The following is a 72,089-nucleotide window of genomic DNA, read 5'->3' as shown; positions in this document are numbered from 1 at the left end:
TGGAATCAGAAGACACTTTCTGGGATGATCCTGTCCCAGAACTCTTCTCTTGTAGGATATCACCATCCTCTTGTTCTGGTTTTGCCTCATTATTAGATAATTCATTGGTGATACACGGCCCTTTTAGGTTACTCTTCTTTAAACAACTACCATTATCGACATTGCGATCATGCTCCTTTAATTCTTCTCCAGTTGTTTTTTTTTTTTTTTTTCAGTTTCTTCTCATCAGGGCTTAGTGTTAAATCCTCCAGATGCAAGTTTGGATCATCCTGTCCATCAAATGAGTTTTCCTTCCCTATCTTTCTAGGGGAAACAACCACAGACTCCTTGCTCGGGGTAGCAGGCTTTTTTTGGATAAGCAACCATTTCCTTTACATTCTTAACACTATTGTCAGGATCCATAACTTGCAGCATTTCTGAAACAGAAGAAAATCCAGTTGCCTTGGCCTTGTGCACCAGAATACCAGTAGGTGCACAACCTATTTTCTTCCTGCAAAAACTGCAATTGCAAATGCCTCTGCACTTAGGGCACTTCCAATCCTCCAACTGTGCCACCTCTTCGGCTTTCTCTCCATATCTGTTTAAGACGCATCTCTGGCAGTACTTAATAGGACAAGGCTTGTTTTTCTTCAGGTTCCTGCATAGTGTCCGAGAGTCTCTTGTTTTTTTACCGACACTGATGACACGTCTTCCGATAAACAGAATCACTTGGATTCTTGACAATTGGAATACCCGAGGTTTTGTTGGGCTCAGGAGGCGAAGAACTAGAACCTGGCACCAATTGTACTTTCCCAGTATCATCAGAGAGCGCCTTGGAATCCTCCATCAAGATGTGATTCTTTTGAGCAGAGAGGTTGGCTTCGGGAGCAGGGCCGCAATGAAGCACATTTGCTCAGAGATTTTCAGAAGCGTTGCCTTTTTTTTTAGATGTGGATTGATCACCTTTGACAAAACGAGCAACAATCTCTCTCTGCTGCAAGAAATACTTCAAGCTTCCCTTCCCTCTATAATTCATATCAGCACCAGTAACAGCGTTTTGAGCATCCAATATTTGAATATTCTGTTTCTTCACCTTTTGTATTTATCTAAGCCTGGCCTTTTCACGCTGGAGAGTGAGTGGCAGTGGCGATAGTGGATGTGGATTGGAAGCGAAATTGCGCCAGATGTTGTAACCAACTGGGGTGACGAGAAAGTTAAAGGATAGGTTCCTTTTGTTCCGTTTCAAAGTCTTACCAATATCAAAATTCTCTTTCATTCGTTGGTAGATTTTCCTATAAAAACATCAAATTATTAAATTAAATAAATAAAATAAATAAATAAATAAATAAATAAGTAAATAAATAAATAAAATTAGAGAATGACAAAATAATAATAATAATAATAATAAATAACAAGATAATAAACAAATAAATAACTAAATAAATAAAAGTGATTGATAAAAATAAAGATAAAATATAATTAATAAAAATATAATAAATGATTAACTAAAAGTGATTGACAATAATAATAAAAAGTAAAAATAAATAAATAAGTAAATGAGATAAATGAGTGATGCAATGATACAAGTCATGCTAAGAATGTTTTATGGGTCAAGTGTGTCTAAGAAGGCCTAAGTGAACCTAGATGGACCCAAGGTATTTAAATGGGCCTAAGGTGGTGCCTAATATATGGGCCTAGGGTGAGACTAAGTGAGCTTAACCGAGTCTAACCTAAAGTGCACCTAAGTGAAGTCTAATCTAAACTTGAAGGACAGTCAAGGTCATAATGTGGAGTCGGATAAACCCCTCAACCAAAGTCTCCAAAGTGGCTCAGAAAATATAAGCTACATGAGTAGTAATGGGTCATCAAAGAACTATTGTGGAGCACTGGAAGTGAACTTAAAGATTTGTGCTAAAGGGACAAAATGGAAGGTCTACACCATGAATTGGGTTATTGTTGATAAAGTTTGGTGGCAATAGATATTCTCAATAAAGACACCATGATATCTCATAGGATTGAGATAGTGAGTCCCCCTGGGTGATCATAAAGACATGTGATCATGAAATTTATGACTATAGTAATTACTTAAGTGGAATTTGACATATATTCTTGTGAGCTAGAGTATGTCAATTGATTACATAAAAGGAAGATCTGTAACTTAAGAATTTGAGAGGTAATCTTTAGAGGTTGATAACATATAGCTTGTTAGATTATGAACACCAATTCATGGGAAGTCTACATGCAATGGATAGTAGAACAAGGACTTAAGTTATATCTTGTTGTAATTTCATAGGATACTAGAGTGTAATGGACTCTTTGTAATGGGAAGTCGAGTCAATTTTAGAATTGGATTATAAGGAAGTTAGCATTTTCCTGTGGGCCCCAGCGGTCCTCCTTCAAATTCTTGATTCATGGTGACACGATTTTGAGGGTATATTTGGGTTTTTGATTCATATATGCATAAGGGTGTTTTAATAAAAATGCAAGGTTGCACTGGATCATATGAATGGTCTTTCTGAACTAGGCTAATTAATTACTTGGAGCCCAATAAGGCTAATTAATTAATTAAAGCCCAATAAGGCTAACTAATTAATTAGGACCAAAGTGGGCTAACTTAAGTGATTCAAGCCAAAGTTGGGCTCAAGTCACTTAAGCCCATAGGAAAACATATATAAATCCCCTTAGGGGTTTAGGGCTTTAGTTTTATGCTCTTCGCTTTGAGATTCCATAGAGAAATCCTAGCCCCCTTTCTAGAAAGAATACTACCCTTCTCTAGTGCTAGATTTGTGAGAAAGAGTGATTATGCAAAAAGTTGTTTGGTTGGTGAGGCTTGTGATTCACTTTATCGAACTTCATCGAATGAAATTAACCCGAGAATATCTAAATTGAAGGTATGATCTCTATTATTTCTAGACTATGTTATCTATCGTTTTTATTGCCACATTTTTCCATTGCGATTAGATCTAAAGAGCCTTGGAATAGTAGCATGAATCCTAAATGATCCAAGGTTAGGAATGGATGTTAGGATATAGCCTTTAAAAGCATAAAATGATGTAATAGATTTAAAATTCATTATTTATTTGATGATATTTCAAGTTCACTTTTATTTATCCGTATTTCATGCATTATACTCTATGAGCATTCTGCCTTAACATCCCTTGCATTGTACATGACTTGGGTGCATTAAGAGTTACATGGAAAATCCAAGTCATGGGGCCTATTACAAGTAGATGATTTGTTTACAACCGGTTTGTAAACTTAGGCAATCCATTTGAGATTGTAGTACACCACCTCCCAATTGAAGGGATGATTGGTGTTAGCCATCGGGATAGGATTCTCATGGTGAGTGTACTAGTGTATACAATCACACATTAGATTGGAATTACGGTGAGTCATGACATAAGGCTATTAGATAGTAATGTGTGGATCTGCATTTTTCACGTGTGTTTTCACTCGAATACGAGACTTGCTTTTTATTTGTGAAAATTTGATTTTTAAAAAGAAAAAAAAAAACTTGGAGTCGCCACTTATATTATTTTTTTAGAAGGAAAATAAAATAAGAAATAAAACCTTAAAAATGAATTTGGAAGACCGTGTCTTTGAAAACCTGAATCTAAGTTCGGGGATTAGGTTACCTATTGAGAAAGTATGATGACAAGTCGTACCCCTCTAAACCCCAAAGTTGAGTCTCTACTAATTAAGGTAAGACTACTATGGAGATTGATTGGTTAATCTATGAATACCGAAGAATAAGAATCATGATAATAAAGAATGAGTAAGCGAGATAGATTCGGAGTGTACCTTAGCTACAAGCTGAGTGCTATTATGATGGACTAGGTTAGTGCACAATAAGAAGTATAAAATAGCTCATGTATATCTAAGAATAAGGCTAAAATAATTAATTTTTTCAATAAACAAGATAACCATAATCAATTAACAAAGAAGTACATCATGTATATAGGACCCTACCACTACCCATTTTATATCTGCATGGATTAATTATATAAGTTTCATTAATTTAGTAGTTACAAAATTTATGTATTTTATTAAAATTGGAAAATCAAGAAAAACTATTGAAAGCTAGGGAAATTAAAAAAATGCTTGCCAAAATAAAAATAAATGGCAGCAAGAAGTTTTATCAAAATTTAGATTTTATCAATGTGGAAGATGCCTAAAGGAATGATTTTAGAGAAGACTAAATTCCAGCTGAAGAAAAGAAATTTAAATTTTAAAATAAGTAAACTCATATGATCCAATAGACTGTGCACCTAAGGAATTCATCCACGCGGAAAATGGAAGGAAATGACCTAAAGGCTGGTTAAGTGGTGGAGTGATTGGGAAGTGGGTTTCCGTGGAGCTAGATCAAGGCCTTTATATTCCTATTATGCCCATATGCCAACCTTGATGTGGCTTCTTAAACCCATAGCCTGTGCCGATTGGTTTGAAAAGCGCATCACCATCTTGTGGACTCGGAACTTTCGGGCTGAATCAGCTTTTCGGTTAAAAGAGGAACCTTTAGAACCACAACACTCCAAAATGCAGATGCATGCTACATAAACAGCCTTCAAGAACTCATATAACCCAGAGAAGACTCCCCTGTTCCCAACTTTGGAGCTGTTGCTTTAACTCGTTGATAGAATAACACATGCAGCTCATGTCTTGATCTCACGTTCACCAACGGGAGAAACATGATTGTCATCGAAATGGTGCCATCTGTTTTCAACAACTAACTTTGCATGGGCCTAATAGTGACCACCATCTAGGCCACCACGAGATGGAACTATATCGGCAGAACTTGATCGAGCACCATGTGAAACATTGGCCAATGTTTAACATGGTGCTCGATCAAGTTCTGCTGATATAGTTCCATTGGCCAATGTTATGTAGGAATGAATGCAGCATACGCATGGGTGCTTGCTTCTTCGGAATCAAAGGAGACCTGATATATATAGGTTGTGTCTTGGTGCTAGATGTAGCTGAAATAGAGGGAATTTCAGAAGTGGCAGCTGCTCTAGAGCTGCATGTGGTTCATGCATTAGTCCATACCCTCAAAACAAAGATTTCACTGTGTATATATGGACCCACGCGCACTCTTCTCATTTCTAAGCAGATTCAGGCAGATTAGTGGTTTAGATTAGTGGGTCCATTTTGGGTATATTTGTTTTTATGGGACCTAAGCCCTACCATTTCAATCATGAGGAGAATAGTTTGGCTGTCTGACTGACTTAACCATCCTACATTAGCACCATATATTTGTTCTTGTTATGGTCACCATTGCATGCCACTAAATTTTTTTCTTCTTTATTAATTTACAAAAATTATCTTCTACTATGTCCAAATTCAACTCACAATTTTTTTTTTAAGCACTTACAACTCTAAATTAAATTAATATATGTAATATTATTACAACATATGAGCTAAGGGTATTTGAAGTTGGTTGAAAATTTTTGTTACTTGTCATAAACTAGAAAATAAAATTTTGCTATTATAGATGTGTTCACATGAAATCAGATAAAATAGAAAAATTAAATTAAATCTTTCAAAAATAAAAATAAAATTAAAGTATTAAAAATTAATTTCAGATGATATAATGATTTATTTAATTCGAATTGAGTTGTATATCAATATAAATAAAATAGGTCAATTCTTTTTCTTCTTTTTTTTTTTTTCTTTTTTTTTTTTTATCATCATGCATGTTATATCAAACCCTTAGGTTATGTTTGATTTTCGAGAAATTTGAGGGAAAATGCGGAGGAAAGAAAATAGAAAGGAAAAGTAGAAGAAAATAAAAAGTGAAGAACAATATAAAAAAAAAAGTTTAAATTTAATAAATTATTTTATACATTTTTTTAAAACTCATTTTACTTATTTTTCTCTATTATATCAAAATTAAATTATTTAAAAATATATAAATTTCAAATTAATTTTAATTATATTTTTTTTATGTATATACATTTTCTATAGTAAAATCAAATATAAAAAAATCATTTCCTTTAACATTTTTTTTCTTTCCCTATTATTTTTCGGAATCAAACATAACCTTAATTTTTTTTAAACTTGTGGTATTGTTATTAAAACCATACTTTAACAAAAGATCAATATATTTCAGGTTTTATTTTTTTTATAAGCACAACTAAATGTGATTTAAAAAAAAAAAACAGAAAATATAAAATTAGTCAAAGGCCAAGACTTGAGAAGATGAATTCTCCCGTCATCCTTTATAAGTCAAATATGATGCTTTTTTGATTAATTGATTTATTATCCATGAAATATGATTCAATGTTTTTCGATTACATCATCTATAAGCAAACTCTCCACCGGGTCTTTGAATGAATCTAAGCCAAAACTTCTTAAGATCTTGAGTTTGATGTAGTGCAAATGAATTGCTTCAAAATAGATCCTATTCGATGATAGGATCAGATTTAAAGGTCATATTTTTCCAAATATTTATCCATCTCTATTTTTGTTTTTGTCTAATTGTGTTATATTTTTGCTTCATTTTTATAATTCTTGTATCATATATATTTTGTATGGAATGATCATTAATAAATTAGTTAAAATTGACAAGATTTTAAAGAATTCTCATTGATTTTCTTAGAAAAATCATATATTTACTTGAGACAACAATCAAATTGCGGTACTAAAGCTTCTCATTTCTTTTTATGATTAATTCATTTTGATTTTTAAAAGCTTTTCATTTCTTTTTATGATTAAATTCATTTTGGTTTTCAAGAGCGAATAGACAAATCATACCCAGGTTTTAAAGATCAAACTAGAGCAATCAATCCAACCAGTCAAACCGTTAACCAACAAATTTTTCGGTCCAATTGACACTAATGAACCATTTGTTATCGAACGGTTCAAACTGACAATTAGGTCGTCGAACCAATCAAGCCCAAAATAATTATAAGCTCCCACTTTATAATGAATCTCATTACTTAAAGCCCAATTCTCCACTAAGCCCAACCCATTAGCAAGCTTGTATGACAAGGGGTGTTGCAAGGCATTTGTAGAGCACATACAACCATAAAATTAAGGGCTGAACCACTAAGCTATGCAACATTTTTGTTTAATGTTGCTATAAAACAAAATATATAGCAATATTGATGTTTTTCTTTTCAATTTTTATCATATAAACCTTTGAACAATTGTAAACTACTAGTTAACCAAATATCACGTTTAGTGTTTGTTTTAGTGCTAGATTTCAATCTTGCCCTATAGAATCTTACTTGAGTGTTGTAAGAGGAATTTTAAGATATTTAAAATGAATAATTGATTTAGCTTGTGGTATCCAAAATGTGATAATTTTGAACTATTTCATTTTTCAGATGCTAACTTTGTTTGATGCAAAATTGATAAGAAGAGCACTAGTGATATTTGTCATTCTATAAGACACTCTTTAGTTTCATGGCATAGTAAAGAGAAAAACTTGGTTGCATCATTTATGATGGAAGTTGAATACATGATCATCAGTCTATGTTGCCTAAAAATATTTAAATGAAACAAATGTTGAGTGACTTTGGTTTATCTTTATCTCATGTTCCTATAAAATGCGATCATACTAGTGCAATTAATATCTCTAAAAATCCAATTCAACACTTTAAACCTAAGCACATTAAGGCACCACTTTCTTAAAGATCATGCAAAAAAGAGAGATATTAACTTAAAATTTGTAGGCACTAAAGATTAATTGGCCGATATTTTCACAAAACCCCTTAATAAAGATTGCTTTATTGAAATTAGAAGAGAATTAGGGGCAATTATAATTTTAAATATCTTTTGATTGTGCTCACATGCCTCGAACACCTTAATTGTGGGTCTCTTACCCTGATTGTTGCATGCTTTATATAGTCTTTGAAGTCTTCATTTATTTTTTATCTCATGTTGTTTAAGACACTTCTAAGAAAGGTTAATTTTTAACTAAAAATCAAATACCCCTAGGCATTGGGCATAAAAAAATAAAATAAAATAAAAAAATAAAAACTTATGAAAATAGGTAACGCAAGCAACCAAGAATGAAGTTTTAGAATTTTGGGTAGTGTTGACCAGGGTTGACTTAATCGATTAAGTCAATCCTTGACTGGTGATTCATTCCCAATTGGTGTCTCAGTTGGTTCGTGTCCTCTCAATGGTCCCTAACAGTGGTGCCATTTGATTCGTGTCCAACTGGTGTCTTGATTTCAGTCCTCAGACTGGAGCAATCAACAAAATTTATAACCTATTACACCATGTACTAGGATAGCCTTAGCTAGCATAGCATAGTGGCTCTAGGGTCGTTCACTGGGATGGGTTTTCACTTCACAATTGATATCAATTCAAAGCTGAATTGGTGCCTTTTCATTTCAAGGTTAGCTTTAAAAGAAAACATAAAGATGTTTAAACGAAAAAGGTTTGGTTTTAAACTAACCAAAAATAGTAACTGATTTTACTTATAAAGAAAAGTGTTTCTTGGAGTTTAGATCACTGAGTTCAGGTTCCTCATACAAAAATGAGAGTTCCGGTCACTTGTTTCTTTTCCTCGCGTTAGAGAATTAACATATAGTTAATTCTCTAACCGGTGCGGTACAGATGCTTCCCATTAATGAGTTCAAACACTAAATCCCTCTCACTGATGCAACTTGCAATGGCTCGTGCCTCTCACCTAGCATTTGCCATTCAAGGTGATCTTTAACCTTGGATTACCTGTCAAAAGCTCGCAAGAGATAACTAATGGATGTCTCCTTGGAATCCAAAAGCTTACCAAGTGTTGGCTATTCTAGAAAATCCTACCTCTAAACCACCTCCCAAAGGCTCGCAAGAGATAAACAAGTGCATCTCAATGGATGAAGATCACTTGCCTTATCAAGTGTTGGCCCAGATGATTTAGAGGCGTTTTAAGTTAACTAAAAAGATAAAAACCATTAACGGGCCACACTTTCTCTTCGTTAAAAACTAAAACAACAAAACTTCCAATTTCTGCATGAGGAAACTTACCTGGCTTTCTTCACTCCAAGAGACGAAGAGCCTAGCCACTCATCCTCTGAGGAAAAATCCTCAGAGTTTGATTGGCTAGAAATAAAAAGAACGAGATAACAAAAATATGAAGGAAGAACAGAGCAAGTGCTCTGTTCGTTGATTACATATATGATGGATGATATATATTCGATGTCTTTTCTTTACATTGGTTCAAAGATATATATAGAGAAGATATTTTCTAAGAAATATCCCAATAATATCTTTGACTGATTACAAGGAGAAAATAGAAATTTACACAAAATATCTTGAGAGAAAAAATCTAACTTAATCGGTGGCAAATATCGGGAAGCTTCAAGAGAACACCGCGGCACTGTGCAAAATCCGGGTAATCTGAAATGTCGGCCGCGGATGCTCTCGGGGTGAACGCTATCAGAGGATCCGGATATGTCTGACCGAGGAAGTTGAAACGTCTCCCTCTCCCATCTGGCTGTGAGATATCCGGATGTAAAATGTCGGCGCACGGAATTCCAAATGTGAAATGTCGGCGCACGGAATTCTTACCTGGGTGGACTGAGCTATGCCACGAGTTGCTATCCGGAGCAACTCCATCCGGATTCCCCAAGAGGACACGCGCCGCCATGCTATCCGGCACTCGTGAACATCACACTCCGAATGATAGCATATCTTATCCGGATATGTTGTCCGAATCATTGACTAAAGTGAGCAAGCCTTACTACAGCCCACGTTCCGCCGCTCTCCAATGGTGTGTCCGGACGCCCTGTCCGAACATCTTTTGCCATGGATTCCAAAGAATCTCTCCTCAATCTCGGATTGCTTTGGTGATCAAAAAGCTATCAAAACACCAAAACTTAACACAATTTGATTAGAATTGATTGCAAGGGTCCTTAATATGTTAATTGGGTTAAAATGTGATAACTACTACTCAAAAGTATTTAAAAGAGTTAATTACAAGCTATGAAATAGCACTTTTTGAGTAGTAATCAACTGGTTAACCAATTTGTTAAGACCAAGCGTTTTAAAACCCTACCATAATCAATCATTTTCACTCTGATTCGTCCCTATTGCAGTCATGCCATTTGATTTTGGCTCAAACGGGTGTTATCAACAAAATTTATAAAACCTTAATCACCTAACACTAGGGTAGCATAGCTAACATAGTATAGTGGCTCTAGGATTGTCCACAAGGATGGGTTTTCATCATACGGTTGACTTTAGTAAAGGAAATAAAATGGTGTTTTTCCTTATGAAAATTAGCTTTTAAAGAAAATGGAATTGTGGTCGCAAAGATTGATTTTAAGTTAAGCAAAAATAATAAGTGAAGTTAACTACAAAGAAAAGGTTTCTTGGAGCTTTAGGTCACTAGGATCGGGTTCCTTAGGCAAAGGGAGAAATTATGGATCTTCTCCTCGCGTTAGGGATGATAACATAAAGGATGGTTATCTCCCGAACCGGTTTTATATTTAGCAATTAAGATTTGATCCAAAGGGTTCATGAAAGATGATAGTTGCTTCCCATTAATGGCTTCAAACACTAAAGACCCTCACCTTGAACCACCTTCCAATGGCTTGTAAATGATAACTAATAGACATCCATGGATCTAGCAATAAGCATCCATAGAATCCGAAAAGCTTACCAACTATTGGCCATTCAAGGTGCTTTTAAGGGATTTAAAGCTAAACCTTAAAATAAAAAACCATTAATGGTTAACAACTATTTTCATTTAAAGCAAGGACAATTCCCACCTTTGCACTCGAGTCCTTCACCTAACTTCCATCACTCCAAGAAACGTAAAACCTAGCCACTCATCCCCTGAGAATTCATCCTCAGAGGTTGTTTAGCTAGAAAGAAAAGTGAAAACAAAAATGAAAAGGTAAGGCAGAGTAAAAGCTCTGTATATTTCTTACTACAAGAATTTACAAGTGTTCAATGAAAAACATCACATTTTTTTCTCCCTTTGTCTCCCTCTATATATATGATGTTACCTAAAAGATATATAAAAAGATATAAAAGAAAATATCTAGGCTGGTTATAAGGAGAAACTAGAAAATTACACAAAATATCTGAAGATAAAAAATCTAACGAAGTCGGTGCACAAGAAGATTTTGCATACCATGCAAAATTTCGCATGGTGTGCGAAATTCTTTGGCTACCTCTTGTGGTTTCGCATGGTGTGCAAAATTTCGCACAGCCATGCGAAAATGCTGGTTGTTGGATTTCTTCCTCTAGTTTTCTTCATTGCATCTCTGATTGGCTTGGCAAAAGGCTATGAAGTGCTCTAAAGCTTGGATTCTTCATGTATTTAAGCTTTAACTTGCATTGCCATGGATTTGAGCTACCAAAAACACCAAAACTTGCCAAAAACTGATTAGTAACCCTTGCTAGGTTTCCTAATGTGCCAATTGAGTTAAAAGGTATTAACTACTACTCAAAAGTGTTTAAAACAGTTGGTTTCAAGCTATAAAAGAGTACTTTTTTAGTAGTAATCACACTTCATTTCCTTTCATTTTTTCAAGGCTCTCTTCTAAACCCCTTATGTAGTCATTCTTAAGTGATTTCCCCTTAGAAATTGTTTGTTTTTGCCTTAGATTTGTGAGCCCTAATAGCCCTTCCCTTTCCTTCTTTGTTTTTCACACTTTTTTTTAGGTTTTTCTCTCTCTTCTATGGGCGTTCAACTTCACCATGGCACCTAGACAAGCTACATCAATCTCTAAGATGTAGAAAAAGCATCCAATTGAGAGTTTGGAGGTAAAGGCACATAGAAAAGCTCAGTTTGAAGCCCAAAGCCTCATTTCAATAGAGGAGTATCATAGATACACTCGACTGTTCGTAGTGTTTTAAAAATTGGACCAAACAAGCTTATCAAATCAATTCGATTGTTGATCTATCACCATTCTGGTCTAGTTCAATCTTTTAACCTAGGTAGTCTTTGAACCGGCAGTCGAACCGGTAAAGTAGTTGACCCAATCGATTTTTTATGAACTGAACAGTTCGAAATAAAATCCCCTCCCTTTTTCCAACTCCTCCCCACCTTTCTAGATCCTTCCCTTACGTCTCTCTCCCTAGCTGCTACTCCCGTCATAGTTGTCATAGCTATTCTCGTCGTAGCTACCACCACTACTCCCATCGCAACTGCAGTCGCCCTTCCCCCCCGTCTCCCACCTCCAACCTAACGTCGGGGACGACATACTGACGGCTCCCTCCCTGCCCCCTTTTAGATCCTCATCCTCCCTCATTTCCCTAGCTGCTACCACTACCCTCTCTAGCCCAACATCGAGGACAACATGTCCCCCACTTCTAGATCATCCCCTTCCCTAACTACAATTACTTCTCCTTCCCCTTTTTTTCCGTTCACTTCCATTTCAGATTTTCCTTGTAATTTTTATTTTTATTTATTTCCATTATTGTTGATTTTATTTTATATTTGTTATTTTTTAACTTTATGATTTTTTAATTTTTATTTTAATTTAAATTAATAAAAACATTATGAGTTTAAATAAAATTTTTGAAAATATTATATTCTCCATATTTTAAATAAATTTCTCATTTTAAAATTAGTTTATGATTTAAAAATAAATTTCAAAATTTTTAATTTTGAATTAAAATTTTGATTTTAATTTTAATTTCTAATTTGAAACTAATTTTCTAATTTTCAAATAATTTTATGATTTTCAAATAGAATTTTGATTTTTAAATAATATATAAATTATTATTTTTATAACTATTTTTAATTTTAATAATATATAAATTATATATTTATGACATCACCTATTTGACTGTAGTTCAACCATCGGTCCAACCAATGAACCATGAATTGGTAACTTTTTCAATTCAATGATCAATTCGATTTTGAAAACATTGAATGTTCGTTACTCGAAATGTGGTTTTGTGCCTTAACATTGATTTCGTTTAGTTGAGCTATTTTTAGTTCAAGCAGTTATTGGGCAAAATGGAATGGTTGTCTCTGGTGACCTACTAGGAGCTTGTTTACCTAACATTAGTATGCATGTTTTATTCAAAAATGCAATATGAGATGGGTGTCCTGATTAATTCCATAGTGAAAAGGGTCTAGATAGAACTTCATATTCGTCAAATTCTAAAAGTTCTATAGACAAGACTTTGTATCTTTGAGTCTAACAAATGGCTAAGTTAAGATTACTTTGATGTTGGTAGATTTGTCTAAAGGCGTAATTCTCTTCTATTTAATACGATGAGTGCCAAGGCCCATGCTCATGCATCACAATAATCAGCGAAGAATTGCATATGATCGACTACATCTTTATTCTCGATGAGTACATTGAGATGAGTTGTCTTATTACAAGGCTTTTCCAATTGATTCCATCTTGATTGGTAGGAGGATCAATCTTGGTTTTATTATCCTCTAACACATGATGAATTGTTGTAAGAGCAAATTGAAGGTTCTTCCATATGGATGCATACTAACAAGGATTTTCAAGGCATTTAACATGGACCTGAGAACTGAGAAGGATGTCCAGCTCCCTACAATTTATGAATCTTATAATGAAAATTCTATGGACTAAATTCACTTTGAAAGACTTCCCAATAGGTTTTGGGTTCGCAAGAAGGGTAGACAAGAGGTCCCAGATGAGCGAGCTAAGAAAGAAGATGAGATTCGTGGTATAGAAGGTGGAGATTTCCCTTAGGGTTATGGGACTGAGGAGATGTAGATTGAGGAAACTCTTTGTACTAAGCAACTAGAGATGACCTTTCAAACCTCCTAGCATGAGCCAACCTAACATACTAAGGAGATGTTTTATATTGAGCTAGTTTTCATTGAGATGGTTCCATCTCCAACTACTAAGTTTACTACAACACACTCATCTCCACAAGTTGATTAGCAATATTGGGTAGATATCTAAGCACAAATTAGCTCCCTTGGTACATAGATGGAGGAGCTCACCATGATCAATGACCCTCACTTCTATTCTATTAAGGATTACATAGATCAGTATTAAACAACTTTCACTACTCAGTTGAATCAATATCTGGCAACCTTCACCACTCAACTTCGAGCTCACACATGATGAGATGATGGTGTACCTCCATTCCATTTTTCCACTACCACCTTCACCTCCCTAGCCTTGAGTTCAAGCTTTAATAATTTCCCCCTTGGTTTTTTATGTTATCAAAGAAAGAGATATATATACTCATATATAGGCATATTTAGGGACCAAGAGTTATTTTGAATCTATCACTTATGTATGTTTTGGATACACTCACTTCCATTTGGTTTTTGGGATACGTGTTTGAATGTGTTTAACTCATCGCCATATGTTTTTAGACATGTTCTATGTTTCCATGTCTATTTCATATGCTATTTTACAATGGTTATTTGTTCCTAATATACTCCATATTGCTCACATGTTCTTTGATCTTATTGGCTAGCTTTGGCATTTTACTTAATTGTAGTTGGATGAATTATCTTATATTTATGCATATTTTTCAATCTTTCATTTATTTTAAGTATTCTTGAGCTTTATTTACTTAATATATCAGGTTTTGATGATAACAAAATAAGATTAAAGTTATTAATGGTTTAAATTAATTTTTTCATGTTTTTTGTGAAAATTTGAAGAAAGCTCAAGCAACTTAGAAAAAAAGGTCAAGACCATGAAGACTTAGGTTAAAGACTTGAAGGGACCTAGGACAAATTTTAAGATGATATTTATTGGTGCACTTAATCGTAAATTGTTTTTCATGCACTTAAAGATTTATTTTCATCATTTCTTAAGCATGAAACAAACTCTTTTATTAAATAAATGGACGAATTCTTGTTTTCAACTTAAATATCGAGCTAAATTCTTTCTAAACTTACTCTAAAAAGTTTTAATAAGGTTTGCCTAAGTTTTTGGAGGTTTTAGACCTCAAATTGGGTTTTTAAGCACTTCACGATGCAATCCATTCAGGAGTCAAGGAATCGATTGAGTCAATTGGGCTTTGATCAAGCAAGGGACATTTTGTGCACCCCTGACTTCCAATAGCTATGGCGAAGTCGATTGAGGTAGAGCCTCAACCGATTGAGGATCGATCAAAGGTTTTACTTTGTTTTTGTTTTATTCCCCATTTCTCATAAAAATTGTTTTTAGTTGGTTCTACAAAAAGTCCCAATACCTAATTCACACGTCTTCCCCCTTTTGGGTAGTTATCTTAATCTAATTAGCTATCTTTCATAATTGAAAAATAAATGAAGTTTACAACAAAAAAAAAATGATTTTACCAAATAATTCTTCTAATTTTTAGAAATAATTAAGAGAATACGTCAAACAACTCATTTTTGTATTTGAAAAAAAAAAAAAAACACTTCCAAGGTAAAAAAAAGTACTTTTATTCTATTTCAAAATCATTATTAAATTATATTAAATTTATTATATTATTTTATTTTTTATTAAATTGTAAATAAATTTTTTATTTAATAAAAGTTAACCACAAAGGTTCATTACGTATATTTAGAAGTTATAATATTTGTTATTTTATTGTTAATATGAAATTAATTATATTTTTAAAAAATAATTACAAAATTAATGTGTGCATTTATTTACTCTATGTTTTTTACTCAAAAGGATATGGTGTCTTATTAGTTTCACGTTTAATACAAATTACAAAATTACTTTATAAAATTAAAAATTAAAATTAAAAGGTTAATCAAAAAAAGAAAATGTGATAGAAAATAACATAAAAATAGCAAAATTTAGATTGATAATTTTTTAAATATTCCCTTCTTTTATTTATTTGTGTTAAAATCGTACAAGTACAATATTATTTTTTTATCTAGAAATTAATAATCTTAACATAACATGATTAGATTAGTATTTCACTAGAGAAATAATTATATGAATAGACAAAAATAAAATAAAATAAAATAAAAAATATCCCACTTTCTGACGCAAAAAAAGCTTAAAAAATGAATAAAAAAATTCAAGCAATTAATCTTACTTAAAAAATTTCTTGCCTCCCAAAAATAAATCACAATTGGGTCTTTAAATAGAAGCAAAAATCATAATGTTAAAAGGAAAATTTTGATATTATTACTGGAAATAAATTTATGCTAAAATTTAAAAAATAACTTGCTTTAAAAGAAACTTTAAATTTTATTTAGATACTTTTTGTTTTTTATTTAAAAAAATAGTAAATTTTATATAAAATGGAAGAATTCTTTATAACTTAACTTTAAAAAAATAATGATTTTTAAAAATTATTTTAAAATAAAGATATTAAAAAATTATCATTTGAAATTTTAAATGTAATTTTTAAAAATATAAGATAAATTCATACTTTTTTTTATAAAAATTATTATCTCCTATTTTATAAATTGTAAAATGGATCAAACATATCAAACAAACACTTCGTTTGTATTATTCATATCAAAAAGTAATTTCTACTTGCACTCAAATCATAAATTAAAAAAGAAAATTATTAATGATGTTGTGTCTTTTACAACTTAATGAGAGTTTAGTAAAACTTAATATTTATTACTTTATGACTTAAATTGAAAACAAAAGGAAGAAAAAGTAATTAAAGGTGAAACAAGTCAAAAAGATACAGCATGTGGAGTAAATGTTGTAGTACCTAAATAATCCATTATATACAACAAAACAAAAGAGAGAGATAAGGATATAAATGTGGTAAGAGAAACATCGTCATCAAGAGACAAAATGATTCAAAAGGATGAAAAGATTGAAAAATATGAGATAGGTGAATTCACAAGAATTGAAAAGGAAAAAAAGCAAACAAAATAAAAAAAACAACTCAACATAAATAAATAAAATTCAAAATAAAAATAAAACAATAAATATAATCTCTTCAAAAGTAGATAAGCAAATATTTTTTTATATTATAGATAAAATAGATGATGAAGAAACACAAAGAAAATATTTACAAAACTTAAAAAGTTTAATTCTCATAGAAAACGCAAATAAAACTCAAGAAAGCAAACTTAATGGATGAAATATTTAATTGATTCAAAAAGATTTAAAAGCCTATAACTATTGAAAATTTGAAAGATGAAATACAAGAAATGAGGGAAGAAATATATCAATTAAGTAAGAAAATGAATAAATAAGAAATTTAATACAATCTAAACAAGAAAATTATACTAAAACCTCTTATAATCAAAATCTAAGAATAATAATACCCAATAAACAAACTCCCATAGAAGCATTTATTAATATAATATCTAAAATATATTTTCAAAAATGGTGTACAAAAGTAAGAATAGACGATTTCGAAGTCGAAATGGTTGCACTAGTAGATTCAGGAGTTGATATGAATTGTATACAAGAAGGAATAATCTCTACTCAATACAATGAAAAAATAGGTCAAGAACTTTTCTCTACAAACAGAAGTAAATTATAAATAGAATACAAACTACAAAATGTTTATGCATATCAAAATAAATATTATTTTAGAACTCAAGTTATGCTTCTACAAAACATGATTGAACCTTTAATTTTAGGAATCCCTTTTATTACACTATTTTATCTTTTTCAAGTGAAGAAGGTGTCAAAACTACAATATTAAGAAATACTATATTTTTTCCTTTTATATACCCATTAACTAAAAAAGATATACATCAAGTCCAAAGCCACTCAATAAATAAAAAGATAAATTTAATTCAAAGAAATTAAAAAAGCTCACATAAACTTTTTATCAAAAGAAATTCAATATAAGAAAATAGAATAGCAACTTTTAGAAGATAAAGTTCAAAAATAAAAAATAAAAGAAATTCAAGATCTTTTTCAAAAAGAAATTTGTTTTGATCTTCCAAATGCTCTTGGGTCGAGAAAGAAACATGAGGTAAGTTTACCATATATTCAAAATTTTGACGAGTCCAAAATACCCATTAAAGCTAGACCTATACAAATGAATAAAAAGCTCTAGAATATTGTAAACAATAAAATGATTTAATATTATAGAAGAAATTAATTAGACCTTCAAAATCTCCTTGGAGTTGTGTTGCTTTTTATGTTCAAAATGCTGCTAAACTATAGAGAGGTGCACCTAGACTAGTCATTAATTATAAGTCTTTGAACAAGGTATTATAATGGATAAGATACTCTATACCCAATAAACAAGATTAATTCAAAATACTTCATAGTACACTAATTTATTCAAAATTTGATATGAAATCAGGATTTTAGCAAATACAAATTAAAGAACAAGATAAATACAAAACTACATTTACAGTCCCTTGATAATTATGAATTGAATGTTATACCCTTTGGTCTAAAAAATGTTCCTGGATTTCAAAATATTATGAATGATATTTTCAATCCTCATTTTCAATTCATTATTATATACATTGATGATGTTTTAGTATTTCCTAATTCATTAGAAAAACATTTTGTGCATTTTAAAAAGTTTTTCAAAGTGATCAAAGCAAATGGAATGTCATGTTCTACACCAAAAATGAAATTGTTTCAAACAAAAACTAGATTTTTAGGACATGAGATTTATCAATGAATGAAAAAACCGATTCAAAGATCAATAGAATTTAATGACAAGTTTCCTGACAAAATAAAATATAAGAAACAATTGCAAAGACTTTCAAGTTATTTAAATTATGTTTCTGATTATTTCAAATATTTAAGAATCATTTGTGAACCACTATACTAAAGACTTAGGAAAAATGCAACTGCATGGACTGAGTCTCATACTAAGCTAGTCAAAGAAATCAAACAAAGAGTCAAACATTTACCATGTATAAATAACCCTCATCCTAATGCATTACTCATTGTAGAATTAGATACATCTTATATAGTTATGGAGGTATATTGAAACAAGAATACAATAATCAAGCGCATATAGTTAAGTATCATTTAAGGTTTTGGTTAGGTGCTCAGATAAACTATTCAATTGTAAAAATAAAAATAAAAATCAATAAATAAAAATTTTTATCAATAATTTTATGTATTTCAAAATTTCAAAGTGATTTGATAAATAAAAAAATTCTTTAAAAAATTGGTTGCAAAGTTGTAAAAGATATTTTACAAAAAGATGTTAAAATTTTAGTTTAAAATTTTTTTTGCAAGCTTTCAAACTTTGATTTTGAAATTGAATTTATCAAAGAAAAGTTGAATTTCCTTCCTGACTTCCTTACTTGGGACTTTTTGTAGGGTAAGGATTCTCCACCTTAATGGGTAATCCCATTAGGCAGGCCCCAACTTCTTCATCATCTAAGAAAACAAAAGCTTTATATGTCATGACTTCAAATGTCCCAAATATCAGTCCTTCATTTCCATTAGAAACATCAAATTCTTTTCAAGTCCTGAGTCCAAACTTTCCTCCTCTTCAACCTACAAAAAGCTTTATTCAAGCCTCAAATCAAATTACATAAGTCTTCTTGTTCAGGGTCAATCCAGCCCTAGTACTGTTTCAACACTTCCTTTTCCCTCATCTTTACCATGTAGTCCATATGCCAGAAAACTCAAAACATTATAAATTGCTTTCATTGAGCCCGAGTTCAATTTTGAAGAAATTCCTAGAATCCTTCCTTTTATATTTCCTCAATGAGTCAACTTCAATTCAAATGATCATTTGAAATCCCATCAATTTTATGAGTTTATCTTGGTTGACATTGATTCAGTCAAGATTACTCATAATATTGATAGAAACAATCCTCAGAGAATTGCATTCTCTAAATGTCAAATTTTTAGAGTCATGATCATTGTTAATTGGAATAAAAAACCCTTCACTTGTAAAGTTTTTAATCAACCTTTTCATCTCATGAGCTTCAACTACATAGACTATATGGATGCTTGGTACAATATGTTTTATTTGCAAAGTTATCAACATTCATAGTTTATTCAATTTTCAAGAGACTGCATTACCAAATTTTCTGCATGGTTTAAAAAATGGTGGATTTTCTTTGGTCTACTTGAGTTAATATTTCCTCCAAGATTCAAGAAAAATTCAACTTGTACAAGAGCAAAACTTGAACTCAATCTATTACCCAATTGAGACTCCTGACGTTCTATTCTAAATTAAGAATTCCATGGATTCTTAGTTGGAATGTTTTCAAGAAACAATAGCAACCTCTTTCTTTTCCCCCTTCTCTCCCTAAAGAATTCAACATCAAGTGGTGGGACAAATTCAATCAAGAATTCGTGTGTCAACAAAAGATTTTACAAATAATTTTGAAACTAAGATCATCAAATTCAAAAGATTCAACAAGTTTCTCTTTACAAGGGTCAACTCAAGCAGAATTTCTAACTTTGAAAAGCAAATGTCAAGCTTCATTATCGACCACTACAAATCTAAAACAATATCGATAAGGACTTATTCAAACTCTCAAGCAGTTCAGTGATAATCAAAATAAAGAAGAAAATGAAGATATAGTCCTATCAAATGATTCATATATAGATACAGAATTCATCCTATATGGTGGACCTATGGGTCAATCTAGATAATTATCTTTCATAACTCATGTAAACCTATACTATCCTATTAAAAAAAAGTGTCAAGTTGCAAGATGTAATTAATATTTATCATCATTAATTTTAATCTTAAATATAAATTTGTTTATTAAACATCTATACATAAAGTATTATAGATATATAAAATTATAACCTTAAAATATCATTATAAAAAACGAGTCATGGTTGCTAAATATACTCTCATTAGATGTGAGTAAATAAAACAAAAAAGATTTGAGATTAAGAATAAGTTAATTGTTTTAACTTAATACTTAAAATTATTTTTAACCTTAAGTTGTTATATTAAGTTATTTTACTAAACATGTTTAATCTACTTAATAACTTAAATTAAGTTATTAAGTCACTTTAAGTCATTATATTGATTTATCAAACATCCTCTCATAACTAGAATTTGACTATTTTCCTATAATAAAATATTATAAGGGGGACAAGGAATAAAAATATTCATGTCCATCTATAATATATGAATGGGAGAAAAATCTCTTGACCCCTTACCATAGGTCAATTTACTTCGGTGAAAAATGGGGGTCAAATTGATCGAACCCTCGTGTGGACCCCGCATTTCTGCTCATGCGTTTCCCACTCGAATGGCTCGAACTTACTTTTTATTTATTTGAAAATGATTTATTTTTTAGAAAATGACTTGGAGTCGCCACTTATTTTTGTTTTATTTTTAAAGGAAAAACAAAATAAAAAAGAAAACCCTAAATGTGACTCCTTATTTGGAAAATGTGGTCTGTGAAAAACCAAATATATGCTCAGATGTCAGGTTACTTATTGGGAAGGTACGATAAAGATCGTAACACTCCTCTAAGTCCCTAAAAATGGGTCTTTACTAATAAAATGAAACAGACATAGTAATTGATTGATCAAACATGGATAGCGAATAAATATCAATAAAAACAAAATAACTGAATGAACAAAAGAGGCAAATAGTGTACCTGAGTAATGATCTGATTTACTTCAAGGAAAACAAAGGTTAGTAAACAAACACAGAATAATCGCATCCATGTTATAGAGTGGAATAAGTCAATCATATATAGCAATCAATCAATCAATCAATGAGAAAATCACATATGTTGGCCCCCACTAAAGCCCGATTTATTTTTGCACAAATCAATGCTATAAATCCCATCACTTGGAATTACAAAATTAAATTCATACTTATTTTAAAATATTTTAAAAATCGAAGAAAATTTGTGAAAGGTACTTGCCAGAAAGAAATATGGTAGCAAAAGTTTATTAAACATGGAATTTTGATGAACCTAAAAATTCTAAGGATGAAAAATAGTGGAGTTTGGATTATTTAAAAAAAAAAAAAAAAAAAACAGAATCTGGAAAACTATTTGAAGAATGGGAGTGTAGGGAATTATTTTAAAAATCAAAGATGGAAGAGTGAAAGAAAGCCACCTGGCCCAAAAATTGTATACGAAAGGTGGCCATGCAAGGATCATTTTCTACTGGGTGCACTCTGGAGGAGTACTCCTTCTGTTGCTTTTTTTTTGGGGAGAATTATCTTTTGGGGGTAGATGGGCCCCCAAATTAACAAAAGGTCCATATAACTCTTCAAATTGAGTTGAAGGATGTGAAATAATAACGGACAAATATACCCTTTAAGAACACATATAAAATATTTTATAAAATTAAGTTAAATATTTTTTTTCAATAATTTTTTTTTTCAAAAAATACTAAATTAAATAAAAGTAGTTTTCAAAAATATTAAATTAAATATTTTTTAAAAAAAATATTAAATAATTTTTTTTTTCAAAAATATTAAATTAATTTTTTTTCAAAAATATTAAATTAAATTAAAGTATTTAAAAAAATATTAAATTAAATATTTTTTAAATATTAAATTAAATAAATTTATTTTTAAAAAATATTAAATTAAATAAATTTATTTTTAAAAAATATTAAATTACATAAAAGTATTTTTAAAAAATATTAAATTAAATAAAAGTATTTTTCAAAAATATTAATTTTTTTTCTCAAAATCAACAAAGGGCATTTTTGGAAATACTGAATGATGATATCCTTAAACTCAATTTTCATATTTTCATTGGGTCTTTGGCTCAGTTTAAAGAGTTACATGGACCTTTTGTTAATTTGGGGTCCATCTACCCCCAAAACATAATTCTCCTTTTTTTTTTCCGGTGCTAGTGAGCCCAATTTGAAAGGTTGATTCAACTTTTGATCCGAGTCGCTTCGAGGAAAAGGTCACAACTTGTTCCCCTTTGAATCTTGCCAAAGAGTACCGAGCCTTTGTCAGTAGTTTCAATCCTATTGGGTCTTCACATTCTTCCTCTGTAAGTGGTTCCGAGAGGGTAAACACCAAACCAGAAATTATTACCTATGAAGGTTAACCTCCTCTAATGTGATACGGAGCCAAATGTACACATGGATCTAAAACTACTTGAACTTTCATAAAAGCACCAGCTTTGATAATTCCCACCTCTACAACATCACCTGTAAATTTTATTTTATTTTTACTTATGAGGTAATGGAATGAAATGCGCTCAGTTGATCGGAATGGCATTGTTCCTTCACAGCCTACATGAACACCATCAAAGCTTACAATCATGTCCCCCTCCTTTAAAACATCGTTTGCATCAGAAATGGGTTCAACTTTCTAGCTTTCTAGGTGGATCTGCTTCGGCGTTCTGGACCTCGGAACGACATGCTAGAAGCTGTTGTTTAATCTTGCAATTTACAACATGGATATGGGCTTAAGGGCAAGTTCAAGCTGAAAGACTTCATAAAACTCCTTTATTAAAGACTTGTGTGTGGTATCAATCAACTAAAAATCATCAATATAGTTGATATCTGATGCTCCATGTTGATTGGATGACCCAAACTCCCCAAGAATCCCCTTAATGCGTCCAACCTCACGGTTTTGTATACAACATAGGACTATCAACTAAAAAAGAGTAAGGTTTGTGGTGACATTCAGTGCTAAGACATGATACGCTATCCATTGAGACACTCGTGAAGAGTTTTGGAACGTCTCAAACCTACGTGCCAAATACGTCTTTGCATCTTGTGAGCGAGATCCAACAGCAAAAGCTTGATGTTCGAAGCAATTACCACTTGGGCAGTTGTAATAGCAGTGAGCCCCCACTTCATCCAAGCCAGCTACAAGCGGACCAACACCATAAGACTGTTTCCAGGACCTTTGGGTGAGAACCTGGACCTTGTCGGCAAACTGAACGACCAATCGACCAACAGAAAGCGGTGACTCGTAAGTGAAGCTGTAATAAATGCATTCAGATCGTACATACCGAGAGAGGACTCTGCCATCAGAGGTGAGACCGGCAATAGCTACTCCAATATGATCACCGACCTTGAAGATCTCCTTCTGGTGAAAAGAGAGCTCGGAGTTAGCCTTGTTGACACAAGCTAAGACAACGTGAGTCTTGAATCAGAGGCTAATGGCAGCAGCCCCTTGCTGCACAGCTTCCATGGCGTATTATGCCTGAAAGAGTTTGCCAGCGGGGTTCCATGTGGTCACATTCGTGTCATACTGAGTGTTGTTTTACAGCATAATCATTTTTTCTTAGCTAACATATGTAGCGTTCCAATTTAGGATGGCGCACCACAAACATTTTGAGCGATTGTAAGGAAAGCCTTAGAGAGGTCGTACTGTTCTGGAAAGTAAAGGCTTGAACTCTGCATGGTATTTGATACTCGAAGCAATGCGTTTAGGATCCACAGTGGAAAAAATCTGAATGCTTAAAGGTCCGCGGGGGGTGATGAGTTTGATGGGTATGGAAGTTGAGGTGGCAGATTAGGTAAGTAGGTAGGAAGATGTGAGCATGGTTTTACAAAGGTTTTTTTTTTTCTTTTCTTTTTTTGCGTGGGAAGTGGGAGAGATGGTGGCTTCATCAGCATTCACATCCTTGAGCACAGCGTCACCCTTGCACATTAAACAACAAACATGTATTTTCCATGGCGTGGGTCGCATTTGATCATCATGGGTGAGGGCTCAAAGACACTGTAGGTGATCTCCGCCACAGCAAGATGCCCATGGTTGGCCTACTCGGCTGACATGACATATGATGGCTTATGTGGTATCGGTGGCTTATTACAGCATGATCATCTTCTTGTAAGGAGCGGCACCGGGTGGAAGTGGTAGTCTCATCATTGGCCCTAGGGATGTTCTTCAGCAAAAAGATCCTTAATATTCCAATTTGCTTCATTCAAGGATCCAAAAACTAATAGATCATTGCGGCTTCTGTAGGCGCTACTGAGTTCATAAACAGTTCTCTTAGAGTCCTAGAATTTTGAGATTGGAACCAGCTTATCGCCTAAAGGGCTTCTTATGTGTCTCATCAATGCACTCTCAACTTCAGGACTAAGAAGGTTAGCCGGTTTTGTAACCTCTACAGATTTTAGCTCAAATAATAGCCATCATAGGACTACTCTCTGAATCATCCCTGAACTGTGGATTCTCAGCAGCAAAGGCACCCAAAGGTTGAATGAACTCAGAATGCCCACTGAAAATTCTCATACAGCCTCCAGAAAAGGCAACCCCGATCCAGATTTCCTTGTTCACATGCCCAACAGATACATGTATAAAGTCACCTAGCCATGACAAGCATGTTACAACTCTTCATACCCACAGACTGAGAATGCATACTCTGTAGTTCCTTGCTCCCTCAAGCATAGATGAGAAAACTGATGTGCACCATGAACAGACACCAAGAACAGAGGAAGGCAACAAAAACAGAGCACAAATGGTAGAAACAAAAAATGAACCCATACAAGCCATGCTTCATATTGTAATCAACAAGCTTAGGTGAGGGTGGGTGAAATCAAATGAGTACCAAATGAAAATCAAAACATGGTTGCAGATATCTTATGGGGAAACTGAAATAGGGCCAAACTGATCCTCAACAAAAATCATTAAAAAGAGAGATATGAACGTTCTTACTCCTAACCATCAAACATCATCTAAGAATCATCCAAAAAAGAGGAGAAAAGCATACCAGTTGAAGTGAATGGGAAATCCATAATAAACATACCTGAAAAAGATCCTCTCCAGCAAGGTTGGCAAGAACTCAGCAAGCCATCCTTATTCTTCCTCTCCTGGTTTTTTCTAAACAATGCAGCTCTATCTCTCTCTCTCTCTCTCTCTCTCTCTCTCTCTCTCTCTTATGCTCTCTCCCCAGGTCTCTTGTCCCTCAAGCTACCTCGTTCCCTCTGTAACCAGCTCCTCAAAAGATATCTTTCTCCCTTCCCTTACGTTTTCAACTCAGTTGCCTCCCTCCTCAAGCAACCTTGGCTCCTCTGTCAAAACTACCCCCAGAAAAAATATCATCTGGCCATCTCCATAAGCCCAAGCAACCCACGCTCCTCCATAATAGCCAGAATATTCCCATGGCACTGTGTCAAACTCTGGTTGCTTACAGAAAAAACCACTACTCTCTCCCAAGTTCCCAACATACAAAATGTCACTGCCTGATTATCAATCCTAGGGCAACACGTGGCCATATAAAATTCTTCCACCTTGCAAAATAACACCATGCAAAAACACACCTCCAAAATGGGGGTCTACACCTTGTTATTTTAGTTAGGTTTAAGTTTGAATAGAAATAATATTCTATTACTAACAATTCATTTATTTTCAAACAAACCCAATTACTATATATTATTTGATTGACTAATCTTTTAAATTGGAACGGGTGTGTTTGAAATACTAAAATAGAGAATAAAAATATAAATCTAATACAATGGACTTGCATTTGAAATATTAAAATATGAAATAAAAATAAAAATAAAGTCTATTTTCTTTTATTTGAATAACAATTAGAAAATAAGAATATAGATTTCATCTCATCAAAAGTCAAAATTCACTTTTGTAATAATTTTATTTCCTCTCTAGTACATAATATTATGATTTACTTCAATTTTTATTTTTATTCTCAATATCAAATAAAAATAAATCCTATTTTAATTCAAAAAATTAATTGTAGATGATAAATTATGAGAATAGGGATTTAATATTTTATTTCATGAATAATTGAATGATATATAAAATTAATTGTCAGTCATCATGTGGGCATTGAAATATCAAATCAATTATAAGGTCCAATATTGCCATCTAATTATTGAGTAGGGCCAAGAAGAAAAGCATCCACTACTTTTATGGTATTAAATACTAAATATAAGCCATAGAGGTTGGTGGGACTACATTTTATGCCCTCTATTTATAGTTTTTTCTTTTTAAAATTTATATTTTTAAGAAGCTTGTGCCGTAGGATTGGTGGGTGATGAGGTGTATGGATTTTCTCTTACGTGGCGCCACCAAACCACCTACATTTTTTCAAGTCATGGATAGGAATGAGTATTAAATTATTTATTTAATTTTTTATGAAAATTAAATAATTTATAAGTTATTTGAGAGTGATTTTATAGATACTTCATTATATTTGTAAGCATTTTTTTTTTTTTTAAATTTAGGTATTTAATAAAATTTTTTTAAAAAATAATTATTTAAAGTTATTTTTATATGGATAAGAACCTCTTGAAAGAGTGATTCCCATAAAAGCGCTTTTACCTTTAATATTTTTATTAAAAAGCATTTTTATGAATAATCAATTAGTATTAGTATTAACTCATAAAAGAAAGATGTTGTGAAAGTACTTTTGGCATCCAATGAAATATATACTAGAAAAATAATTATTGGAAGAAACACAAATAAATTATAATTCAAAATTTAGAGCCCGTTTAGTAGTGATTTTAGGGACGCTTTTAGTTAAAAAAATGTTTTTGAAAACAATTAGGTATTTGGAAAATTTTGGGAAATTTTTTTAAAATTTTGAAAAATCACTTATAGTATTAAAAAAATCATTTATAGTATTTTATGAAGAAATACTTGATGAATATTTAAAAAAAAAAATACTTTCTAGGAAAATATTTTCACTAAAAATACTTTAAACACACTTTTTTTTTTCCTTTTTATAACCGAAAAACTTTTTATGACCAAACCCTTAGAACTCTTTATGAGGACTCGGACTTTAGGATGTTTGCCGTTTTGAAAAATTTTATCTTCCAAGTATTAAAAATGTTAAAAATATTTTCTATAATCACTACAAAACGTATTCTAAGAATGCATTTGATATTAATTTTAAAAAAAATGTTTTTACATTTTCTAACAATTTGAACAATAAAAAATTCAAATGTTACAAATATTAGAAGCGCTTTCTAAAATCATTATCAACGGACTCTTAACGGGATCACATTTCTTAGTATTCACCTTGATCGATTGGACTACCTTGGCAGGTAAACACACTCTTATTTTAAAAGGTTTTCTTGATTTTTTATTGTGATATTTAAAACTTTGTCAAACTCCGTATTTTATATATTTCTCCCAAAAGGGGTTGAGATGTTTGAAGAATGACCCTTACTCGAATTTTTTGGGGGTTGTTTGTATTTTACTTAAATTTTTTATTTTAAGATTTAACGTTGTTACTACACTTAACCTAGTTTCTTATATAATTTGGGTGATTATTATCTTAAAAAAAACATTAAAATACATCAATCTGGTGCAATTTAGATGAGAATTCACTATAAATTAGAACTATTGTCATACAAAGATAATGACTCAAATTTGTTGTATTTTTGTTCATTTTTTTAATTTTATTTTTCTAGAAAATTTTAGATTTAAATTTTGTCAAAAACAAAACCAATAATATAAAACTCATTTTATTAAATTAATAATAATAAAAAAAGCAAATAAAATTCTAAATCACAAATTGAAATTCTACCACTAATAGGTAATGAAGATTTTGTTTTGAAATTCTTGTTTGAGAAACCAATATTTGAGGCATTATACTCAATAATAGGAAAGCTTAAGAGGTTAAAGATACCTAAACAAGGAATCATAATTATACAAAATCAAATTTATAAATCTCTATAGATTTCTCATTGGAAAAATGAATTTACATTAGAAACAAGGGCCTCTTTGGCCAAGTGTGATTTAAAAATGGGTTTTTGTTTTTAAAAATTTATGCATTTTGACATATATACTTAATAATAAAATAAATTTAGAATTTTTTTAATTAAAAAATTGATTTCTGCATTTTGTTCTTGAAAATAAAAAATAAAAAATTTAAAAAATATATATTTTAATTATTTTTACGTACTTTATGAGAATTGTTTTGAAAAATAAAATAAAAGATTAGTCATAAAAATTATTTTAAAAATATATTTAAAAATATTAAAAATAAATTAAAAAGATTTTAAAATTTTAAATAAATTTTTATTTTACAAAATATGATAAAATAATTTTCAAAAATAATTTTTAAAAATTGTTTTTATAGAATTGTTGCTGATCATGCACTTACTTTTTAAAATTGCTTTTATTTTTATTTATTTATTTTGTGAAATACTTCCGGAACATTCCTTTAGCGGCGGCCTCCATCGCACGAAACGTAAAATGGACAATGGTAGGAGAACTGAGAAGAGAGAGAGGAGTATAAATATGAAATAAAAAGAAATAATCCTAAAATTAGGTAACTTCGTTCCCACGTGGAGACTACAAAGGAAGAAAACGAAGGGTCTTATTATTGGGAATTTTACATTGCCAAAGAGAGAGGAGACACGAAGAGGAGTGAGAGAGAGAGAGAGAGGGGACTAGAGCGAGAGAGAGCTCTGGAGTCGACCTTTGCCCGCGCGCGGCGAGGGAGGTTATGCCGTTTTCCTTTCTGGTAATATGACCTTTTTTTGTCAGATCTGATTTGGTCTCCGTCGATTTCGTGACCTTCTTTTCTGAATTTGGGTCCTTTTTCCGGGTCTTTTAGGGTTAGGGTTTGAGCTCTGGTTTCTTCGGATCTGGGTTGTGTTTTGGTGGCGTATTTGATGGGGGTTGGGTGGGGATTTCTGGAAGATTGTGAACAAAATCTGAAATCCGACCATGATGGTTTGGATTTTGGGGTTTTGATCATCTCTTATTGATTTGGTTTTCGGATTAGGGTTTGTGTTTTGCGGATGAATTGGGGGAAATTTGAAGAAAGAGGTTGAATAAAGCTTGGGAATCTGGCCTTGGTGGGTTGGATTTTAAGGGTTTTAATTTTATATGCTATCGATTTGTTTTTAGGAGTACGATTTGATGTTATTGGATCTGGTTTGTGTTTGGTTGATCAATTGGGGAACAAGTTTGAAGAAAGATTGAACGACATTTGGGAAATTAGCGGTTTTGATTTCATCTCTCATTGATTTGTTTTTAGGGTTGGGGCTTAGCTTGTATGGTATTTGATTTGGTTTGTGATTAGGGATGCATGTTTTGGGGCTGGATTGCCGTTGAATTCAACAAAAATTGGATCAGATTTTCTTATTATTATTATTTGATTTCGGCTTATTCTTTCTGCATTTGGATCCCCTTTTATGGTTTTTGGGTTTAAGATTTGGTTTTTTTGGTTTACGGTTAAGATTTGGTTTGATGGATCTGCTTTGATCTGCGATTCAGTTTGTTTGTTATGGCGTTGAATTAAAAATAAATTTAAGAAAATACGGTCAATATTGGTGGTTTTGATTTGCTTTTTATTTTTTATTTATTTATTTTTTAAATTTAGATTTAGATGATGTATCACATGGGGTTTATTTTCTAATTTAGGATGTAATATGGAGTTATTAGTCTTCTTTGATTTTTACCACGATGTTGGCTTTTACGTTTAGGGTTTGATTTCGTGCATGTGATTTGTGCTTTGTTGATGCATTGGGGTAGAAATTAAAAGAAAAGTTGAATAAGATGTCAAATCCAGCCTATTTGGTTTGGGTTTTAGGTTCTTTTCGTTTGCTTTTAGATTGTGTTTTCCAAGAAATTCAGGAATTGATTTTTAGGGTTTTTATTTTTTTATATAGAAAGGAGGATTCTTTGGGGTTTATTTATTTTATTTATTTATTTTTATCTAAGTTGGATTATACATCTTTTGAGCTGATAATGTAATTAAGTTCGTCTCCTCCTTTGGGCATCTGTTAGTTTCTAGGGTTTGGCTTGTTCAGGAATTGATTTTTAGGGTTTTTACTTTATTTTATTTTTTATATAGAAAGGAGGATTCTTTGGGTTTTATTTATTTATTTATTTTTATCTAAGTTGGATTATACATCTTTTGAGCTGATAATGTAATTAAGTTCGTCTCCTCCTTCGGGCATCTGTTAGTTTCTAGGGTTTGGCTTGATGATCTGATGTGCAGTTTGGATTCTTTTACATGGTAGTGAATTGTTTAGAAATTGAAGAGAATTTTTTTTTTTTAACAAGAAGAAAAGAACAGTTTGGAGATTGGCTTGGATTGGTCTTTTTTGGTGTATTTGGGGAGAGCGAAACTGAAGGACCTTCCAAGAGGAAGAGTTGCCAGATCAAATTTTGAGGGATCTCTTTATTTGTTCAGTGATAGAGTTGCATCCCCTTTGACTACAGGGATTTTTTTTCAGGGTTAATGTCTGGTTTAATCTGATCTTCTAGTGTAAATTGGAAATCTACGCTCTAAATTTTATAAACCTATTCTATATAAGTTGGAAAAGAGGACCTTTTTCCACTAGGAGCTGGCTCATAACTTTTAATTGAATGATCTAGTTTTTAGCTTATATCTAACTTTCTGCATATCCACAAACACAAATCATGTTCAGCTTTCCATATAACATGTTTCTGTAAAAGTAAATAATATTTATATGGTTTCTGATAAAAAAACCTATAAAATAATATGGTTTCTGATAAAAGAAAGCATGTTTATATGGTTTTCTGGTAATAATTTGTTGGACAGAATTTAGGTGATGTGTCACAGTGTTGAAGCAGTTCTTGCAAGAAACTCTTTGGTGATTGACAGTGTTTATTATCACATGTTTCAAATCTAAGTAACGCATATTTGCCTGGTTTAATTTAATTCTTGTACTGAATTATTTTCTGTACAAACCTAGTTTGTATCAATGATTAACTTTTTATGATGGTCATAGAGACTTATACTGATATGGTTGCCTCTTTTCTGTGTAATCTTCTTATTGTGGGTTTTAGCATTTGTAATGTCTTGTCAACTAATAGTATTTCATCAGAACTTCAATTTGCTATATCTCTCAGCTTTTGTTTAGCTATCTATCTGATTATTTTGGTATGAGTTTGCTGACATTGTTTTTGCTGATAGGTATTGCGGGACTTAGATCTTGAGGACTTAATTTCCTTTCTTAAGACATGGAGCAAGTGTGCTTCTGGTCAACTTGCCACCAGTTTCGAGTTTTTTCATTCCAGGAAGTGCTCGACTGGCGGTTTCTCACCCTTGGAGATTTCCTTCTTGTTTCTTTTGTCAATTGCACTTAGTGCCCAGCTTTACTTAGATGATCAGCACGACAGGCCTAATGCGATTTTTTTCTGAGATAGATGTTGGATCTTTAGTGCAGTTCTCCAAGTAAGCCTTTTACTCCCTAACTTTTTTTGGGCCAGACCTTTCTTATCATCTTTCCTAACAGATTCTTTTGTTGGTAGTGCATTGTTGATACAACATCCATTCAGAATTTCTTGAGTTTCTGAGGTATACTATTTTTATGCTATCAAATCTTTTTTTTATAGGAATATTTATTGGTGTAATTACTTTATTCTTGTGAGAAAGAACTAACTCTTATCCCATGTCTCTCTCTTCCCCTTTTACCACAGGGCCAAATTCTGCAAGTAAACGAATGAGAAGTTGCTTACTCAGTTGATAATTAGATAATCTGTTGCATTGGATCTGCAAAGACTTAGTAGTTCTTAGTTATTCCTTCATCATTGCTGCTGAAGGCTTACATTTAGAGGGTGAGACACAAATTGAACGGAAGATTCTGCAACAAGTTTGAAGTAGTATAAATGTGATAATTCTTCTTAGTTCTTTGGTAGTGTTGGGCGACTGTATCTTGAACCGGAGATTCCTTCTTTGACCTAGAAGAGTCTTTCTGCGCTGATCTGTCTCTGAGTTGCTCACAGGATGTTCTGCACTCGATCTTTACTGCAATCTATGCATTGTTATTGTCGTCCAACAGTGGGTTTAATATGTTTTCTGAATAAGGCTCTGAAGCTTGTCCATCAAAAAAGTATTGGTGTCACTCTCTTGCACATTGTCCTCGAAAATTAATGGTGGATTCAGCCGGACCAGCCAGGAAATTTGTTTATTTTCTGTAGGGGTTTTCTACGAGTTATCAACTGAAGGCATATGACGTACATTCATCTATGTGTTCTTCATTCTTTTCTTAAATAAGTCAAAAGAGCCGCAATCCGTTGAAATCTGTGCCTTGTGCTACAAGAAGAATGGATAAGTGAGTGGGCTTGTGTGGAACTTGCTTGTTAATATTTGTATTTTAATGTGTTGATATGTCTGAGAGTTTTGGCCTCTACAGGTATACGATAATCAAGGAAGTTGGTGATGGGACTTTTGGAAGTGTTTGGCGAGCAATAAATAAGCAGACTGGTGAAGTTGTAAGCAGCATGTTCATAGTTTTTATTGCTTTGAAACTGAAGGAAATTGATTCTATATAAGTCAGGGTTTGTTCTTTTGTTTCAACAGGTTGCTATAAAAAAGATGAAGAGGAAATATTATTCCTGGGAAGAATGTTTAAATCTGAGAGAAGTCAAGGTAAAACAGTTTATACTTCTGCTCTTATTATTGCTATTTTATTTCTGTATATGGTTTTAAATTTTTTCTTTTTGCAGTCATTGAGAAAGATGAACCACCCAAACATTGTGAAGCTCAAGGAAGTCTTTAGGGAAAATGATATTTTGTACTTTGTGTTTGAATACATGGTATGTGATATCCTATCAACTAGTAAATTGTTTTCATCAGTGCTTATTATTAAATATGATAAATGCCATTTGTCTGTTTCAGGAATGCAACCTTTACCAACTAATGAAAGATCGGTTGAAGCTTTTTTCGGAAACTGAAGTTCGAAATTGGTGCTTTCAAGTGTTCCAAGGTCTTGCTTACATGCACAGGCGTGGATATTTTCATCGCGACCTCAAGCCAGGTGACTGCTACTTTTGTGATTTTTGACCAAAATCATAGAAATGCATTTTTTGAGCAAGCACTACAATTCCAATTTAGTTGATGATTCATTTAGGGATGGATGATATTTATAAGATATCCATTGAAGATCCTCTGATGCATTGCCATTAATTTTTTTGATAGGCTTTATAGTAGAGGCTCATTTTGCCATAAAAATTTCAATTCCCATGGGTAGCCATATTTTGCCGTCATCTATTCCTGAGAAAGGGGATGCATCTTAGATGATATTTAATAAAGATGCCTTTTTCTTTTAAAATAATTATTAATATTTTTTTCCCGCTTGCTTATTGGCGCTATTTCTATACTTTGTGTGTGCTTTGTTGCCCCTTTTCTGAGCGCTTTTAAAATAATTGCCTTTTTACCTATCAATAAAAAAAGGAGTCTTTTTTTCTGGGGTGGGTGGGGGGGTAAACAATTTTTATGTGATATTCTTGAGAAGAATGAACTTTTAGGGAATTTAGGTCTTTATGTATTTGAGATATTTCTGTTTATTTTCCAAAAAAACAATCTAGCAACGCTATTTGCTTAGTTTCTGTAACTCATAAAACATTTGAGTAGCATTTGGTTTTCTTCCAATTCTTTGATTGCCTGAACACTTGACAATGAAAGTGAAGGGCCTCACCCAGTATGATGAAAGTTTTAAAGATGACTCCATCATTATTCTGCTCTTTTCTTCTTGCTCTCTGTCTTATTATTTTTATTTTAAATTTAAGTTAAATTATCCTGTGTTGGGTGGTGGGATTTTCATTTGTGATTTTGTATATTGAGTCATCTTCTAGTCTTGTTTCTCTCTCTCTCTCTCTCTCTCTCTCTCTCTCTTTGTATATATTTGTTTTGTTGTTATGATTCAAATTGTTTGGGGTTGGGTGGGTGAGTGTTAGGGGTTGTATGCCCTGATTTTAATCTTGCATTAACTTGAGCTTTATATAATAGGTATAATTCATAAAGTGATATGAAATCTTCTTCTTCTTCACTTCACTTGATCAAAATAATGTAGAGTCGGTTATTTAATAAAGCGGGCAGGAAAAAATTTATGTTTGCCTTTGCTCTTTTAATTTTAATGTTTACTTTGTTTTGTATTTATATGTGGGTTATAGTTTCTCAAATATGCATCTTCCATTCTGATTAAAAAAATGCATCTTCCATAAAAATTCCTTCCTTGTATGTTTCTTTTCAGAGAACTTGTTGGTTACAAAAGATGTAATAAAAATTGCTGATTTTGGTCTTGCTCGGGAGATCAATTCTGAACCACCATACACGGAATATGTCTCTACACGCTGGTACGTGTTTTTGGGTTACTTGTTTGTCCCCTTTATTAATGTGTTGCGTCCTTCAAATTTCAATCTCCCTGATATTATTTGGTTGTATTTTGTTATCACTAAAATATGGACATGGCAGGTATCGAGCTCCAGAGGTTCTGCTTCAATCATCCACATATGGTTCTGCAGTTGGTCAGTATATAGTTGGAAAGAGACTGAAATTTTATAAAGTTTGAAAAATTATCCATATTTTTGTCTGTAGACACTGAAATTTTATTTCCATTTTTTCCCTCCAGATATGTGGGCAATGGGTGCTATCATGGCTGAATTGTTTACTCTCCGTCCTCTCTTTCCAGGATCGAGGTAAATGTTTTTTTCCCCTTTCCTTCTAGGTATTGGGTTTTCCCTTTTGCTTTTACTAGTTATGGGCACCTATGTTGCACGTGGTTAATTTTACATAATTGAAAATAAAATTAATATTTCAAGAGGTTGGTTTTTAATTTCAAAAATCATAATGCAAGTGAATTTAATATGTAATTCAGGAAATCAAAGTATAGGACTCGGTAGAATATGGTATTAGTTCTTAAAACATATATCTATTAATTATGGTTCTTAAACATGTATCTACTAGATATATTCACATTTCTTGTGTACCCAATAGGAGTTAGTTATTAATGTGACATCTTATTTTGTGCTAATTTTGATAAAACTATTGATTAATTTGGATAGTAGAAAGTGGTGGTTTTATATCAAAGGAAAAAAAAAAAAATTTGTATTTCTTACCTAACAACCACCAGGGATTTCTGATAGTTTTTTTACAATAAGAAAATTTTAAATTTATTATTTTTTCCAGCTTTTAGCTAATTTGTTTCTTTTCTTGTTTACCAATGTAAGGTGACAATTGAAATTAGTTATTGAGTTTGCTTAAATATGGGAGCCCCTCTAATTGTGTGCAGGCAAAAATTTTCTTTTCTTTTATGTTGCAATTCCTAAGATTTCATCTGCTCATTCTCTTTTCTTGGCCGTTATAATGTATTTCCTCCATAATGGCATCTTGAGCAATTATGCCTAACATGTAGTCATATAATTATTTATAAGGGTTTTCTTTTAGGGATTGGCTAAATCAATAAATATATTTTTTTTATAGGATCTAAATCAATTAATATTGTGATTAAATAGTGGAGGTGCATTCTCAATTTGATAATCTGGCATTGCAGTAGCAATTTAGCCCTTCCAATATTGAGATGACAGGATACCTTGAGGTTTAACTTGATTGAAAAGCATGGCAGACAGAGGCGAGAGTATACTGAGGGTGATAGTACGGCAAGGATTACAAGGAACTATCTGGACTGTCTTTCAAGTCATTAGCCTGTTCAGACATGTCCCATTGGATTAGCGGTAGATCCTACCACTAAACCGAGACCTTGAAGCCACCTCACCTTATGAGCAAGGGCAATGATTTACAACAATTTGACCTTGGAAAATTTGACATAGGGTCTTAATAATTTCTAAAAATTTTCATAGATATAGATATGCAGGTTGGTTGGTAACAATTCAAATTAACTTGCTTAAGAAATGCAGAAGTTGGTCCTCAGTTACAGATTTTTGTGAGTTTGCCTCAACTGACACTGTTTCTCCTGCACTTTCTTCTTGATGTAAAACTAAACAAAAAAAATAGCTTGAAAAATGGTGGACTACGTATCATATCTAGACAATTTATTAATCCTTATACACAAATTTAATATTAGTATGTTGAAAATTTGCTTTGATAGGCATATCATATAGAAAGAGTGTTTTAGGCAGATATATATTATGAACCTTCTCTTGGCACTTTTTGGCGACTGTTGTATACATCATGTGTACCTTGTTGCACCCTTTTTTGGCGCTTTTCAATACAATTGCTTCTTATCTATCAAAAAAAACAAAAAAAAAAAAAGTATGAACCTTCTTATCATTTTGCTATTCACCTACTGTTGGAATTAATTTTCTCTCTTTCTTTATTGGTGCAGTGAAGCAGATGAAATTTACAAAATATGCAGTGTTATGGGCAGTCCAACTTGGAATTCATGGGCCGAGGGACTTAAACTTGCTAATGCTATCAACTACCAATTCCCACAGGTAAGTTCTGTGTATTGTACATGCATTTTTGCATATGCCATGCATGTGTCCAAGTGGATGTCAAGTTCTCATTTGGTTTACCAGAGATATGTTTTGTAGGGATGATGAGAAAAGCATATTTTTTGAAAACCTTAAAAATGTACAAGTGGTTGAGACCATGATGATGAGGTATTGATGTTTGAGTTAAGTTCTCATTTGGTTACCAGAGATATGCTTTGTGGGGATGATGAGAAAAACATATTTTTTGAAAAACTTAAAAATGTACAAGTGCTTGAAACCGTGATGATGAGGTATTAATGTTCGAGTTTGCAAGTATGAATACCTTCTATAGATGTGAACATGTTTGCTTTTCTGCAATCCATGTGCCATTTGCATTCTATATTTGCATGCATCTAAGGATGCCTTGTTTGACTTTGACCTCCTTTCCTTTCTATTCTTGTCTACTTTGACATGTTTGAGCCATGGCCATTTTTTTTCCTTTTTTTTTTGTTTTGTTTTTTTTTTTTTTTTTTTTTTTGTTTTTACCTCTTTCACTTCCTTCAAGAGAGAATCATCTTGGGCATATTACTTGAGAACCAGCTATGGTGTTTTGTGCTTATGCTTGCACCATAGCTATTTTGAGGTAACATTGAGACAAAGAATGGAACTGTGGTAACAAAAGAGGAGTGCCCCTCAAAAGTCTTTTTGCCTTAACCGAGCTAGGTCCTTGGCATAGGTGCACCTTTAATAAGAACCAATAAAGATTTTCATATGTGAATCACTACCTTTGTAATATTGAACAGTTGATAGCTCCATTCAATTCTACTAATTTTGCCGTTAATTTCATGGTTGCAGTTTTCTAGTATTCATCTCTCTGTATTGATACCATCTGCAAGTGAGGATGCAATCAGCCTTATTACTGTAAGCATCAGTAACTCTGTTTCCTTCATCCTTTTTTTCCTCACATGTTTTCCAAACTTATTTCTGTTTCACTCTTAACTATAAACTGATGCTGGTTATTGTGTTGTGTGTGTGCTGGGGGGCAAGGGCTGCAAAAGGGAGTGTATTGTGTGCTGTGTTATTAGTAGCTTTTATTTATTTTTTGTTTTTTAAACATGCAGTCACTTTGTTCATGGGATCCCTGCAAGAGGCCAACAGCCTTGGAGGCTCTTCAGCATCCTTTCTTCCAGGTATTCTTTTTGGGAATTTATTCAATGATATAGTGTCCGATCTAGCTATATGCATTGTTGCCTTTCTCTGAGTTTAGGATGTGGTGATACCCAGTTATTTGACTAATTTACACTGTTCTTTTTGTGGCAGAGTTGCTTTTATGTCCCACCATCCCTTCGTCCTCGAACTGCTGTGACTAGGACACCCCCATCTGGTTTGTGTCTTTTTCTGTACCACCAATGTTTGATGCACTTTGGATGATGAAATGCTTTTGGTTTTCCAGTTTCTGGATGAGATGTGTGAATATGAATTTTTTTTCCTTAACCTTGCAGGTGAAACAAAGGGAGCTTTGGAGCAGAAATCTGCTAGGAGGTATTCTAGGGCAACATCTAATTCCAAGCCCACAAGCAATTATTCTTCTGGAAAACCACATGCTGCTTTTGTCACAGGTAGTGTGTCATTTTGATATTTAAATTTTATAGCTGATATACTTAAGATTGGATTTGATACCCCTTTTAGTTCTATTGCTAAATGAGGATGTGATCTTGAATTTAATGATATCTTTGAGTGTATTGTCTTTTTGATGTTGCCACAAGTCTGAAATATGGAATTGGCTATAGTAGTAGTTTATCTTGGCTGATATTTCCTACAGTTTTTTTCTTTTTCAACGTTGGAAGTGTCCAAATCTCTGTATCACCCCAATAATTGTTTTGTCATCTGATGTGTTCATCATAACTCTTCATTTGATTAGATCTCATCCCCTCCTTATGCATACCATACATGGCCATATCTTATTGTTCTGACATCATTCCCTGTCCATTTATACTCTTTTCTTAGTAAGGAAAAAAGAAACAGTAATTTGGAACTCCATATGGATATGGAAGATCTGGATCACTGATCCTCTTGATATCATGCGGACATGACTAGTTTGGAGGGAGTCTAATCCCATGGTGGCTTGGTGTGGATCCAAGAAGTTAAGGTCTTTAGATCAAGTTTTTGATTAGGTGTGACCTGATCCCGTGTGCATGTGCAGGAGTGTGTGAATTTCTTATTTCCCTTTTGTTTAAAGCTACAATTGTATAAGTTGTCCACTAGATCTTTTTAGATAGATGGGGAAAGGGACGGTTGTAGGGTTTTATTTGTTGTTGGGCACCAGGACTCTGATGTTGGAAATGGTTCACAAAAAGGTTTATGGTTGTCTAAGCCATAAACAATGCCAGATTCCACCACAGCTTAAAGGAGAATGCAGTTGTTTCAGTATTTGTTGACATGCTTTCTTTTTGATGTAATATGCTACTTAATAGATGATGCTAATTTTATTCCAAAAATTCTTACAGGTGTTCAACGCAAGCTGGAAATGAATAATCAGGTGAGTCTCCCTTTAGATGAGGACAATACTAAAAAGAAAATTTCCTTTTCCTTTGTCCATATGATACATATTCAAGATGTGAAGGCCCGCCTATATTTTTAGAAAATCATTGTAGTTTCTAACCAAAAGCAATGACCTCTGCAACTGACTTATGTTTTTATAATAATTATTAAGGCCTTTTAAGATATATATGAATGACCTAGTTTCTATTTGTCCTGAATATTCTCTTCACCAATCTTTGACTTTGGTTTTTGATATGTTGAGCACAGGATGTTTATAAGAATGATAAATCCTTGAAGAGCTCTCCTAAGCAGGCAAGATATCGACCACCAGCAAGGAACAGCCCAAGTAAGCTCCTTGACTGCTTTATTGGGTTCATGCAAATGTAGTTGTTGGATGACATTTTAGAAACACATTATGCCTTAATTTTCCTTGTCCTGTTAAAGACCTTCAATAGAATTCTCTACCATGAGAAGGAAGAGGGATAAAATAGTAAATGTCCTAGCTCCTGCATGCATTCACAATGTTTTTGTATAAACAAGTAAAATCCAGTGCAATTGCCTTCATAACTAACTTGAAAAAAAATGTTAAATGTTGCAGCTTCCATTTATGCGGATAGGACTAAGCGTGAAGTTTCAGATGCAGCTGAGAAGCTGGCAAACATGACGGTTGGTTCTGGTAGGAATGGAATGAGGCAATCTCTGCCAGCTCCTATGAAGGCTGGAGGATGGCATGGCCAATCTGACTCTTTTCTTGGCCGGTCCCAAGAGCTTCGACCAGGCAGAGCTGCCTATACGAGGAAAGTTGCTGGATAAGGAGAGGGGAGGGGGGGAAGTGAAGGGCCTCCTCTGAATGGGGCCTAATAGTGGGTTCAGCTTGGTGATTGTGGGGGGTGCTCATGGGAATGCTCTGGTTCAAGCTTTCTAAAAGCTGAGACCCTAGGTACTTTGTCCTATCGATTCGGTGTGTTTGATGCGGGGTTGACTACAATTATAAGTATGCCTAGTTTATGCATAAAAAAGTTTGCGGGTTGCGCTTTGGATATTATGGATGATATAATGCAGTGCTTGTACTACTACTGGCCTGGTGTGTATGGTGGGTGGTGATGCCCCCAATATATAATATATATATATATATATATATATATAATAGTGCTTGATAAAGGTGGATTTGGAGTTGGAATTAAGTTGGTTCTCCTGACTGGACTGATGTAATAAGATGATACACCTTACTTATTACACCTTTATTCAGTTATTAATACACTATTGGTTTTATGCATCTTAAATCTATTGGATTGAAACTTATGCTTGAGTTGTCCTAATTATTGTATGGTTGAATTCTATATATTATCTTTGGTAGCAACTGTTTTCCCTTGTCCGTGTGATTATGCTAATAATAAAGCTTTAAGTTGAACCTCCATCTCTACAACGAACATTAGAAAAGATACCATTGTTTTTATCCTCCAACAAATCATGTTTACCTTTCATGGCATGTTGTGTTTGATGTGAGCTAGGATCTTAATTTACCTACTTTTTTTTTTTTTCTCATTTTGCTATTCATTATAAGGATTTTTATTTAGTGACTTACATCCTACAGAAGTCTGAGGATAAGTAACGTCTCATTTGAACCTATCCAATTTCTACAAAATTCTCATGAAGCCATCCCAACATGAGTATATAGTTGGGGTCTTCAAAAGGAAGGGTGGATCCTATTAACACAACTAATAATAAAAAAAAAGTATAAGATGGTGGAAAGGTACAAAAGAAGAAATAGAGTCCAAAGAAGGAGAAAGAAGTTATGTTTAATTTCAATGACCAACTCAAGCAAAAGCTCATAATTCCTATTTCCTTATGGATGCTCATGCCAAAGTCATTCCACGATAAATACATGATAATTGTTTATTTTCAAGCATGTTATAAAATACATGATGAAAAATGATTTTCCCATAGAAAAGATGAGAAGTGAGTTTTGAAGTCAAGTCCAAAGAGAAACACTTAATCCTAATTATGTTCACATATGAAGACTTATTCCTTACTCCAAGACTCATAACCTTTGTTTCACTCAGTGAAAAGAGTTAATATCTTACCATGCCTCTCACATGGTGAGTGGGCTTGAGTTTATGAATGGGCTTTCTTATAACTCATTAATGAGGAAGGCTAGAAGGCTATTGATGCGATTGTAATTGACTTCATGATAATGGAAAACATGCCTTTAAGTGCTTTATGTGTGATGTCATTGAAGTTAGAACATAATACATATTAATTAAGATGACCACATGGCTTCATCACTATGGGAGTGTTCCTTCTAGTCTATCAATGTTTTAGATAGGTAATTTCTTAGTTGTATGCCATCTAATTACTATTGGTTTTAAATTTTGGTTGATGAACACTCTTATAAATTTATTTTATTTATAGAATTTGTTTTTTAGATAAATTTTAGATAAAAAGATTATATGTAAGTGTATTTAGAGTGTGTTTGATAATGATTTTAAGAAGTGTTTTTAATATTTTTTATATTTGAAAATTTTTATTATTCAAGTATTAGAAATGTCAAAAACATTTTCTACAATCACTATCAAACGCACTTTTAATAACGGTGTTAAACCAGAAATTTGAAACCAACGAACCTGAAGGTGCGAGGGAAGTTAACCCTTATTCTCTATACATGCATGGGTGTCCGCCCTTTGCACCTATCAACACTGCTACGCGAAGATGAAGCTAGCTCCCCATGAACGCTTCAACGTGTTAGCAGCTAAATGCATGGCTATTAAAGGCAACTTGGACTGTCGCAATTTCCAACTTCAACCTCTTCACGTCCCTGCAATCATAAGAGTTATACCAATAAGAAGAACAATCTTTAATTCTTTCTTGTTTTTTATTTTCTTTTCTTTCTTCAAGTTGGCAGAAAATCCATCCATTTGCAAGGTATTGCACCTTGAATAACAATGATAGCATCAGTCAGTGATTGAAACCACGGTCAGTATGTTACTAGGCTAAAGGGTCGTGTTTGGCTGGTGAGAAAGTTTAGGGAATTGGAGGGAACCAAATATTTGAATAATGCATGGTCTCAAATTTTGGGGTTCATGAAAAAGATAAATTGTTTGGTTCTGTTTTCTTTGTTTCTCAGCTACCAAATGGGGGAGGGTGTAAATTGCTGTTCTCATGAACCTTGTTGTTTGATTTTTGGTTTTTTCACTTCTTTCTTCAGAGAAAGGTGGAAGATGTGAAAGAAAATCTCAAACCTTTTGTTAACTACCGTCTGAAAATTGCTTCAAGGATGAGGGACGACTACTTCTTGATTTTATTCTGCCACTAGAATCAAACTCTTCAGTGATCAAAATCCCAAACCTTAAAATCTAAATAAAACCCAATCTTTTTGTTTTTCTTTTTCCTTTTCCTTTTTCTTTTCCTTCATTTTTTTCATCTGCTTGATCAGACCACAGCAAGATTAAGCATGTGAAAAATGATTTGTTTGATTTCCGATTGACTTCTCAGAATCTGTAGAGTCACTCCTACCAAAAATCTATATATGGACCAAGAAGGTGCCGTTCCTCATCCTTGAAGCAATTCTCTTCAGCAGATGGAAAAAGGTTTGAGTTTTTCTTCCACATCTTCAACCTTTCCTACATTTCTTCACCAAACAAACATGATGACCAGCCGGGTTTAAGCATTGACATGAAGCTATCATTGTAATTCATACCAAGAATCCAAGAAATGCATGCATTCAGCGTATGAAAGATTATGAAAAGAAAAGAAAAGAAAAGAAAAGAAAAAACAAGGAATTGAAATTGTTCTTCTTATTGGCGTACCCTTTACGATTGCATGGACGTGCAGAGGTCGAAGTCGGAAATTGTGAAACTCCAACTGGTTTTCATTGGCCATGCATTCGTCTGCTACCACGTAGAAGTGTTCGTTGAAATCTTCATCTTGCTGTTCCCGTGGCAGTGGTGATGGGTGCACAGGATGGAAATCCGTCTTCTCGGTGAACTTGGTGTGTTTGGTTCTCGAGAAAAAATATTACAATACAAAATCACTTTTGATTAGTGATTACAACACCATCTCTCTCTCTCTCTCTCTCTCTCTCTTTAACTAGTTATAATATGGTTGCTGGGGGTTTTGCGGTTTTATATATGGGCATAGTCGGCAGGAAACTGAAATTCAGGCCTGAGTGCCACGTGCACAATTTTTTAAAATCAAAATTGTACTTGACAAAGTGTGTTGAAAGCATATAATATGCCTCTTAGGGGAAAAAAAATTACATTCAAGGTGATTGAGTAATTTATCAAAAATGTAAATTAAAAATGTTACAAGTGGTGTTATACTTAATTTTAGAGTGTGTTTGACATTGATTTTACGAAGCGTTTCTAATATATTTAATATTTGAAAAATAAAAATTTAGAAGTATTAGAAATATTAGAAATACTTCTTAAAATTATTGCTAAACACATTTTTAGTGTGTTTGACTGTGATTTTTGAAAGCATTTATAGTATTTTTAATATTTAAAAGGGAGTTGTTTCATATATGATATTTTTTCAATATTTTTAACAGTTGAAAAAATTTATCATTTAAGTGTTAAAAAAATTATAAATGTTTTTTAATATTACTTCCAAATGTATTATTAAAATAGTTCTTTTTCCTATTTTATATAGCTAGGAAGATAACTATTTGCTACTTTATATTTAGCCTATACCTCAAGATAGGATGTTTCAATATTTTTTGTGAAAATTTCACATTTGATCAAAATTTTAAAACATTTTGAAAGAAATTGAAAAACTAGTTATAATGCTTTATAAAGAACTATTTGACTCTCTCAAAAATGCTTTAGTAAGAATGTTGTCATTAAAGATATTTCTACGTTACAATTTCTTATACAAACCTTTTTATTATTCACTAATAAAAATAATTAGTTTCTTTTTAAGTATTTAAAATGATATTTAGATGCAAAAAAAAAGTCAGCATTCAACATAAGTTTTTTTTTTTTTTTTTTTTTTTGTAGGTAGTAGTAATATTTTGCTATCTCGTATTAAAGAGCAATTCTTTCAAGTGTTTATACTTTGAACTTTAGCTTTACATGATCATTGTTATGCCATATACACTTGAGATTACTATCGATTACAATCTCAGTCTCCTCTTGATACCCAATTAAGAATACACTTGGGTTTGCCTTAATAAATAAAAAACAAAGAGTAGGAAGGAGATATGAAATTAAATCAATCTATTTAATTAGAAATTACACTAAAATAAGATTCTAAAAAAAAAAAAAAAAACGTACATGAGAACTTTTATTGGAAATAAAATTGAAATTTGAGGGAAAACTAGTCTATTTTTTTTCTTTGTATAGACTATGAAAAGATATTTTTTTTTATTCATATTGAAATGGATTTTTAAAATTTTTAATAAATAAAATAAAATCTCACAAAAATACTGAAAAAAATTGTTATGTATTTGGTTCCCTGTAAAAACCAACAACCATAGAGGAATAATTGTTTTAAACTAAACTTTCTTCAAAAACAACAAATTCAAAGAGAAACATAATTTTTTTGCACCTCAATTTCACATAATCATTATAATTTTAATCCCAAATTTTATTTTTAATTTTATCATTCTAAAAAGTTGGCAAATCATATTTGCAAATCTTATTATTAATGATATTAAATACATTTGTCTCAATATACATAATTAAACTATTATTCATTCCTTGATCTTTATTTGATTGCATATTAGTTTTAAGGAATCTAATAATTTCATTAAGAAATTTTAGTATTAAATACAAAAATTATTATATAAAAGAAAAAGGAAAAATTAAAACAAAAAATTAATAATTTTCATATTTCATTTTTAAAATTCAAATTTCAAAAATAGAGACCGAGTATTTCTATTTTTTAAAATGACAAAAAAAAAAAAAAAAACCCAAGTAAAAACAAAGTCTAAGGTATCCTTCAACACTAATTGATATTTCATATTTCATATAAAGTTGATTGATATGAGGAGTAAGGATAGCAATAAAGTGGGTTCAAGATAGGTCACCTTCTTCCCAACCCCATCTCGTTTATTTAAAATAATTTTCATATTTGTCATAATAAGAAAATTAAATAGTATGAGACAGGATGAGTATGTAAAATTTTCATATCAGATGTATACTCGTTTAACTTTTTTAACATTTTTTAAACCTTTTTAAATTAAATTTTAAAATTTTTAATTATATTAAAAATATACATTTTATAAATAATTAAAATATTATAATTTTTATAATTTTATGTGTATTAAAAATGGGAAAATAAAAACATAAATTAAATTATTTGATAAAATTAATTTTATATGTAATCCGGATAAGGCGGGATAAGATAACACCCGAACTCGACCCACACTGCGGTTTAAAAAATCTCAAACCATCCCTACTTCGCTTATCTTAATTCTAAACATATCCTATTAGGGGCTGTGTGGATAATTACCTAAGAAAATCCGCCTGATTTCTCACATTTTGCCGCCCTCCTTCTAATCTTTGGAAAAATGTGTCTTTAAATTTATATATAATGTTTTATACGAGCTATCCAAAGCCCACTTGAAGCCCAACTCAATTGAGTTGGACTTGACATTTCCGGATCAAGCCCAATGGGCCAGGTTGAGCCCACCCAAGTCCATATGTTTCCATTGGTTCTTGTTTAATGCTACTCCACCTACTCTTCCAAGAATGGTATATGAGTTTAAAAATCATCGACGAAGTTGGAGGATACGCATGTATTACAACTCTCTTCGTCTTTTAAATACTAAAAGTCAAATTTTGACTAAATGAATTTTATTTAATAAATTTTTTAAAATAATATTTTTATAATATAATTCTCATATATAAAATCAATAGCATGACAAAAATAATTACTTCTATTTCTACTTCTTCTCTACATTATAATAATAAATTAAAAAAAAAAAAAACGATGTCAAAGACTATAGAATATTATGAAATTAGATAAAGAGTGCCTTTAAGGTTAATTGAGTACTATAACAAATTTATTTGTATTTTAAAAGTCCAATGCTAAGTAGGAAATACATTTTTATTTAATTAAAATTTTAAAGTAAAAAATTTTCATCTCCATTTTTAATAATTTTAAACACTAAATGTCTTTTGAAAAAATTTCTCCAATACTAAATTCAATCATAATTTTTCAAAAATATTTTAATAGAATTCTTGGTAGCAGTCCTATACTTCACTCACACTTTTTTTAGACCATTTTCGATATGATTCATCGAAAATTTGAATACAATGCAGTGTTTATTTTTTTATTAAATAGAAAAAAAATCAAAATATTTAATTTTTTTATTTAATTAAAACTAACCATTGATATCAATCAACATAATTATAATAAATTTATCATCTATAGATTGATTAATTCTATTGGGTGATATCAACGGATTACTTTTAACTAAATAAAGAAAATAAAATATTTTAATATTTTATTCAATAAAAAAACAATATACTAGTTTTTTAAAAAAGCAAGAAAAGAAGATTTTATTTAATTAAAATTTTAAAAACTATCATAATTATCTCTATATTTAATAAAATTATTTTAGAATATTTTAGTTAACTAAAAATCTTTTTTCGTGCGTCTGAAAAAGGAAAGGACGAATCCTCAAAATTTCAATAAATCCTTATATTGGATAAAAATATTTTTAAAGTATTGATATAAAATTCAATCAAAATCATAATGATTACTTTATTTCTTTTACCCTTAAAGGAAGAAATTCTACGCCTAGTGGTTTCTCCTCAACTTTCTTTCTTTCCTTTTTCCTTAAAATGCTATATTTGGTTCAGAAAAATGCTGAGAAAAGAAAATATAAAAAAAAATAGAAGAAAATAAAAAGTGAAAAAAAAATGTTAAATGTCCATAAATTGTTTTTATTTGTTATTTCAAACTTATAATTTAAAAATATATAAAATTTTAACTAGTTTTAATTATATTTGATTTTTTTAATATTTTTTATAAAACAATAAAACATGAGAAAATCATTTTTCTTTTACATTTTTTTTTCTTTCCATAATATTTTCTAGGAACCAAACACAACCAAAAGAAAACTTCAAAGCAAAAATTAAAAAGAGTTCCAAATATGTATGATTGTGTTTGTCTCTCAAAAAATACTAAGAAAATAAAAAATATAAAAAATAAATAAAATTTTCATGTTTAATTGTAAAAATATAAAATAAAATAAAATATAATTAAAATTAATTAAAAATAAATTGTATGTTTAAATTATTTAATTTTTATATAAATGAATTAAAATAATTAAAATGAGTTGAAAATAACAAATAAAAATAATTTATCAATTTTTATTATTATTATTATTATTATTTTTTATATATATATTTTCTTTCTTAGATTTTCCGAACCAACAATAGCCTATAGGTTTTGAAACAATATTGCATTTCTCCCATGTATGAGGGGTTGAGTTGAATTATTCAACAAAGGGCCATGGTCAACACTCAACGCAGACAGGACCCGAGACTTGCCTAAATCAAACATAACGAAAATTGGAAGAGAGCGAGGGAGAGAGAGAGAGAGAGAGAGAGAGAGAGAGAGAGAGAGAGAGAGAGAGAGGGAGGGAGGATTGAGAGAGGAGGAGAGAGAAAGAGGGATGGGAAGAGAGAGATATGGTCGGCACTCGACACAAACAGGAGACAAGCCTAATCAAACATCATGAAATTGGAAGAGAGAAAGAGGAAGAGAGAGAGAGAGAGGGGGGCCTATCACACGTACGTCACATGAAGACACATGGCATGTGGAATAATGGCATGTTAGTGGTTTTAGTTAATAGGGACAGCTTGCAGTTATTATCCATAACGCGTCTCCATCGGTTCTCTCTAATAACGTGTTAGATCTGATTTCATGAATCATATCACCCTCCTCAGTCCTCACCCTCCCCTTCTCTCCTTATTTATTAGGGCTTTTTTCTAGTTCCACACAAACTGAATGTGCTCACCGATGCAATGAGTGGGAGCCATGTTACCCTTTCAGTCATAGGCTCCTTCTCACTTTAAAGACCTTTTTGGGGATATATATTTGAAAGTCAAAGATTGATTGAAAAAGATTAGAATACACATCTAAAAATTTAGCATTGAATTTGATTGAAAAAGACTTTAGACCATCCCATTTGAAAGCAAACCTTCTTCTTCTCCCACTTGTATGCCATTTACTCCTTTTTATTATACGACGAATTTGAAAATTTTCAAGTTAGGGGACCTGTATTTATCAAACTTCCAGTTTGATTAATTTGATGAGAATATTAACTAATAGAATTCAAATATAAATTGGCCTGCAGCTTGGACAGATTAATCGGGTTGATGGTAACCCCATCCTTATGTAAATTAAAAAATAATTAATCCAAATTCAATTTAACCCTATATCTAACCTAAGGTACTCAATCTAAGTTCAATTCAACCTCATTTTTTTTTTAAATTTTAGTTAAACTCGAATTGATTTGGTTAAATTTATGTTTATGGGATTAGACTTCAATTGATTAGGTTAATTGAATTGTATAATTTAAAATCACTAATAAATTTAAAATAAAATTGTATATATTGTAAATAAAACAAAATTGCAAAATAATGATAAAAAATAAAAATAAACTTTTATATCTTTCTAAAAAATAAAAATAAAAATATATGATATAATTATAATTTGATTTTTTTTTTTAATTTTAAAAAATGAATACTATTATATAGGATATAAATATTATCAAAACACGAAATCTAATCTAGGTCGTTCAAACTTTAACCTAAACTCAATTCAAGTATTAAAAATATTTTTCCAACCTCATCCACACATTGGGTTAGGTTGGTCAACCTATCCAAATTGCACCCCCTAAATATAAATGAATGAGATCTAAAAATTGTGTACGTGACACTATTTGATTGATAATATTATTTCGATACTTACCAAAAACAATTATATTTCAATAATCTAGTAAAACTTGAAGATTTGATTATATGATGGTTAAAGACTATGATATGTAAATTTTTTGCTTAATAAAAGAAACAATCAATCTGTAGATATATTATATATAATAAGCAAGTAAAATAATTATTTGATTTAGTTAATTTAATTTGAATTGTATGCTTTTTATTTGTATTTTTAAAGAAAATAACATGGCCCATTAAATAAATAAATTTATTTTTAATGTTTTTAATTTTTTTTTAAAATCAATAAATATAAAGTATGAAACTTTCTTAATTAATTTTTTGAAAATTAATTTACAATTAAGACAAATAGAAGTATTTTCTCCTAATAATGTTTTAAAAATCCATTATTTTTATTCGGACAAGGCTTTGCCTATTTAAGGTTGGTCCACAAATCGACACTGTGGGATCAGGTCCATTGATTTTAATATTGTAACATTTTATTTATTAATTTATTTATTGTTACATCAAAACAATGTTGTTGTGACCGTACCTAAATTTAAAAATAGAAAGTTTATTTAAGGGTGGTAAAAAATACTTTTATTAATATTTTAATAAAAATAGGAATTATTTGGATCGATTTTTAAAAAATAATAAAAATAAATTTCTTTTAGCGTCCATTTGATGGTGAAAAAAAAAAATACTTTTATTAATAATTTAGATAACTATTTTAGATAGATGGGGAAAGGGACGGTTGTAGGGTTTTATTTGTTGTTGGGCACCAGGACTCTGATGTTGGAAATGGTTCACAAAAAGGTTTATGGTTGTCTATGCCATAAACAATGCCAGATTCCACCACAGCTTAAAGAAGAATGCAGTTGTTTCAGTATTTGTTGTCATGCTTTCTTTTTGATGTAATATGCTACTTAATAGATGATGCTAATTTTATTCCAAAAATTCTTACAGGTGTTCAACGCAAGCTGGAAATGAATAATCAGGTGAGTCTCCCTTTAGATGAGGACAATACTAAAAAGAAAATTTCCTTTTCCTTTGTCCATATGATACATATTCAAGATGTGAAGGCCCGCCTATATTTTTAGAAAATCATTGTAGTTTCTAACCAAAAGCAATGACCTCTGCAACTGACTTATGTTTTTATAATAATTATTAAGGCCTTTTAAGATATATATGAATGACCTAGTTTCTATTTGTCCTGAATATTCTCTTCACCAATCTTTGACTTTGGTTTTTGATATGTTGAGCACAGGATGTTTATAAGAATGATAAATCCTTGAAGAGCTCTCCTAAGCAGGCAAGATATCGACCACCAGCAAGGAACAGCCCAAGTAAGCTCCTTGACTGCTTTATTGGGTTCATGCAAATGTAGTTGTTGGATGACATTTTAGAAACACATTATGCCTTAATTTTCCTTGTCCTGTTAAAGACCTTCAATAGAATTCTCTACCATGAGAAGGAAGAGGGATAAAATAGTAAATGTCCTAGCTCCTGCATGCATTCACAATGTTTTTGTATAAACAAGTAAAATCCAGTGCAATTGCCTTCATAACTAACTTGAAAAAAAATGTTAAATGTTGCAGCTTCCATTTATGCGGATAGGACTAAGCGTGAAGTTTCAGATGCAGCTGAGAAGCTGGCAAACATGACGGTTGGTTCTGGTAGGAATGATGAGGCAATCTCTGCCAGCTCCTATGAAGGCTGGAGGATGGCATGGCCAATCTGACTCTTTTCTTGGCCGGTCCCAAGAGCTTCGACCAGGCAGAGCTGCCTATACGAGGAAAGTTGCTGGATAAGGAGAGGGGAGGGGGGGAAGTGAAGGGCCTCCTCTGAATGGGGCCTAATAATGGGTTCAGCTTGGTGATTGTGGGGGGTGCTCATGGGAATGCTCCGGTTCAAGCTTTCTAAAAGCTGAGACCCTTGGTACTTTGTCCTATCGATTCGGTGTGTTTGATGCGGGGTTGACTACAATTATAAGTATGCCTAGTTATACATAAAATAGTTTGCGGGTTGCGCTTTGGATATTATGGATAATATAATGCAGTGCTTCTACTACTACTGGCCTGGTGTGTATGGTGGGTGGAGATGCCCCCAATATATATATATATATAACAGTGCTTGATAAAGGTGGATTTGGAGTTGGAATTAAGTTGGTTCTCCTGACTGGACTGATGTAATAAGACGATACACCTTACTTATTACACCTTTATTCAGTCTCTGGTTGTCTTTGGTTCCAGTTATTAATACACTATTGGTTTTATGCATCTTAAATCTATTGGATTGAAACTTATGCTTGAGTTGTCCTAATTATTGTATGGTTGAATTCTATATATTATCTTTGGTAGCAACTGTTTTCCCTTGTCCATGTGATTATGCTAAGAATAAAGCTTGAAGTTGAACCTCCATCTTTACAATGAAGAACATTAGAAAGGATACCATTGTATTTATCCTCCAACAAATCATGTTTACATTTCATGGCATGTTGTGTTTGATGGGAGCTAGGATCTTAATTTCTCATTTCGCTATTCATTATAAGGATTTTTATTTAGTGACTTTCATCCTACAGAAGTCTCAGGATAAGTAATGTCTCATTTGAACCTGTCCAATTTCTACAAAATTCTCATGAAGCCATCCCAACATGAGTATATGGTTACTTCTTAAGCATTGGGGTCTTCAAAAGGAAGGGTGGATCCTTATGTCGAAGAAAATACAAACTAAATGTGCATGAAACACTATTAACACAACTAATAATAATAATAATAATAATAATAATAATAATATAAGATGGTGGAAAGGTACAAAAGAAGAAATAGAGTCCAAAGAAGGAGAAAGAAGTTATGTTTAATTTCAATGACCTACTCAAGCAAAAGCTCATAATTCCTATTTCCTTATGGATACTCATGCCAAAGTCATTCCATGATAAATATATGATAATTGTTCATTTTCAAGCATGTTATAAAATACATGATGAAAAATGATTTTCCCATAGAAAAGATGAAAGTCCAAAGAGAAATACTTAATCCTAATTATGTTCACATATGAAGACTTATTCCTTACTCCAAGACTCATAACCTTTGTTTCACTCAATGAAAAGAGTTAATATCTTACCATGCCTCTCACATGGTGAGTGGGCTTGAGTTCTCTATGAATGGCCTTTCTTATAACTCCTTAATGAGGAAGGCTAGAAGGCTATTGATGCGATTGTATTTGACTTCATGATAATGGAAAACATGCCTTTAAGTGCTTTATATGTGATGTCATTAAAGTTAGAACATAATACATATTAATTAAGATGACCACATGGCTTCATCACTATGGGAGTGTTCCTTCTAGTCTATCAATGTTTTAGATAGGTAATTTCTTAGTTGTATGCCATCTAATTACTATTGGTTTTAAATTTTGGTTGATGAACACCCTTATAAATTTATTTTATTTATAGAATTTGTTTTTTAGATAGATTTTAGATAAAAAGATTATATGTAAGTGTATTTAAAGTGCGTTTGATAATGATTTTAGTATTTTTTATAATTGAAAAATTTTATCATTCAAGTATTAGAAATGTCAAAAACATTTTCTACAATCATTATCAAACGCACTTTTAATAACGATGCTAAACCAGAAATTTGAAACCAACGAACCTGAAGGTGCGAGGGAAGTTAACCCTTATTCTCTATACATGCATGGGTGTCCGCCCTTTGCACCTATCAACACTGCTACGCGAAGATGAAGCTAGCTCCCCACGAACGCTTCAACGTGTTAGCAGCTAAATGCATGGCTATTAAAGGCAACTTGGACCGTCGCAATTTCCAACTTCAACCTCTTCACGTCCCTGCAATCATAAGAGTTATACCAATAAGAAGAACAATCTTTAATTCTTTCTTGTTTTTTATTTTCTTTTCTTTCTTCAAGTTGGCAGAAAATCCATCCATTTGCAAGGTATTGCACCTTGAATAACAATGATAGCATTAGTCAGTGATTGAAACTACGGTCAGTATGTTACTAGGCTAAAGGGTCGTGTTTGGCTGGTGAGAAAGTGTAGGGAATTGGAGGGAACCAAATGTTTGAATAATGCATGGTCTCAAATTTTGGGGTTCATGAAAAAGATAAATTGTTTGGTTCTGTTTTCTTTGTTTCTCAGCTACCAAATGGGGGAGGGTGTAAATTGCTGTTCTCATGAACCTTGTTGTTTGATTTTTGATTTTTTTCACTTCTTTCTTCCGAGAAAGGTGGAAGATGTGAAAGAAAATCTCAAACCTTTTGTTAACTACCGTCTGAAAATTGCTTCAAGGATGAGGGACGACTACTTCTTGATTTTATTCTGCCACTAGAATCAAACTCTTCAGTGATCAAAATCCCAAACCTTAAAATCTAAATAAAACCCAATCTTTTTCTTTTTCTTTTTCCTTTTCCTTTTTCTTTTCCTTCATTTTTTTCATCTGCTTGATCAGACCACAGCAAGATTAAGCATGTGAAAAATGATTTGTTTGATTTCCGATTGACTTCTCAGAATCTGTAGAGTCACTCCTACCAAAAATCTATATATGGACCAAGAAGGTGCCGTTCCTCATCCTTGAAGCAATTCTCTTCAGCAGATGGAAAAAGGTTTGAGATTTTCTTCCACATCTTCAACCTTTCTCTGTACAAATAAGAATGTTACTGGGTATAACAATTGTCATTAAACAAATTATCTTATTCTTGAAGAACCCCAAAACTGAGACCATGCAATATTCAAAGATTTTGGTTCCTTCCCTTTCCTACATTTCTTCACCAAACAAACATAATGACCAGCCGGGTTTAAGCATTGACATGAAGCTATCATTGTAATTCATACCAAGAATCCAAGAAATGCATGCATTCAGCGTATGAAAGATTATGAAAAGAAAAGAAAAGAAAAGAAAAGAAAAAACAAGGAATTGAAATTGTTCTTCTTAGTGGCGTACCCTTTACGATTGCATGGACGTGCAGAGGTCGAAGTCGGAAATTGCGAAACTCCAACTGGTTTTCATTGGCCATGCATTCATCTGCTACCACGTAGAAGTGTTCGTTGAAATCTTCATCTTGCTGTTCCCGTGGCAGTGGTGATGGGTGCACAGGATGGAAATCCATCTTCTCGGTGAACTTGGTGTGTTTGGTTCTCGAGAAAAATTACAGTACAAAATCACTTTGGGGGTTTGACGGTTATATATATGGGGATAGTCGACAGGAAACCGAAATTCAGACCCTGGGTTTGGCTTCTCTGTTGAGTCTTTTGTTGAAGATTGCAGTGACCAACAAAACATTGCCACGTGCACAATTTTTTAAAATCAAAATTGTACTTGACAAAGTGTGTTAAAAGCATATAATATGCTTCTTAGAGGAAAAAAAAAATTACATTCTTAGGGAGTAATTTATCAATTGGTTGCAACTAATGTTTCTCATGTGTGAAGTGATTTAGTGGTTTAGTTTCATTAATGTTAATAACATAACATATTGTCAAAAATGTAAATTAAAAATGTTATAAGTGGTATTATACTTAATTTTATAGTATGTTTGATAGTGATTTTACGAAGCGTTTTTAACATATTTAATACTTGAAAGATAAAAATTTTAAAGCATTAAAAAGATTACAAACATTTTTTAAAATCATTATCAAACACACTCTTAGTGTGTTTGATAATGATTTTTGAAAACATTCATATTATTTTTAATATTTAAAAGGAAGTCTGTTTCATAGATGATACTTTTCCAATATTTTTAACAGTTGAAAAAATTTATTATTCAAGTGTTAAAAAAATTATAAATATTTTTTAATATTACTTCCAAATGCATTATTAAAATAGTTCTTTTTCCTATTTTATATAGCTAGGAAGATAACTATTTGCTACTTTATATTTAGCCTATACCTCAAGACAGGATGCTTCAATATTTTTTTGTGAAAATTTCACATTTGATCAAAATTTTAAAACATTTTGAAAGAAATTGAAAAACTAGTTATAATGCTTTATAAAGAACTATTTGATTCTCTCAAAAATGCTTTAGTAAGAATGTTGTCATTAAAGATATCTCTACGTTACAATTTCTTATACAAACCTTTTTATTGTTCACTAATAAAAATAATTAGTTTCTTTTTAAGTATTTAAAATGATATTTAGATGCAAAAAAAAAGTCAGCATTCAACATAAGTATTTTTTTTTTTTTTTTTTTTTTTTTTGTAGGTAGTAGTAATATTTTGCTATCTCATATTAAAGAGCAATTCTTTCAAGTGTTTATACTTTGAACTTTAGCTTTACATGATCATTGTTATGCCATATACACTTGAGATTACTATCGATTACAATCTCAGTCTCCTCTTGATACCCAATTAAGTATACACTTGGGTTTGCCTTAATAAATGAAAAACAAAGAGTAGGAAGGAGATATGAAATTAAATCAATCTATTTAATTAGAAATTACACTAAAATAAGATTCTAAAAAGAAAAAAAAAACACTTTCCAATGTAGAAAAGATTTGAAATTCATCACGGCCAAGACATCTCTCTTCTCTTATTCTCATTTAGAAGAGAATAATTTAAATATTAAGATAAACCTTATATAAGGATCATTTAAAAAATATAAAAATTTGTGTTTCAGCATTGAAAGTTGGTCGATTGATATATTAGTCTAAAACTATTTTGGATGCAGATGATTTATCTACCCCTCCATGAGAATAATAAAATATTTTGCTAATTTGATTAATTCAAAATTACTCTTAAATACCATTTAATTAAAAAAAAATACAGAAATTTTAGAACGTAGATGATCAATTTTTGCACTCATCCATGATATCAAAACTATTGTATAAAATAGAAAAAAGAAATAAAGTAAATTAAATATTAGAACCACTTATTATAACATTTTTAATTTACTTTAATACAATTTGTCATATACAATTTTGATTAAAAAAAATTGTGTACGTGGCAATATTTGGTTGGTCACTGCAATCTTCAACAGAAGACTCACAAGTACAAAGAAGCCAAACTTAGGATAACTAGTGAGAGAGAGAAGATGAATTTCCATCCTTTGCACCGATCCCCACGAACACTTCATGGTGGCAGCGGCTGAATGCATGGCCGTTGAAGACAACTTGGAGTATCGCAATTTCCAACTTCAATCTCTTCAGGCCCATGCAATCGTAAGGGTCATACCAATAAGAAGAATCTTCAGTTCTTTCTTGATTTTTCGTTTCTTTTATTTCTTCGTAATCTTTTTGATACTGAATGTATGCATTTCTTGGTTTCTTGGTATACTGCTTTATTCACCCATCTCTCAAGTTGGGAGAAAATCCATCCTTTTGTACGGTATCTCGCCATGAACAACAATCAATAAGTTACAAGGCTAGGTCCTGTTTGGTTGGTAAGAAAGTGTAGGGAATCGGGGGAACCAAATGTTTGAATACAGCTGCATGGTCTCAAATTGTGGGGTTCAAGAAAAAGAAAACTTGTTTGGTTCTGTTTTCTTTGTTTCTCAGCAACCAAATGGGGGAGGGTGAAAATTGCTGTTCTCATGAATCTTGTTGTTTGATTCTTTTCTCTTTTTTTTTACCCACTTCTTTCTTCAGAGAAAGGGTTCAAGAAGATGTGAAAGAACATGTCAAACCTTTTGTTAACTACTGTTGCTTCAAGGATGAGGGACGACACCTTCTTGGCCCATGGATTCTTGGTAAGATTAATCCTACACATTGTTGTGTCAAATACCTTCCTGGATTTCTTTTGCTTTGAGCGTTGCAAACCAAAAAAATATACTCTGTAATTTTCTTTTATTTATTTTTCGTTTCTCAGCAACCAAATGGACATCGCAGGAGGGTCGACTTCAATGCATGAAGGAGCCAGCGGCAAAGTACGAAGGGGAGGTGGCCATAAGCTCAAAAGCAACATAGCCAATCCAGTTGTCCTGGTGCACCACCACCAGGTCTTCCACCAGCACCTCCATCTATTCATCCTCCTTATCCTATCATTCATGTGTCTAAACCTGTACCAACACCATACACTGGGGAAAGCCGCCACCATATCATCCTCCTTTTTCCATTTCGTGTGACTTTGTTTTTAAGCTGAAATGATTGAAGAAAAAAAAAATGTAAAGAAAAAAAATTTAAAGTTAATAAATTTTTTTTTATGTTCTACCTCAAACTTATTACACTTTTTTTATTCTTCTACACGAAGATTAAATAATTTCAAATTACATAAATTTCTTACTAATTTTAATTATATTTATTTATTTATTTATTACTATTTTTTATAATAAAATTAAACCTGAAAAAATAATTTTTCTTAACATCTTTTTTCTTTCTTAATTTTCGACAATCTAACATAGTTTTAAGTTATCTTTAGTTGAAAAATGATTTTCTCATATTTGATTTTATTATAAAAAATATAAAAGAAAGTGCTCTAGTATGGTGGTAGCACGCATATGCTTTCCCCTAATGTATGGCCTAGTTAGAGGTTTAGACATATGACTAGGTGGTCGTGCACCCAAACCACTAGGTGGTGTGCTCTTGGTCATGGTGCTTTTGAGTTTATAGTCTACTCTCATTTGTATTGTTGGGAAGTTTAAGGCAAATCTAGAGAATCGGCTGGTACAGGTAAAAAGATTTCGTTACGATAATAACAACCTCTCAATAATAATAACCTTTCGATAATAATAAAATTCAATAAGAACAAACACTTGAAAACAGGTAAAAGGATTTCAATGATAATAACGAACTTTCAATAAAAAAAAAATTAAAAAAAAAACTTGAAAACAGGCTTGCTAACTTGATGGCTGTGATGAAAGAGCAGGCCTTCAATTCATCAAACCGCAACACTTGATCTTGCCCCGCTTGCTGCTTGCATCGAAAACTACGTTCACTCAATCCTTCAGGTAGGATTCTTTTATAAACATTGAGGAGGTAGAAGATTGACATAGACTGTAGGCCTTTCATTGAAGTTGAATTCACTTTGTTGATGCAAAATTTTATTTTGATTAGTTTGATATTACTGTAGAGGAAATTAATTTGACTAAAAATAACACCAAAAATGAGTAACGTTGGTACATCATGCTGGGCCAAAATGTGACGCCTATATGTGCAACAATAGAAATAGGAGAGTTTCAAGGTGGAAAACTTTGCATCCAAGAAATTCTGGTGGGCCTGGTTGAGAGCAAATTCAAGAAATCTGAACAAAATAGATAATTTGCAAAAAAGTAATTTTGTGTGCTTTGTGCACTCCGTTTAAAATTCTTTTTTTTCAAATCCGTTATGCAATCTTGCCCACTATACACCTAGGCATTATTCATCAAACATACTCAACTACACTTGAATGATCTTGTATATGAGTATAGTGATAATCTTGTATCTTCAAGACCAATCCAAAAACTGAAGAGCATAAAGTCGACTTTAAGAATATTTGTAACAAAATTATCAACCTAAGTTAGCCATAGAAAGGATTGGAGATCATCTCATGCATAAAGCAATATTCTTGAAGGATGTGCGGGAGCAAGTTGTGCAGCTGCGGAATGAGCTCAGGAGGATACAGCGTTTCCTAAGAGAAGCGGATGCAAGGCAAGAAGATGACGAGTGAAGAACTGGGTGTCTGAAATCAGAAATGCTGCTTATGATGCAGAAGACATCATAGACACCTTTATCCAGAATGAAGAAACGAAGGGCTTCCTCCACCGCACATTCAAAAACTGGATAAATCTCTATCAGGTTAGCAATGAAATTCAAGCCATCCAAACTAGGATCCAGGACATCTCTAAAAGCCGGGAAACTTATGGGATCAAAAATATAGGGGAAGGGGTCCGCAGTGCAAGTCAGAGGCTGCAGAAGCTAAGACGATCCTCTCCTCGCGTGGAAGAACAGGGAGTTGTTGGCCTGATGCAAGAGACTGATATGCTGGTGAAGCAGCCGCTCAAAAAGGACCAAAGGCGTCGAATGGTTTCAATTCTGGGGATGGCAGGCATTGGCAAAACCACTGTTGCCAAAAGGGTTTTTCACCATAAGAAAGTTGTTGATCATTTTAAATGCCTTGCCTAGGTTTACGTATCCCAAGATTTTAGACCCAGAGACATTTTTCTGCAGACAATATACCAAGTTTCTTCTCCAAGTAGAAAGGAAGCTGAGAAGATAGAGAAATTGCCGGAGAATGAGTTGGGGAATTTCCTTTGTCCACATATGAAGGAGAAGAGATATTTGGCAGTTCTGGATGATATATGGAACATTGAAGATTGGAAATGTCTAGCCGATATATTCCCTAAGGGGAGCAATGGAAGTAGATTACTTATTACAACCTGGAATAAGGATGTTGCTTTGCATGCAGATACTCAAAATGATCCCCATGAAATGCAGCTTCTTTCCAATAAAGAGAGTTGGGAACTGTTTTGCAGGATAACATTCCCTGAAAATGTTAAAGAGAGATGCTGCCCTCCAGAAGTGAAGAAACATGGAGAAAAGATGGTGGAGAAATGTGCTGGATTTCCGTTAGCGATCGTTGTACATGGAGGCTTGTTGTCAAGGAAGAAGTTGCCAAACATACCCAAGCAACATAGCCGTGGGTATGTTTTGATCAATCTTATGATTATAGGCTAACTTGATTGTGTTACTTGATTATTATAACTATATGAGTTGTCTAATTTTGTGCTGCTATTACGAACGTATTCCTTGTTTATTTTCACTCACTTGTATATATACCCGTACCCTTTAAAATGTAGAAAAAAAAAACATTTTTCACTATATAAATATATTCTTCTTTTTCTATTGATAAAATATTATATATATTTTTTTTCTTGAATATCTCTATTTAAAGGACTATGGGGTGTTATGTAATTGAAGATATCAATAAAAAATCTTCTAGCTAGCATTGTATATTTCCTCCATTTTTCCATAAAGACAACAAGAATCCTAAAACATGCATCTACTTTCCTAAGTTTTTAATAATAGTTTTAAAAAAATGATCTCCAATGTATTGCAGAAAAAAACTTTGTTTGATAATTTGAAATATTTTTTACCTGTTTTCTATATTTTAAAATATATTGTTAAAATAATTGTTATTTTCAATGATTTTCTATTTTATATCATTATTTGCTAAAAACAACTTTCCAAAAAAAGAAATGAAAATAACATTAAATAACTAAATGACATTTTCTAAAAACACTTTATTTTTTACTTTTAAAAACACAAATTATCTTATATTTTTGTATTATTAAATATTTTTCTTGTTTTTATTGTAAAAAACAAAAAACTGTTTAAAAAAATAATTACCAAATAAATCCTAAAATTCTCAAGTTACAACAAAACTTTGTACAAATATAGCAAATGGTGGTTCAAGCATGCCTCAAACCCAAACCATGAGTACCCGACCCGACCTATTCATATACCCACTCCAAACTGAAAATTCCTCCCACCGACTTGGTAGTAATTAAAGTCATGTTTCTCCACTTATAATAATAATATTCATCATCATTAAAGAGGGCCATGAGTTTGAAAATAATAAAAACATGTAAACATATATTATATTCTATAAAAGTTCAAAATAGGCAATAAAAATTAAATAATGGACCAACTCATAAGTTATGTTTGGTTAATGAAATAGAATATGACACGTATATTTTAGAATATCATATTTCATTGAATATCCTAAGATATACATGGGACTATGAAATAATTTATTGGTTTTTGTTCGACTAGTTGAATTGGTGAATAAAGGTCATAGTCAATACAAACATTAAGACCCGATTAAATTAAAATACAATGAATTAAAATAAAATGAAAATGCACCTCTTACTCATCAGATGGAACACATGGCATGTGGAATAATACCTTTTCATTCTTCCATCTCAATTTCATCACTAGAGTTCATGTTTGGTACAAGAAATGAGAAGTGAGCATTTTCTCATTTATTTTTATGTTCAAATAATTTAAAATAATAGAATAAAAAATTATTACAATAAAAATGAAATTTTACTAATAAATGAGATTTTAATTGATCTCTAACACAGAGTATTAAAATAACATGGTGATATAAAATATGTTAACATTATTATTTTACCCTTTTATTTTCATTAGGCTTGTATGACTTTCTATGATTTTAACCTAACTTTTCTAGGTATGTCCAACTACAAGAATTGAAATCATTAAATTTATATTAAAAAATAAGGTGAAATAAGGGTTTTAATTTTATCACCCATATGGAGACTTCCTAAAATAGGGATGACAGTGAAATGGGTTTGGAACGAGTCACCCATATGGACTTGTCCTTTTTATTTAAAATAATTTTCATCCATATCCTAATAAAATAAAATAAAAAATTAAACAGAGTGGGATGTGATAGGGTAGGTATGAGATTTTTCATACTTCCTTGCTTTTTCCCATTTAATATTATTTAAAAAAATTTTAAAACTTTAAAAAAAATATTAATTAAGTTAAAATAAATATATTTTATAAATAGTTATAATATTATAATTTTTATAACTTATTTTATTGAAAAATAATTTTAATAATTTTATATGTATTAAAAATGGGGAAAAATTAATCTAAATCCTTTTTTAAAATTAATTATATATTTACAATGAGGCAAGACAAGATATTTCAAATATTTCAAAAAAAAAAAAAAAAAAAAAAAAAATCTCAAGCCTACCCCAAACTATTTATTTTAATTCTATTGTCATCCCATCAAGGGTGGGTACCCAAAAAAAAACAAAAAACTGACCGCATCGACCATCCATACCCTAAAATCTTATGTGGCAAAATATAGGAGGATGATATGTTAACGTACATGAGAACTTTTATTGGAAATAAAATTGAAATTTGAGGGAAAACTAGTCTATTTTTTTTCTTTGTATAGACTATGAGTTTTTTTTTTTATTCATATTGAAAAAATGGATTTTTAAAATTTTTAATAAATAAAATAAAATCTCACAAAAATACTGAAAAAAATTGTTATGTATTTGGTTCCCTGTAAAAACCAACAACCATAGAGGAATAATTGTTTTAAACTAAAATTTCTTCAAAAACAAAAAATTCAAAGAGAAACATAATTTTTTCACACCTCAATTTCACATAATCATTATAATTTTAATCCCAAAATTTATTTTTAATTTTATCATTCTAAAAAGTAGGCAAATCATATTTGCAAATCTTATTTTTAATGATATTAAATACATTTGTCTCAATATACATAATTAAACTATTATTCATTCCTTGATCTTTATTTGATTGCATATTAGTTTTAAGGAATCTAATAATTTCATTAAGAAATTTTAGTATTAAATACAAAAATTATTATATAAAAGAAAAAGGAAAAATTAAAACAAAAAATTAATAATTTTCATATTTCATTTTTAAAATTCAAATTTAAAAAATAGAGACCGAGTATTTCTATTTTTTAAAATGACAAAAAAAAAAAAAAAAAAAAAAAAAAACCCAAGTAAAAACAAAGTCTAAGGTATCCTTCAACACTAATTGATATTTCATATTTTATATAAAGTTGATTGATACGGGGTGTAATGATAGCAATAAAGCGAGTTCAAGATAGGTTACCTCCTTCCCTACCCCATCTCGTTTATTTAAAATAATTTTCACATTTGTCATATTAAGAAAATTAAACAAGATAAGCGAATTAAGATGAGTATGTAAAATTTTCTTATCGGTGCATACTCATTTAACTTTTTTAACATTTTTTAAATTAAAATTTAAAAATTTTAATTATATTAAAAATATACATTTTATAAATAATTAAAATATTATAATTTTTAAAATTTTAAGTGTACTAAAAATGGGAAAATAAAAATATAAACTAAATTATTTGATAAAATTAATTTTATATGTAATCCAGATACGGCGGGAGAAGATAACACCCGAACAGTTTAAAAAATCTCAAACCATCCCTACTTCGCTTATCTTAATTCTAAACATATCCTATTAGCGGCTGGGTGGATAATTACCCATGAAAATCCGCCTGATTTCTCACATTTTGCCGGCCTCCTAATCTTTGGAAAAATGTGTCTTTAAATTTATATATAATGTTTAATACGAGCTATCCAAAGCCCACTTGAAGCCCGACTCAATTGAGTTGGACTTGACATTTCCTGATCAAGCCCAATGGACCAGGTTGAGCCCACCCAAGTCCTTATGTTTCCATTGGTTCTTGTTTAATGCTACTCCACCTACTCTTCCAAGAATGGTATATGAGTTTAAAAATCATGGACCAAGTTGGAGGATACACATGTATTACAACTCTCTTCGTCTTTTAAATACTAAAAGTCAAATTTTGACTAAATGAATTTTATTTAATAAATTAAAAAAAAATTAAAATAATATTTTTATAATACAATTCTCATATATAAAATCAATAGCATGACAAAAATAATTACTTCTATTTCTACTTCTTCTCTACATAAAATAAAAATAAAATAAAAAATAAAAACGATGTCAAATACTATAGAATATTATGAAATTAGACAAAGAGTGCCTTTAAGGTTAATTGAGTAATATAATAAATTTATTTGTATTTTAAAAGTCAAATGCTAAGTAGGAAATGCATTTTTATTTAATTAAAATTTTAAAGTAAAAAATTTTCATCTCCACTTTTAATAATTTTAAACATTAAATGTCTTTTGAAAGAATTTCTCAAATACTAAATTCAATCATAATTTTTCAAAAATATTTTAATAGAATTCTAGGTAGCAGTCCCATACTTCACTCACACTTTTTTTAAACCCTTTTCGATATGATTCATCCAAAATTTGAATACAATGTAGTGTTTATTTTTTTATTGAATAGAAAAAAAATCAAAATATTTAATTTTTTATTTAATTAAAACTAACCATTAATATCAACCAACATAATTATAATAAATTTATCATAAATAGATTGAGTTTAATTATATTGGGTGATATCAACGGATTACTTTTAACTAAATAAAGAAAATCAAATATTTTAAAATTTTTTATTCAATAAAAAAACAAACAATACTTGTTTTTTTAAAAACCAAAAAAAGAAGATTTTATTTAATTAAAATTTTAAAAAATATCATAATTATCTCTATATTTAATAAAATTATTTTAGAATATTTTAGTTAACTAAAAATCTTTTTTCGTGCGTCTGAAAAAGGAAAGGACGAATCCTCAAAATTTCAATAAATCCTTATATTAGATAAAAATGTTTTAAAAGTATTGATATAAAATTCAATCAAAATCATAATGATTACTTTATTTCTTTTACCCTTAAAGGAAGAAATTCTACGCCCTAGTGGTTTCTCCTCGACTTTCTTTCTTTCCTTTTTCCTTAAAATGCTATATTTGGTTTAGAAAATTTGAGGATAAATGTTGAGAAAAGAAAATATAAAAGAAAAATAGAGGAAAATAAAAAGTGAAAAAATAAAAGTTAAAAGTCCATAAATTATTTTTATTTGTTATTTCAAACTCATAGTTTAAAAATGTATAAGTTTTTAACTAGTTTTAATTATATTTAATTTTTTTTAATATTTTTTATAAAACAATAAAATATGAGAAAATTATTTTCCTTTTATATTTTTTTTTCTTTCCATAATATTTTCTAGAAACTAAACACAACCAAAAAGAAAAGTTCAAAGCAAAAATTAAAAAAATTAAAAAGAGTTCTAAATATGTATGGTTGTGTTTGGCTCTCGAAAAATGTTGAGGAAATAAAATAAATATAAAAGTAAAGAAATTTTTCACGTTTAATTGTTTTATGAAAATATATATATAATTAAAATTAATTAAAATTTTATGTATGTTTAAATTATTTAATTTTTATATCAATAAATTAAAATGAGTTTAAAATAACAAATAAAAATAATGTATCGATTTTTATTATTTTTTTCTTCCCTTTTTTTTTTTTTTTTTCTTTCTTTCTTAGATTTTCCTAACCAACAATAGCCTATAGGTTTTGAAACAATATTGCATTTCTCCCATGTATGAGGGGTTGAGTTGAATTATTCAACAAAGGGCCATGGTCAACACTCAACGCAGACAGGACCCGAGACTTGCCTAAATCAAACATAACGAAAATTGGAAGAGAGCGAGGGAGAGAGAGAGAGAGAGAGAGAGAGAGAGAGAGAGAGAGAGAGAGAGAGAGAGAGAGAGGGAGGGAGGGAGTGGAGAGAGGAGGAGAGAGAAAGATGGATGGGAAGAGAGAGATATGGTCAGCACTCGACACAAACAGTAGACAAGCCTAATCAAACATCATGAAATTGGAAGAGAGAAAGAGGAAGAGAGAGAGAGGGGGGGCCTATCACACGTACGTCACATGAAGACACATGGCATGTGGAATAATGGCATGTTAGTGGTTTTAGTTAATAGGGACAGCTTGCAGTTATTATCCATAACGCGTCTCCATCTGTTCTCTCTAATAACGTGTTAGATCTGATTTCGTGAATCATATCACCCTCCTCAGTCCTCACCCTCCCCTTCTCTCCTTATTTATTAGGGCTTTTTTTCTAGTTCCACACAAACTGAATGTGCTCACCAATGCAATGAGTGGGAGCCATGTTACCCTTTCAGTGATAGGCTCCTCCTCACTTTAAAGACCTTTTTGGGGATATATATTTGAAAGTCAAAGATTGATTGAAAAAGATTAGAATACACGTCTAAAAATTTAGCATTGAATTTGATTGAAAAAGACTTTAGACCATCCCATTTGAAAGCAAACCTTCTTCTTCTCCCACTTGTATGCCATTTACTCCTTTTTATTATACGACGAATTTGAAAATTTTCAAGTTAGGGGACCTGTATTTATCAAACTTCCAGTTTGATTAATTTGATGAGAATATTAACTAATAGAATTCAAATATAAATTGGCCTGCAGTTTGGACAGATTAATCGGGTTGATGGTAACCCCATCCTTATGTAAATTAAAAAATAATTAATCCAAATTCAATTTAACCCTATATCTAACTTAAGGTACTCAATCTAAGTCCAATTCAATCTCATTTTTTAAAATTTGAGTTAAAATCGAATTGATCAGGTTAAATTTAGGTTTATGGGAATAGACTTGAATTAATTAGGTTAATTGAATTGTATAATTTAAAATCTTGGTTTTTTAAATAAATTTTAAAAAATTGTATATATTGTAAATAAAACAAAATTGCAAAATAGTGATAAAAAATAAAAATAAACTTTTATATCTTTCTAAAAAATAAAAATAAAAATATATGATATAAGTATAATTTGATTTTTTTTAAAATTAAAAAAAAATGAATACTATTATATAGGATATAAATATTATAAAAACACTAAATCTAATCGGGTTGTTCAAACTTTAACCTAAACTCAATTCAAGTATTAAAAATATTTTTTCAACTTCGTCCAAACATTGGGTTAGGTTGGCCAACCCATCCAAATTACACCCCCTAAATATAAATGAATGAGATCTAAAAATTGTATACGTGACACTATTTGATTGATAATATTATTTTGATACTTACCAAAAACAATTATATTTCAATAATCTAGTCAAACTTGAAGATTTGATCCTATGATGGTTAAAGATTATGATATGTAAATTTTTTTGCTTAATAAAAGAAACAATCATTCTGTAGATATATTATATATAATAAGCAAGTAAAATAATTATTTAATTTGAATTGTATGCTTTTTATTTGTATTTTTAAAGAAAATAACATGGCCCATTAAATAAATAAATTTATTTTTAATGTTTTTAATTTTTTTTAAAAAAAATCAATAAATATAAAGTATGAAACTTTCTTAATTAATTTTTTGAAAATTAATTTACAATTAAGACAAATAGAAGTATTTTCTCCTAATAATGTTAATCCATTATTTTTATTCGGACAAGGCTTTGCCTATTTAAGGTTGGTCCAAAAATCGACACTGCGGGATCAGGTACATTGATTTTAATATTGTAACATTTTATTTATTAATTTATTTATTGTTACATCAAAACAATGTTGTTGTGACCGTACCTAAATTTAAAAATAGAAAGTTTATTTAAGGGTGATAAGAAATACTTTTATTAATATTTTAATGAAAATAGGAATTATTTGGATCGATTTTTAATAAGTAATAAAAATAAATTTCTTTTAGCGTCCATTTGATGATGAAAAAAAATAATATTTTAGATAACTTAAAAGACAGTTTTTAGAAGAAATGATTATTTCGGACTCATGTCAAATAATTATGTGAAAATTGCTTTAAGTAATTTTTTAATATTTTAAAAAATAATTTAAAAATTTTATAAATAGAAATGTTTTCAAACCTTAAAAACAAAAGCATTTTCAATCCGAATTAAATTTTATTTGAAAACTTATGACTTAAAAAAATTTCATATATTATTACTTCATACAAAAAATTATTTCTAATTTTTAAAAATTATGATGTCAATATTATCTTTTAAAAATTGATGATTTTGGATTTGACTCAACTATTAGTCAAAGAAAAAAAATAAAAAGATAAGCTTACAAAAAAAAAATGATAAAATAAAAACATATAAACTCCATTTTCAATAGAATTGAATTATAATTATTTTCAATTCTTAAAAAATAAAAAATAAAAAGTAATTTCCAAAATTATTGTAAATGGTTTTAAAAAATAAAAATTAAAAAATAAATATTAATATCTTTATCATGACTCATAAAATTGTGAGATTATTTAAAATACTCAATCAAAATTGCACACCGACAATGTCATTTATAACCAATAAACCGGATTTTTCTCAATAGTACGGTAATTTAAAAAAGTTATGCTTAAATTACTGTAGTAGAAGAAGTTATTACAAATATACGGTAGTTTTTGCCACCTAGGAAAGAGGATTTGCCACTTAGGAGAGAGGAGAGAGGAGAGAGGTTCAGCGGATAATTTTTTTTTTAAACCAAAATCATCTTTTCAAATTTCGTCAAAGGGAAATCGTGAGTTCCATGAAAAAAATATATATATATATATATATATATATATATATATATATATATATATATATATATATATATATATATATATATAAATTCCTCAAGGTATATATTTTAAAAAAAATTTCTTAAAAAAAAAAAAAAAATTCCACAAGGGAAATTCAAGAGACGAGTTTCCCATGTGAATTTTTTTTTTGTTTTTTAAATTCCCAAATTTAAAAAAAAAAAAAAAAAAAAAAAAAAAAACAATTCCACAAGGGGAACTCGTCTCTTCAAGAGACGAGTTTCCCATGGGAAATTTTTTTTTTTTATTTTATTTTTTTCAAATTCCTAAATTAAAAAAAAAAAAAATTCCACAAGGGGAACTCGTCTCTTCAAGAGACGAGTTTCCCATGGGAAAAAAAAAAAAAACCAATTCCACAAGGGGAACTCGTCTCTTCAAGAGACGAGTTTCCCATGGGAAAATAAATTTTTAAAAAAAATATATATTTTTTTTAAAAAAATATTTTTTTTTTTTAAATTCCCAAATTAAAAAAAAAAAAAATACACAATTCCACAAGGGGAACTCGTCTCTTCAAGAGACAAGTTCCCCCATGGGAATTTTTTTTTTTAATATATTTTTAAAAAAATTCCTAAATTAAAAAAAAAAAAAAAAAAAAAAAGCAATTCCACAAGGGGAACTCGTCTCTTTTTTTTTTTTAAATTCCTAAATTAAAAAAAAAAAAAATAAATCCACAAGGGGAACTCGTCTCTTCAAGAGACGAGTTTCCCATGGGAAAAAAATTTTAAAAAATATATATTTTTTTAAAAAAAATATTTTTTTTTTAAAATTCCCAAATTTAAAAAAAAAAAAAAAATACACAATTCCACAAGGGGAACTCGTCTCTTCAAGAGACAAGTTCCCCCATGGGGAATTTTTTTTTTTTTTTAATATTTTTTTTTAAAATTCCTAAATTTAAAAAAAAAATAAAAAAAATAAAAAATAAAATTCCACAAGGGGAACTCGTCTCTTCAATAGATGAGTTCCCACGGAAAAAAAATATATCTCTTCAATAGACGAGTTCCCACGAAAAAAAAAAATATATATTTTTTAAAAAAAGTTCCCAAATTAAAAAAAAAAAGAAAAAAATTCCTCAAGGGAACTCGTCTCTTTGAGAGACGAGTTCCCTTGAAGAATTGTTTTTTTTATTTATTTATTTAATTTGGATATTATTTTTTAAAAAAAAAATTTAAATTTAAATTTTTTTCCCATCGGAACTCGTCTCTTGAAGAGACGAGTTCCCTTGAAGAATTGTTTGTTTTTATTTTTTTTATTTGGGATTTTTTTTATAAAAAAAATATTTAAAAAAATTTTTTTTTTTTCCCATGGGAACTCATCTCTTGAAGAGACGAGTTCCCTTGAGGAATTGTTTGTTTTTTTTTTTAAATTTGGGTATTTTTTTTCCCATGGGAACTCGTCTTGACGAGTTCCCTTGTGGAATTGTTTTTTTTTTTTTTTTTTTTTTTTTTTTAATTTGAGAACTTTTTTATAAAAAAAAATATTTAAAAAAAAAAAGAAATTTCCCATGGGAACTCGTCTCTTGAAGAGATGAGTTCCCTTCTGGAATTGTTTTTTTTTTTTTTTTTTTTTTTTTTTTAATTTGGGAATTTTTTTTTTAAATATTTTTTTAAAAAATATTTTTTTTTGAAGAGACGAGTCCCCTCAAGGAATTGTTGTTTTTTTTTTTTAAATAATAATTTGGGATTTTTTTTAAAAATATATATATTTTTTTTTCAAGGAACCCGTCTCTTCAAGAGACGAGTTCTTCCTTGTAAATGGGGAATTTTTTTAAATACTAATTTTTTTTTTCATGGAACTCGTCTTTTGAAAAGACGATTTCCCTTGGACTAAATTTGAAAAGATGATTTTGGTTTAAAAAAAAAATTATCCGCTGAACCTCTCTCCTCTCTCCTCTCTCCTAAGTGGCAAATCCTCTTTCCTAAGTGGCAAAAACTACCGTATATTTGTAATAACTTCTTTTACTACAGTAATTTAAGCATAACTTTTTTAAATTACCGTACTATTGAGAAAAATCCCCAATAAACCTGTATCATTATCAAGCATATCTAAGATAATTAAGATAAATATACTATAAATATAATATTAAAATTTTCTCTTCACCATGGGAGACATCATTTTTCATTAAAATGTAATTATAAGAAAATATAAATTTAAATTATTGAAATTTGTTACATCAAAGGTGGTGTTAGGCATTTAGTTCTTTCCAAGTAACGTCCAACAAACAAGGAGCCTCCGTCTTAAATTAAATGATGATAAAATTGGCAAGGCAACACATGGCTCTAACCAAAAAGTCATCCAAACGTAGCATCCTATGCATGTTGAGAATTGAGATAAGGTTTTGTCTTGCTCACCGACTAAGATAAGCACAAAGATGGAGGAAAAGGAAAAAAGATTGTTTGAATCTCACGCTTAGATAGGAATGATACTGGATTAGATTTTCTCAGCTACTTTATCCGATGGGTTTTAAGTCACTAAAATTTTCTCTAGGACGATGATGGAAATTGACCTCACCGCTTCTTGATCTAAGTATTGGAACTGTCGGATCCTCTTCCTGTTTCTTAGGGATCCCACCATGATACATGCCTAGTATTACTTCAAAAGATTTTTATTACGTACGTTTTAAATGCACATAATGATTTTTAAGGTTTCAGTTACTATGTGATTGAAATGGGGTTCGTACCATTTCATGCACAATTAATATATAAATTGTCTTTAATATTATGTCATATTTTGTAAGTGGTGGTTGTCTCCTTCACCCTTTCTATGGTGTGATGATGGTAATGATTTAGTCATATTTTCTCATAATGGTGTCATGATGGGCGATGTATGAATCTATTGTACCATTTTTTTTTTCCATGGTGAATGATTTTTTATATGCTCTTCAATCAATCAATCAAAGTATCAAATTTCTAAATTCTCGAACAACTCCCTTTCTCTCTTCTTCCTTTTAAATCATTTTCAATAATTTTCATAAATTTGGTAAGATATTTCATTTTTTCAAGAGAAGAGATCAATATTTTTGGTTTTAAGGTGCTTCTTTTTTTGTCTAAAAATAATTTTTAAATAATTTAATTAATACAAGGGTATTTTCTTAGAAGGAATAAAAATAATCTCATATTCCATATCCATAGTTTAGAAACATGAAATATAACTTTTCTTATGGAAAAAAAAAATACTCTTTGTCAATTTTATTTTTTTATCCTCGTGTCATACATATCAAGCATTTTCTTTCTTTCTTTCTTTCTTTTTAGAAAAAATATTATTTGATTAAAAGGAACAAAAGCATATTCAATTTCTTTAATCCCATCTTACTAGGACAAAAATGTCAAAACAAAGTTACATTTATAATTTTCAATAAATAAGAGTTATTTTCTAAATATGAGGATTATTTTATCCTGTTGACATAAATACTTAAAAAAAACTTATAATAGTAAAAATGTTAAATTAAAGTTAAATAAAACTTATAATAGTAAAAATGTTAAATTAAAGTTAAATTTATAATTTTCAATAAGTGAAGTTTGTTTTTCCAAATATGAGAATTATTTTGTCGTTTTGACATAAATATTTCATAGGCTTAGTTTGTGTTATATATTTGGTTTTAATTGGAAGGTCAAGTTGAAATTAAAGTTTTTTAAAGGATAATATTAATATTATAAAATTTTTATTAAATATTAAAGAATTTCTTATATAAATCAAAATAAAACTTCTACAAGTAGTATTTTTTTTATTTTTATATTAATTTCTTTTTTATATGAGTGTTTAGTAAACCAACTTAATAACTTAAAATGGCTTAATAATTTAATTTAAGTCATTAAGTAAATTAAGTATATTTGGTAAAATAATTTAATGGTATAACTTAAAATAAAAAATAACTTTAAGTAATAGGTAAAAACGATTAATTTATTTTTAAGTCCATGTTTTCATTTTGTCTTTTTAC

At 30.8% G+C, this 72,089-nt stretch overlaps 3 protein-coding genes and 1 pseudogene across 4 annotated transcripts in view; 2 read left to right on the top strand and 2 right to left on the bottom strand.

Moving 5' to 3' along the window:
* Window positions 1-801, bottom strand: part of LOC117906229 — a 1,103-nt gene extending 302 nt beyond the window's left edge. The window contains exons 1-2 of the mRNA XM_034819206.1: window positions 318-801; window positions 1-75 (exon numbers count right to left, since the gene is read on the bottom strand). The exon at window positions 1-75 is cut by the window's left edge and continues 302 nt beyond it. Coding sequence (XP_034675097.1) covers window positions 1-75; window positions 318-801 — 559 coding nt within the window. The remainder of the gene's footprint in view (window positions 76-317) is intronic.
* Window positions 802-23,131: 22,330 nt separating this feature from the next.
* LOC117906202 lies at window positions 23,132-25,173 on the bottom strand (annotated as a pseudogene).
* Window positions 25,174-28,961: 3,788 nt separating this feature from the next.
* Window positions 28,962-40,601, top strand: LOC117927763 (cyclin-dependent kinase F-4-like). Of its 2 annotated transcripts, none has more exons than XM_034847431.1 (19): window positions 28,962-29,113; window positions 31,541-31,801; window positions 31,879-31,924; window positions 32,047-32,681; window positions 32,763-32,841; window positions 32,930-32,998; window positions 33,076-33,165; window positions 33,248-33,386; window positions 34,602-34,704; window positions 34,823-34,875; window positions 34,980-35,046; window positions 36,693-36,801; window positions 37,636-37,701; window positions 37,902-37,970; window positions 38,101-38,164; window positions 38,283-38,399; window positions 39,288-39,319; window positions 39,589-39,667; window positions 39,920-40,601. In XM_034847431.1, exons 4-19 carry the CDS (start codon window positions 32,674-32,676, stop codon window positions 40,132-40,134), a joined length of 1,359 nt encoding a protein of 452 aa, XP_034703322.1. In that variant the 5' UTR covers window positions 28,962-29,113; window positions 31,541-31,801; window positions 31,879-31,924; window positions 32,047-32,673; the 3' UTR covers window positions 40,135-40,601. The 2 variants fall into 2 exon arrangements, with proteins under 2 accessions (XP_034703322.1, XP_034703330.1); XM_034847439.1 differs by lacking the exon at window positions 28,962-29,113 and adding an exon at window positions 29,295-29,450.
* Window positions 40,602-50,062: 9,461 nt separating this feature from the next.
* Window positions 50,063-51,510, top strand: LOC117927774. The gene is made up of 3 exons (XM_034847451.1): window positions 50,063-50,203; window positions 50,473-50,551; window positions 50,804-51,510. Exons 1-3 carry the CDS (start codon window positions 50,078-50,080, stop codon window positions 50,944-50,946), a joined length of 348 nt encoding a protein of 115 aa, XP_034703342.1. The 5' UTR covers window positions 50,063-50,077; the 3' UTR covers window positions 50,947-51,510.
* Window positions 51,511-72,089: the final 20,579 nt, after the last annotated feature.

This window comes from Vitis riparia, chromosome 2 (assembly GCF_004353265.1).
Source record: "Vitis riparia cultivar Riparia Gloire de Montpellier isolate 1030 chromosome 2, EGFV_Vit.rip_1.0, whole genome shotgun sequence".
Lineage (NCBI taxonomy): Eukaryota > Viridiplantae > Streptophyta > Magnoliopsida > Vitales > Vitaceae > Vitis > Vitis riparia.
This window is presented reverse-complemented; position numbering and strand designations above follow the sequence as displayed.

Bases quoted from the DNA above. Each gene is read 5' to 3' on its own strand.
- LOC117927763 (XM_034847431.1), top strand. The intron at 33,166-33,247 runs GTATGTGATATC...TGTCTGTTTCAG, and splicing joins ACTTTGTGTTTGAATACATG to GAATGCAACCTTTACCAACT. The intron at 38,400-39,287 runs GTAGTGTGTCAT...AAATTCTTACAG, and splicing joins ACATGCTGCTTTTGTCACAG to GTGTTCAACGCAAGCTGGAA.
- LOC117927774 (XM_034847451.1), top strand. From the start codon at position 50,078: ATGCAGTTGTTTCAGTATTTGTTGTCATGCTTTCTTTTTGATGTAATA. The intron at 50,204-50,472 runs GTGAGTCTCCCT...TGTTGAGCACAG, and splicing joins AGCTGGAAATGAATAATCAG to GATGTTTATAAGAATGATAA. The intron at 50,552-50,803 runs GTAAGCTCCTTG...TAAATGTTGCAG, and splicing joins ACCAGCAAGGAACAGCCCAA to CTTCCATTTATGCGGATAGG.